Below are 72,089 nucleotides of genomic sequence, written 5' to 3' on the forward strand. Positions count from 1 at the left end.
TGGAATGTCAAAATGATGGTGGATGACTGCGGTTGTAGTGCCATTGAGACGCAACAGAAAAGGTGGGCAAATGACAGGCCACTATGCAAAGGTCTGAACAAAAAAAATTAAGGAGTGACTGAAACTAATGAAGTTATAAGTAAATTACTGTGTATTTATTATTGTTTTCTTCTCAGTTATTCTTAAATTAGATTACCTAAATATGTTCATGTTAAATTGATTTAGAACAATATTGAAAACATGAATGCATGTATAATTTGTTCAATTTTAATTGCATTTAATTTTTATTTAGTACTTAAATGTGACATAATGGAACATTATAACTATATTTGTATTGAGTTGTTAGTACTAGGGTGTTGTACCGTGTTAGCCGTTATGAATGACTCAGAAAAGTCAAGCAAAATGATTTTTATTGAGTTCTTGAAAGCAACTAAAACATTCACAATTAAAGCAAGTTTTATGAATTTAATTTTGCAGACCTGTGCGAAAATATTAGGAAAGTTTACTAATTTAATATTACATTTAACAATAAAGTCTTCTAGGTAGCAAACAACGTTTTTAATTTACAGAAACTCTGCGTTAGATAAAATACCCTGAAGTAGTCAATAATAATAAAAGATATTCGGCTGTCAATGCGCCAAAACAACGAAACAACGCAATACGCCATACCGAACATGGAGCGCTGCGAGTTCACAAGTGCCGGCTAAAAAGAAACTTTTCTCGAGTCGCCGCTCGATCTCTGTGTTAGTAAACTGAAATATCCCATAATCCTTTTCGCTACTTCCGATTCCGGGACAACAGCGTCTTGATATTCCGCACCGCTTCTGCTTAGGTCAGTGCAAGTATTAATTGTTTATACTGTGTGCGGTTCATAGATTTAGCACATTTGATCAGCACATGTCATATGTTAAGTACGTGAAATGGTTAATGGATCTTCCGAATGCTGTTTTTCTTGATTTTAAATTGAAAGGTTGATGTGTTAAAAGCGGACCATAGTTTTATTATTGTTGCTCAATATCATTTTACCTGTTAAAAATAATCCTTTGAACGTGACAGTTTTCATTAAACATTTAGTAAAAAATAGCTATAAAATTGTATATTTACATACATAATTTAAACATGATTGTCCCTTGTTTGTTTAAAAATGTGTTTCTAAGTGGATCTGTTGTTTACGACTATATAGATGAAGCCTCTTCGACTAGTTTTACTATGGATTAAATCACATTTAGGAATGTAAAATTTCCCAAATGACCAAGGAAAATGCTGTAATTCAATTTCTTATGTTTTTAATGAGTTTCCAGCTGTGTGTGATTAGAACAATGACAGGTAACGTTCTTTGTAGTTCTACGCCTGTTTGTTATAAATGGAGGCTTATTATAATAGCAAACTCTGCTGCATACCAGTATATTACATTTATGAAGAATACAACAGAAGAGTGAGGTGCATATCCCGATGCTCATGGAAATTCACAAAAATTTACTGTTTTAGAGGTTGTGTAAAATACTGTGGCACAGTCACGTTTATATATATATATATATATATATATATATATATATATAAAATCAGCGCCCCATGTATTGAGCATATACATATATAAGGACGCTCTGAAAAAGATGTAAGAGCATTGTAATGATAATCATTTTGTCATGACTAATTCTCTGAGCTAACATAAGATGATTGAAGGACCAAATATTAACCTCTAGTTTATTATGTCTATAATATTACCATGCTTAAAAAGAGATCTTTTTGCATTCTTGTAATAATAATCCCCAGGTATTTAAACTGTACTGATACAATTAGTGAAAAGTGATTTAGCTTTAGCTGTTGTACAAGAGAATTCACTGGAAAAAAACATGCTCTTATTCAAATTAGAGCTGCACTATTCCGTTTTTTGCTAATCAACTACTTAGTCAATTATTATTTCCATTAACCGTAGATCTTAAAAATTCTGCATTTGTGCAAGCATTTTGTTCAAAAATGAAAAAGTTTCATTCCTTGAATAATGCTGTCCTTCATAACAGTAGTATTAATATGCTCTGAAATTACTTTTGCTGTAAAAAGAACATAAAAACAATACTTATCTTTAACTTCGGTACTCCATTTAGTAACCTCCATTTTTTATGTTTATACTTTATATTTATATCCATGTTATATGTATAGAAATAGAATTTTTATGGCTGTTACTAAAATGTTTTGCTTTATTTAATAGAAGACTTCATGTTAGGTTATTTGGCATCTCTGATTTGGCTTGGTGGGAGCGAGCGTTCTCTGAGATGGGCTGCAGTCTTGCCAGTTGTTTGTTGCTGGGTTAAACATAGGCTCACTGTAACACAGTATTGGACTAAGTGGGTTGGAAAATAAATGGATGGAAATATTATACTTTGTTTTATACTTTGTTTTTAAATCTGATTCTGGGCAACATGTTGGTGCAGTGGCTAGTGCTGCTGTGTCACAGTCCGGAGTCTTCATTTTAACCTTTTACAAAGTATTCACTTTGGTTTTTGTTTTTCTTTCTGCTATTCTGTTAGAAAATGACCAGCACAGAATGGTATATTTTCATCAGACTTGCAGAACAACCCTCGGCACCCAAGAAAGTTGTGCATTTCTCAGAGGCAGAGCATGGAGGTACAGCTCCTGGAAGTTTTTGTGTATCCAGATTAAAACAAAAAGTTGCAGCCAGCCTACCAGAAACTGTCCCTGAGCCTGATCTTTTTGGTAAGTGTGGTTGACTCCTTCACTTTATTGTGTTTTGCTTCGCCATGGTGATTGAAAAGTAGGTTTAGAATAGATCAAAATAGCTACTCTTATTATTTTGGGCAGTAAGACTGTACACTCACACTTTATGATGAGTTGTATGAGGTTTTGGACACTCTCACTTTCCAAGATTCAATTGAACAATCTGGTTAAAAACGCCACTGCCATCTCTCCTAAACACCTCCATGCTTCCACAGGTATGTCATCTGGACCAACGGCCTTTCCATTTTTCATCCTTTTCATAGCTGTCCTTACTTCCTTCTTGCTAATCCGTTGCACTTCCTGATTCACTATCTCCACATCATCCAACCTCATCTCTCTCTCATTCTCTTCATTCATCAGCCTCTCAAAGTACTCTTTCCATCTGCTCAACACACTCTCTTTGCTTGTGAGTACGTTTCCATCTTTATCATTTATCACCCTAACCTGCTGCACATCTTTCCCAGTTCAGTCCCTCTGTCTAGCCATTCTGTACAAGTCCTTTTCTCCCACCTTAGTGTCCAACCTCTCATACAACTCATCATACACCTTTTCTTTAGCCTTTGCCACCTCTCTCTTCACCTTGTGCCTTATCCCCTTGTACTCTTGTCTACTTTCTACATCTCTCTGACTATCCCACTTCTTTTTTGCCATCCTCTTCCTCTGTATACTCTCCTGTACTTCCCCATTCCACCACCAGGTTTCCTTTTCCTCCTTCCTCTTTACAGATGTCAAGCCAAGCACCCTTCTTGCTGTCACCCTTACTGCATCTGCTGTAGTTTCCCAGCTGTCTGGTAACTCTTCACTGCCACCCAGTGCCTGTCTTACCTCCTCCCTAAACTCAATCTTGCAGTCTTCCTTTTTCAACTTCCACCATTTGATCCTTTGCTCTGCCCTCCCTCTCCTCCTCCTCCTCCTCTTCTTGATCTCCAACATCATCCTACAGACCACCATCCTATGCTACACTTTCCCCTGTCACCACTTTGCAGTCTTCAATCTCCTTCAGATCAACTCTTCTGCATAGGATGTAATCTACCTGTGTGCATCTTCCTCTCCTCTTATACGTCACCCTATGTTCCTCTCTCTTCTTAAAATACATATTCACCACAACCATGTCCAACCTTTTGGCAAAATCCACTGTCCTCTTACCTTCATTCCTCTCCTTGACATCATACCTACCCATTGCCTTCTCATCACCTCTTTTTCCTTCACCAACATGTCCATTGAAATCCACTACAATCACCATTCTCTGTCTCTTGGGTACACTGTTCATCACTTCATCCAACTCACTCCAGAAATCTTCTTTCTCATCCATTAAACACCCAACTTGCAGGGCACATACATTAACAACATTCATCATCACACCTTCAGTTTCCAGCTTCATAATCATTATTCTGCCTGACACTCTTTTCACCTCCAAAACACTCTTGACATACTTCTCCTTTAGAATAATCCCTACCCCATTTCTCCTCCTATCCACACCATGATAGAACAATCCGAATCCACCTCCCATCCACCTGGCCTTACTCCCCTTCCATTTAGTCTCTTGCACGCACAATATATCAACCTTCCTTCTCCCCCTCATATCTGCTAACTCTCTTCCCTTACCAGTCATACTGCCAGCATCGAAAGTTCCTACCCTCAGTTCCACTCTCTTTACCTTCTTTCTGTCCTTCTGCCTCCGGACACGCCTTCCCCCTCCTCTTCTCCTTCGGCCAGCAGTAGCCCAATTTTCACCAGCACCCTGTTGGCTAACAGTACAGGTGGCGTTCGTTGTTAACCTGGGGCTCGACCGATCTGTTATGAAAATTTGTATCATTCTCTGCATATTGATCTGGCAAAATTTTACACCAGATGCCCTTACTGATGTAACCCTCCCTTATTTATCCGGGCTTGGGACTGGCACGAAGAAACACACTGGTTTGTGCATCCCCTGTGGCTGGGTTACCCATCTTAAATCTATACCCTGTTTAATTTTTGAAAAGTTATATTAAAGTAACAGGGAAGTAGAAGTGGTTTTGAACCTTTGATTAGGAGAGACAATGAATATGTGGGCAAAAGAGGGATAAGAATGGAAGTATAGGGGAAGAGAAAGCGAGGGAGGCCAAAGCGGAGGTAGATGGATAAAGTAAAGGGATCTGACTGGGGAGGAGGTCCAGGACCAAACTGTTTAGAGAAGGTTGATCAAGCACATCGACCCAACATAGAATTGGGAAAGGATGAAGAGGAGGAAGAAGAAGAATTGGCATTCCATTTTACACCTTCATAAATGTCAGCACTTCTGCAGAGCATTAAGTTTTCTCAAAAATATGGCCATTTTAGATTCATAAATATATTCACTGCCCATTACACCAATTTATTAAAGCAACAGCAACTAAGTAAAAAGAGCAAAAACATGTTTTTTTTTGTTTTTTTGATACATGTTAACTAATCTTGTAATAGCATTCTTGCAGTGATCACTGGTATATGAACAGGGTAGTGTGTAAACCAGTCATCAGCAAGCTGCTTTCTGTCAATTGCCATGAATGTACTGTGCTTCTCTCAAGATGGAATCAAAATTGGGGAAGACAAAAGTGCAGTTGTTCAATGTGCTAAATGGCAGTAGGCTTGGTGGGAGGACACAGGCTTGGTGGGAGGACACTGCCTTGGCATTTTTCACAAGTTGAAACTGGTGCTTGTTTGTGCACTGTATGTTCTAAGAAGCTAAAGTACAACACAAGTGGAACAAGGGTACTGTTATGGCTTGACGCTAATCAAGTGCGGGCTACTAATTAATGCCCTTCAATATACATATACAACATTGCCAGAAGAGACTGTCACTATAGCTGCCACTGTATCAATACCAGACTGTGTAAGCCACTAAAAACATACAGTAGAAGCTATAGGCGCACTGCGGTGCATGGCCTGTTATTCTCATGACTTTCTTTTTTTAACAAAAGGAGGAGGAGAGCAGGGCACTGAAATGTGATTTCTTCTGACAAGGTGGCAACATCCTTACATCCCTTTGCTCAGGAAAGAGAGAATAGCTTGAAAAAAGTGATTTAGATCAGCTACTGCATATATATATATATATATATATATATATATATATATATATATAATTCACTAAGGGCACGCAAGACAGTGAGCGCAAGCAAGACAGAGCCCCACCCGCCAACTCTAACCCTCCTACCGCATCATGGGATACGCACGACAGAGCCACGCATGCCAACTGTAACCGTCCTCCCGAGTCCAGCATCGCTCTCGAGCAGGCAACAACTCCCCAAACACAGCTTCAGTCGCTTTCGTCTGTGCAAAAGTCAACATGCACCTCTGAGCAACGTTGACTTTACACCGTGCGCAAAACAGAGAGCCCCGCCCACCAACTCTAACTAAGGGCACGCAAAACAGAGAGCCATGCCCACCAACTCACAGAGCCCCACCCATCAACTCTAAGACCATGGGATACGCACGCATTTAGTGTATAAATGGATATAAATAATTGCATGTAAACAAAATCTGTTGTATGTAAACGTTATTGTTTTTTCATCAGAAAACCCGGTTTCCATGTTAACCTGTATTAGTTTAAATGGCACTTTTACCACTCGCAATAGGGCGGACGCACTGACTTATTGTGTCGACTGGGCATCACAGTGAATGCGGTATATATATATGTCTATGTTTTCCGTAGCCTGCTACAGGAAGGTACTGTCTCGACCATTGGCATTGGTTTCGATCCTTGCTATTTTCGTTATACTGCGACAGTGGTTTCCTAAGCCTTTGTTATACCGAATTCCTTTCTCACCGTTTTCCGTTTCTATTCTTACGCCGCCGGCTTCGGCTATTTATATTCCAGTAAGAATGTTGAAATAACGGACTGTGCACTTCACTTTTTTACAGGCATAAATGTTGCTTTATTTTTATATTTATGTTCACTACTTAATGTGATTATTCTTTATCTGACAGCAGTCTGTGTTGCAATTCCATTCTTCATTTATGTTGATACACTTTTTTTGTTTATTTTCAGTGCTGTGCAAAATAAAGGAGTCACTTTAAAATTGTACACTTTATCCAAATTTAAAATAAAAATGGTGCAGTTTTCTTTTTCATTTTAGTCGGTGGACTAGTTCAGTATTCATTTATAAAAGAAGCAACCATTATATTTTTTGATGTACTTATTAAAATATGCTCAGCTTTTGAAATGTTACAAAAGGAAGAATTTAAAATTTGTTAAATGCAGAAATCAAGAATCACTATTAGAATTATTTTAAGTTGTAAGTTGTAAAAAAACAACCAAACCTTTCTATGTTTCAACAAGTAGGTCAGGCACTTAATGAATTTTATTTTGCCTCACTTGCTTAGTTCATGCTATACCATTTTTTTGTATACATGTATTTGAATATGTTAACACCAGTCAAACATTGCTTAAAAGTTTTATATTTGCAGCTAATGTTTATTTTCTTGCTAATTAATTGTTTACATTTAATAATTGCTTCAAACTTATATATTATTAAAACATTGTTTATATGTGTATGGCCATGCCCTTTAAATAAGGCAATAGGGTTAAATGTATTGCAATTCAGGTAAAATGTGCTGTACATGTTTAATTTTTTTTTTATTCTAGCATGAAATTTTCAGTATTTTTCTCAAAAAATAATGTCATGTTCACAACATTTGTGTTCATTTCAGACTTGGTGTACTGTGGTCGAAAGTTAAAGGATGAACAAACTCTGGATTTCTATGGGATTCAGCCTGGATCTGCTGTTTACATATTGAAGAAATCCTGGCCAGAGCCAGATCTTCAACCCGGTTTGTAAAATGCATCTGCTTCTTATTCTTGTTAAAGTTTTTATGGTATTCCCTTACTATTGTGTAACGTGTATATGCCTTTTTTCATTTTGCTGCTTACTGAAATAGTGTTATACTATTATTTGAGTGTATGTGATATTTAAATGCACATGACACATACTGAATATAGCATAGCTGAATTATTTAGGAATTTGAAATCCTTTACACTGACCTGTTAATGTTGTAGAGGGTGGTGTGCTGTGGTCTTCTAGGGACATAAGTTAAGCATTTTCTTCCTGATTTGTTTTTGTGATTAAATTTCCTACCAGTGTATATTTTAATATCCTACAAAAATTAACAGAACATTTGAGAACAAATTTGGAATCTAATCTTTTTACATCATGATTTTTATCTTAAAACAGCATCTTTATGATTAACTGGTTCACAGTACATTAAGTCACACTGCGTGACCTTTTGTAATTCATTGTTATTTAGTATTTATGTAGGAAAAAGGACCAAGTAAGAACTCAAAATCTAAACAAACTAATCACTTGTCGTCACTTCACCATCTCATCAAGGTCTGCCTGTAAATAATGAAAACTCCCAGTATAACTGTAACAAGTTATTTATATAACACTAGGGGGCTTTTCCCCCTGCTTACCTGCCCACCACCTCCCTCTCCCCCCAGGGGTGTGCTATGTGCCAGCCACTTTGCATCTCAACCGCTCGCGTTGTGAAGGGGGGGGGGCTGAACGCACGCTAAGGAGATGCGGTCGGATCAACTGCTGGCTTGCTGCCAAGCTGCGTGATCTGCATGTCGCGGAGTGCTTCAAACATTTAAAAGCCTGTACAGCAGCTGTCCTTTTGTCTCACGGGACATTAAAGTGTCTACGAGAAAATCACGTATCGTTACCTTCTAAGCCTTCCAAGATTTTTTTTTTTATAATAGAGAGACATTTTCATGCAAAAAGTGTAACTCAAAGTGTTTAAGAAGTAAATAATTACCATAACAAATGAAAATAAATGAGATACATAAACACGGACGTCTCCCATGTAAATTAAGAGATAAGTAATATAAATGGGAAAAGTCCCTAAGCATGGCTTAAATTACTAATAACTCATTTTTTAAGTCTGTAATTGTAATTGTGTGGTAATTGACAAAGTCTGTTAGATGGGCAGGGACAACAACTCCAGCCAGTGAGATGCTAAAGAAAATAAAAGTCCAGTGGTTCCAAGGGCAATAGACTGCCCAGCCCCCATTGGGCATCCTATAAAACAGTAATGAATTGCCTTTTAATATTTATGTTATGATTCACAGTTCTAAATGAATAATTGCATTGGGTCTTGTCAAAACTTGGAGTATCCACATCACATTTCAACATGACTGGCAGCTGCAGAATACTTGGATCAGGTGGCAATGGCATAAGACGCCAGCACAGAAAACTGGAAAAGGAAATTGAGAATAGTAGAGGTTATTAAAAGTGCATGATATCTATACTAATAAAAGGCAAAGCCCTCACTGACTGATTCACTCACTCATCACTAATTCTCCAACTTCCCGTGTAGGTAGAAGGCTGAAATTTGGCAGGCTCATTCCTTACAGCTTACTTACAAAAGTTAAGCAGGTTTCATTTCGAAATTCTACACGTAACTGTCATAACAGTCGACAACGTCTGCCATGTTAAACTTTCTTATTTATGGCCCCATCTTCACGAAAGTTGGTAGACGGCTTCCCTGCACTAACTGAAACCGATGTACTTACTTATTTCAGTGGTATGACGCCAATGTTGGCCGCCATATTGAACTTTCCAACGTCACTAATTCTCCAACTTCCCATGTAGGTGATGCTTAAGCCCTTTATCTATGGTTCTGCATGTGAGTTGATGGCTGGCGCTAAATTGTTCGGTTGTCGCTTTCAAGTGTACTGAAATGGCCAAATATTTTACACCTTTGGAGAACCGCCAATGCCTCTTAAACATCTTAGATTCACAGGTGACGATTTGAGTAGTGGACACTTTGATGTTTATGAATGTTTCAACTCTCAAAAGCTGGATGTGAAGTTATCAATGAAACTGATTGTATACTTACAACGCTTGACAGATGCCGAATGTCTCTTCAGCACAACAAGTCCTGCAAATACTGTCGTAATTGAAACAAACCATGAAACTCAAACCGATTATGACAGCAGCAATCCAAGCTGTGAGATTTGAGGCAAGATTGCTTTTCACATGGCCAACTGTACGTTGCATGCTCAAGTGTAAACTCAGCGCACAGCTTGGTCATATTACAACTGGAGGGCCGAACTGACAACGTGGCATACAAAGAGATCCTTAACAAATAATTATTGGTATATTTTCCCTCAGTTTAAAAAGGTTTACTTTTCTTCTTAAAAATTTTAAGGTAGTACTTCGCCGCTGTGAAGTGCTGGTATTTTGCTAGTTGTAGTATATATTATCAGTTTGAACAGGTGGGGGGAAAAAATGACGACATGAAAAAGACAAATAAACAAAGTGAATTTTTAGACTTTTTTAAAAAGTGTTTCGTGGTATAAGCTCAGCTTATCTTTATCAGTAAAATGTTCCACATTTTTGGTGCATATGAGCAAATGGCCATCTCACCAGTCATTTTATACTTGGTCCAGTGTTTGAAGACCTAAATAGTTACTGGGAATGTAAGGGGACAGGCAGGCAGAGAGACAGACAGACATTAGATCAGAGGATGTAGAGCCCCATGGTCTTTTGATGCTACAGATAAGTAACTCTTTGTGTCACCTGCATAGATGTATTAGTTGATGTTATACTTCAAAGCAGTCTGTACTTGCAGGAACATGAAAATTGAGAATAATAGCTAACCATGAATTCTGGTACACAGAATACAATATAATGCAGGGGTCAGCAACTTTTTTTCCTCTGAGAGGTACTTTTACAAAATGAAAATGGCTGAGAGCTACTTCTGTTTTCTAACGTTTATTTTCATAGCTTATTTCAACCCAAACAAACTGAATAAGCTTGTTTTGCCTGAACATTTACAAAATGTAAGTGTCCACAACTCACAATTTGCATTAAAACATCACAAAAAATATTTAGTTCACCTGCAAGTGCATTTTGTATGTCTGTATGCATTTTCTAGTGTATTTCACACTATTGAATTAAAACATGAATGCTGTCAAAACAAAACAATGAAATTCCAAATACACAGATATGACTTATTCATTTGTCATTTTGTTCCATGTCACTGTTTCACTTTATTCACAGGTCCAGTTGCATGTGTGATGTGTTTTTTAGTTAGTGAGATGACTGGCACTGCATGGAGTCAACAAGAGTGGCAGGTGTATGGTGAAGTGGAGCCACTTAGGTTCACTCTTATAGAGTCATTAAATTTTTATCTGTCAGTCTTGATCTGAACTTTGATTTCATGACATTCATGTCAGAAAAGACAGACTCACAGAGGTCTGTAGACCCAAACAAAGCAGACATTTTCAGAGTTGCTTGATGAAGATTCTTATAGTTACCTGGCTCTACTAAGCTCCAGAAATGCTGAGAATGCTGTTGAGACTTTAACTGCACATTATTTTGAAGGTTTACTAATATATAATACAGTGGTTCCTTGGTATACGTCCGCTTTGGAATAAGTCCAACTTGGTATACTTCCTGTTTGGACGCGAAACATTTTGCTTGGCATACAAGCTTTGTTTGGAATACAACTCGCGTGCTAGAAAACCTCACACTACCAATGTTTACCTCTCTCGAGACAAAGCCACAACTGCCCACGAGCGTCAGTACACCAGTTGCTAGCATTCAGTTAACAACCCACGCTATAACTCTCTATGAATTTTCACGTGATTTTGTGTTTTTTCGCGTAAATTTGAATTGATTGTTGAAAACTATGAAGGTGGCATTTGTATCCAGGACTTGGCTGCTGCATACCGTATGCCGAGAACAACGGTATATATGATTGTGAAAAACAAAGACGTTATTAAATAGTAAAGTGAGGTTAAATTTTCATTTATTTCATCTAATTGCTTTGGTATTTATGTACAGTATATTAGTATTAAGCGGTTCGCTTGCCGGGTCCTCCCTGCGTGGAATTTGCATGTTCTCCCTGTATATGCATGGGTTTCCTCCGGGCGCTCCGGTTTCCTCCCACAATCCAAAGACATGCAGGTTAGGTGGATTGGCGATTCTAAATTGGCCCTAGTGTGTGCTTGGTGTGTGGGTGTGTTTGTGTGTGTCCTTCGGTGGGTTGGCACCCTGCTCGGGATTGGTTCCTGCCTTGTGCCCTGTGTTGGCTGGCAGACCCCAGTGACCCTGTATTAGGATTCAGCGGGTTAGAAAATGGATGGATGGATGGATATTAGTATTAAGCAGTGTTTAAATTATTTCATACAACCACATCAATGTATAATATTCCAGTAACAATAGGATTTTTTTTCATGGGAACAGATTAATCATTTTCCCTTTATTTCTTATGGGAAAATTTTGTTTGGTATACATCTTGTTTGGTATAAGTCCAAGGATGTGGAACAGATTAAGGACGTATACCGAGGTACCACTGTATATAAAATCCAAAGTCTTTCTGTCTGTATGTATGTCTGCTTTTCATGAGAGAAGTACTTAACAGATTTAGATTTTTTTTTCTATAATTTGCCTTAACATTCCAGTTGATTTTGCAACTTCTCTCATTTCGCTACATATATCACAGTTCGCTTGCGGTACTGATTTATTTGCGCGAATCCGAGATCCATGCAACAGGCTTGGGGGAGGGGCCTTCCTCACTCACTCGCCAGCTTTGGGACGTGTTCCTTAACTCCGCTTAGCTAGCAAACGAGAGAACAATTGAATTCAACTTTCAATATTTAAAATAAAGTGTTACTTAAAGACGTTTCTGATGTACTAATCGGCGGTATACTAGAAATAGTTAACAGTTGATTAGATACTTGCATTTTTACAAAATATTTCAGGGATACAGTAGTTAATCCATTCATCCATTATCCAACCTGCTATATCCTAACTACAGGGCCACAGGGGTCTGCTGGAGCCAATTCGAGCTAACACAGGGCACAAGGCAGGAAACAAACCCTGGGCATGGTGCCAGCCCACCGCAGTTTGTCTGAACTACTGCAAGTTAAAAACTACTTAGAGGCAATTTTTATGTATACAGAAACAATCATGTACAGCCACTGAACTCTGGGAGCTTTTCAAGGTGATTATTTATTTCTCAGTATTTGCTCTTTCAAGTCTTATTTGCATGTTCAGTAGTCTTCACGTGCACTGTATGACTATACATTCTCAAAACCATTTAATCCAATTTAAGCTTGTGGGTGCATCAGCAGTACTGGGCAAAAGAAACCTTTAGAAAACTAAAAGTCTGCACTATTGGAAACAGGTTGAAACCAATCAACATTCATATAAGATTACTGTAAGCTTTTCATTACTGAGTGGATGAGAGTCTGAAGCTACTTGTGACCTGAAAAATATCCCAGGAATCAGAGGGATTGACTCGTTCTCATATATTAGAATGACCTGGTAATTTCCCAAGTGAATAGCATTTACAAATAATAGTCACCAGCAAAGGGATGAGGATTTAAAGAAGTGCACAGAAGATGTGCAACCAACAGGCTTAGTCACACAAGTGAGCAGCAACTATCAAGTGTTGAGTATTGTAAACACTTTTTCCTCATATTCTGCATATCCTTCTCATATTTCTCAATTAACCAATTTATTCTTGATCCTTTAGAGCCTGTGGACAGAGCTGCTGCTGCCAGGGAATTTCGTGTTTTGCAAGCTGCTCTTCATACAAGTCCTGCCTACAGGGATTCGGTAAGAAAGATGTCACTTTATTTTACTGGCTATGATATGTTGTTAATGGTACTGTATAAAAGAGAGACTGATTAAGACTATATAAATTAGTTGTGTTGTCTCAAGCAGATTTTAGTCAGAAGTGTGGCAAAAAATTAAAAAGTTGAACAACTAGCTGCCCTCTCACTATGGCCTCTTTACTGTCAGTCTGGCACAGTAATTCACCTTAATTTTTTTTTCCCTAAGAAATGTGGGTAATATGATGTCCTCACCATCTTCATCACTCCTAAATTCTCCACCGATTGTCTTTTGTTATATATTATAGTCCACATGGCTGTAAGTATAGAGCCTGATCCTTTAAAAGGATGTCATCAAAGGTGGACATCAAGCTCATCCGTGATCTTTTTGTGTCCAAAAAGAACATTCTCCATGCTTGTTTGCTATAGGTTCTAACAAATATCATTACAGTTCAAAAACACTGAATTCGTTTCAGCTTTATGTACATGCCCCCGTTTAAGCAATAGATACCATGATCTTATGTGAGCACAAGATAAGAGGTGCACACTATCTTTGGATGACCTACTCTGAATTACGAATATCCAACCATTTCAGTGCTTTACAGTGTTGGACATCGACTTCATTACATCTAAGTTGGTAGGCATAGATGAGGAACCCCTAATGGACACCTCTGAGCCAGAACCCATAAAGAGGGAAGTAGTGATAGAAGATGACTCGCTTATTAGGGGATTGACAGATAGGTTTACTACACAAAGTCTTTTCAATTGCTTTGCCTTTCTGGTGACACAAGTGTGAGACCTCCCAATGCTTGTGGATAGGCTTCTGTCTAGAGTTGGAGTGGATTCAGTTCTTATTGTCCATATTGCAACAAATGGCATAGGTAAGGGGAAAGCTGCCAGTTCTTCAAGATACATTAAAAGAGTGAAGTGCTGCTAACCTGAAGATGGATGATTGGCAGCAGTGGTACCCAGTGTGGCAGAATATGGTCTAACTGATTTATTTTTAAAATACAAAAATAAACATGCAAAAATACATTCAGAAAATGTTCATTTGTAAATAAAATGCAGTGTTTTGTTCAATGAACATATTTTTGGATGAAAGTTTCAATTTAATAATGCCATTTCTAAGGACAATGGTGCAATAGCGTTTCTTGTAAACAGAGAACATATTTCATGCTCTTTAATGTACTTTATTTAAAATGAATAAGTAACAAAAATATAAAAACTACCCACTCCAATATCTATAAAATGTGTTTACAGATGTAAAGTTTGCAAATCCACAACATTCTGCTACAGAGGTCTAATTCACATTTGGCGGAGAGCCTCTTGCTGCTGTAGCGGTTTGTTCTTGAGAAGACTGGGTTTGAGAACTGGCCCTGGCACTGTCTGTGCTATAATCTGCAAGCTCTTGATATGTCAGTTTGAGTTTTTCTTAAGACATTTAGGTTGTCCACTGGAGTAAACATTGTCCCATTGCATTGCAAATAAAAAAGAAACAAACGGAACCAAGCAGATTTATAAAAAGGATAAATGGATGTTGAGCTGACACAAAAGCATAAAACTGAATACTGGCTCTCCTGATTGGATGGACCATAAAACTATGCAAGATAAATTAAACTTTTAAGTACAAGTAGTGAGAAGTCAAGCAAAATGACACCTTTTATTAGCTAACTAAAAAGATTACAATATGCAAGCTTTCGAGGCAACTCAGGCCCCTTCTGCTTGCCTGAAGAAGGGGCCTGAGTTGCCTCGAAAGCTTGCAGATTGTAATCTTTTTAGTTAGCTAATAAAAGGTGTCATTTTGCTTGACTTCTCACCACATCCAAAATGGCTAACATGGTACAACACCCTGGTACTACAGACTTTAAATGCAAGAAAAATAATATGTTACATGTTTGAAAATCAACTTTGTACACTGTTTGCTTGTTTGATTATCCATGTGCTTTTGGTAAATAGATGATTGTGATGATCACTGTCAGAGTCAGAAGCAATTTTTAAAAAGTGTACAGAGTATTTGTAATATAATTTGGTATAATTTCCAATTTTAGATGTGCTAATCTGATGACACTATTTTTTCCAGGATATATTTTAGTTTACATTGAAGACTGATTTCTAGTTTTTTTTTTTGCAAATTTCAAAATACTACATATTTATGATACTTTAAACCACATTTACAAGTTCAAAATGGTAAAAAGAGTTTTAACAAAGTCGTCAGTTTTTCAACAGTTTACAGTCGCAACAGATGGGAAATATTCTCAGTGTCTGTGCGTTGTGGATGATAATGGTGAAAAAATATTTGTGATTCAAAAATCAGTAATTTTACTGCTTCTGAAAAGAATGCACTTTCAAGAGCATCAAATTTAGAAAGACGCTGCATTTTCATCCAAAGTGTAAGAAGCTGTACTTGGCAGCGATGAAATGCCTTGAATCTTGCGTGTTGTGTTCTTTCAATCAATATAGTACATATAATTACAATTAGTCTAATTACAAATTGAGGAGTTGGTGGCACCATAAATTGAGGAGTCTGAGTGAAAGGTTTTGCGTACCGATTCCACAGCCCTGGTAATTCTCTTGTTCATTTCCACCTTTAGTTATTATGTTGTTTGGTTTTGGACATCACTTAAAGTTAGAAAAATCCTAGGTATTCCAAAGATCCATCTTTAGTCTGCCATTATGTTTAAGCGTCTCTGCGTGAGCGTCTCTGTTTTCACATGTTCACGAGCTTACCTATCCACCAAATATTTCAGTTAATGCCAGTTATGTGCTATCGCGGTAATAACAGGACAGGATGAATTAAAGCGAATCAGTAGAAGATATCCTGTCATTTTTTAAGGCTTCCGAGTACATGTGTAGTGACAAAAACGTAAACATACCTACCTTTGTCTGCTTGTAAATTACATCTTCTGGATATAATTGCCATGTCTTGAAGTTAGAAAAGTCAATTCATCAGTAAGTTGCAGTTGGAGAGAAAATATAGTGCAAAAGGTCTAAACAGAAGAGTAACTGTTCCATAATGAAGCAGAGAGAAAGTGGACTTTGTGATGTTAAAATGAGAATTTCTGTTCTTTTTGATTACACATTTTAGTGCATTTTTTGTTTTCTTGAAGCCTGTCCATTTAGTTAGGAGGGTTGAAGAAGTTAGAGAAAAATATATTTAGTTGTATTAACAGTATTGCTTTTTTATATTTTGAATTCAGTTCAGTACTTTGTATAATGTGTTCCATTTCTTATCAGGTTTTTAAGATGCTAAATAATAAGGAATCTCTTGATCAAATAATCATTGCCACTCCCGGTCTTAGCAGTGATCCTGTGGCTTTAGGCAAGTATATGCATCCTAATTATTGCTAACAGTTACTTTAATTGTTCACTTTCCTCATAAATGGAATTGTCAGCTATCCTAGATAATTTCAAACCTAGAAGTAGAATGTTGTTCATCTATCATCCATTACCATTATCTTATTGATATTTGTAATCTTTGAGAGCACACTTTTTTTAAACACTCAGTATTTGTATACCCAGCTATGAAAAAGGGGTCCTCCATTTTTGCTACCAGCATTGTCATATGCTGTCACTTTAGAGCAGCTGACCAAAATTGAATAAAAATAATTAAGTAAAATGTAATAAATGAATAAATAGAATATTTAACATACAATGTATACTGTACTGTATATACATAAGTAAACAATTATGTATTTATATCTATTATATATTTATACACACTTTTGTTATGTCACAATATCTGAATTATTATGATTTGACTGTTCAGTAACCTTGCCAGAAAGGTGGTGTGAGAAGATCAGTCCTGTGGGATGGCGGAGGTCTTTATTCTGTTTACCTTTCGAAGGCAGTGAGTGTTGTATGTAGAAGAAAAGGCAGCTCATTGCAGATGATATTTTGTGCTTCCTTCATCACTCTTTCCAGGAATTTTTTTAACACAGCATGAGCCATGGGATTGCTCATTTTTTCCGATATAGACCTGATTTTAGGGCGGCATGGTGGAGCAGTGGGTAGTGCTGCTGCCACGCAGTAAGGAGACCTGGGTTTGCTTCCCGGGTTTCCTCCCACAGTCCAAAGACAAGCCAGATGCAGGTTAGGTGCACTGGCGATCCTAAATTATTGTGTGTGCGCTCCCTGTGGTGGGCTGGTGCCCTGCCCGGGGGTTGTTTCCTGCCTTGCACCCTGTGTTGGCTGGGATTGGCTCCAGCAGACCCCCATGACCCTGTCGTTAGGATATAGCGGGTTGGATAATGGATGGATATATCTGATCTTGAGACAAGATTGATGCATCAGTCTGCATCTCAATTTTTCAAAGAGGGTATACAACAGAATTATACCTCCATCTTTAGGTAACTTCTGCCATTCTTTTTATTTTTTTCATCCTATGCTTATTTTGTTTAGATAAATTGTTATGTATTCTCAGACTGCATGGTCACTGGGGTGGGGAAGCTGACTACAACTGTGTAATTCTCTTTCTATTGTATTTTTGATTATTTGAACCCTGGCCTTTTTCTTTTTGATCATCTAGGAGTGCTACGAGACAAAGACCTTTTTTCGTTGTTCACAGATCCCAACATGCTTGATACGTAAGTTGGAGTTAATCAGTTGAAACTGTTTTAATTTTACTCCTTTTTTTTGAGTGTTTTTATTTTTATTTTTTATTATTATCACTCTTCTTTTAACTTTGCCTGTTTGTTGTCTCGTACAAATCTTGTAATCGATGTTTAATCCACTTCCTATTGTCCAAATGACTTGAAATTTTGCACACGTACTTGCTTCCAATGACAATACATGAATCAATAATCAGTTTCACTAATTGATCAATTAATCCAGGTTAATTAAGAAATGAAATTTTCCGGTGAAGGATAGTTCAAAATTTCACCAATAGATGGCGCTAGTAACAGCTAGAAATATTAAAGGAACTGTTAAAATATTGATTACAAAATTATACTAAAACAAACCAAAAAAGACAAAAAAGTTGAAAATAATATATATATTAAAAATTATTTTTTTAAAACCATGCTTATATTAAGTTAAAAAGTGTACTAAAAAGTAAAAAATAAGTCTCTCATACATCACTCATAAAATAAAAGCGTTGGCGCTTTTCATCAATCAACATTCAAAAAAAACTTCTTCAAATCTTAGCAAAAGCATCCACGCTTTTATTTTACTTTTTAGTACACTTTTTAACTTAATATAAGTGTGGTTTTTAAAAAGTACAGTATTTTTTTATATCTATATTTTATATGTTAGTATAAAACACCCTAATGTTATTTATGCATTTCTTTCTACAAGTATGAGTGTGTCAGATAGACTTTCATTTCTCTGTGATGTGTGTTTTGTGAGATTTTTGTTCCAGCGTTTATATTACTAATGCTGTGAATATTTCACCGTAGTGGTGCATTGATCCAAATTGGAGATTCTGCACCCTTCACTGCTTTGATCAAAGATTTTCTACACCAGGGTGCCTTTTTAACTTTGTTGTAAGATTTCAAGAATGACATATTTGTTTAAGAAATTTGTGGGAGAGGCTCAAGCATCTCTCAGATCTTGTGATCAATGAAAAAGTGTTTTTTAACGGTGTTGTCTTCCTAACAAAAAGTGGAATATCACCCGCATATTTGACTTATTTTACTGTAATTTAAAAGTTCTTAAGTATCATGATATTTAAACTTTAAAGAACTATTACAGATCTGTAAATGACAAACGTGGTGTAACTATTTGGTTGCAGTGTTGTAGTGACTAATCAACTTTGTATATTTTGATTCATGTAATGTGTGTTCTGAGTGTTTTAGAGCCTTTTGCAGAGCTGAGGTGTTGATTTGAGAAATGCTTCCTCTGTTGTGATAATAGGGTTTTTGATGTGAGAAATGTGTCACATTGAAGAGAAAAACTGTAATACAGAACAACAATTTATTTCTTGTATAGCAGAAAAATCACAGAATAAATGCCACAATGGGCTTTAGCAGGACTTATTTTTTAATAAACCCAGCCTTGACTCTCTCTAAGAAGACAAGAAAAAATTCCTCCCAACAAAAGCCTTGTAGTGAAGAAAATTGAAGAAATCTTGGGAAAGGCAAGCCAGAGAGAGACCCCCTTCCAGGTAGTTTGTAAGTGCAATTGGGTGTCAAAATGGGGTAAACACAACACACAAAACAGAGCACAAGTGATCCTCTACACAGAGCGAGACAGCCAATCTATCACGGGCACATGCAGTACAAGCGACAAGCAAGTTCTTGCACCCAGCACTCCTCACCAACTGCAGACACAGAGTGCCTTGACAACTCAAGGCAAAATGCAGGAGCAGATTATTCCACTCACTAAAAACAAAACAAACGCAAGCTGTACAAATAGTATAATAATAATTGTAATATCCATTGTCAGTACATTTTTGGGGGTTGGGAAGATCATGAACGTTGGGTCTGTCTACAATTGTTGTGTACATTTGAGGTAAATTGGTAGCCACATACTGGGGCAGATTAAGGTAGTGTTTGTGTTAATTATGCTTTATTGTTCTTGTATGACATAGTTACTCTCGCCCTAATGTATGTGTATGTTAATCACACCTTCCAAAATATAAAGAACAGGATTATTTGTTCTTTGATCTCATATCTTTAATGAGTGTTCCGGTTTCGGAATTATTTACATGATTTTTTGATTCCTTTTAATATTAAGGTTTTTCTTTTTTGTGAACAATTCCTTATTGTAGGTTTCAAATTTCCAGTGGGATCTGTGTTCCCAGGAACTTGAAACTCCCCCAAAAATATTAGATGACATCTCATTTAGGTTAGACTGGATGTATCTACAGTAAACTTACTTTATATAGCATCCATTTACTTCAGATTTCTGAATGGTTGGATTAATATAGTGTGCCTGATATGAAATATATCCTTTTGTATTTTTATTATACATAAACCATGCATCTTTTCTGAACTACTTAATATTTCTGCTGTTCTCTTCCCAGGTTGATTGTTCGGCATCCTGCCCTTGTCAATGCTATTATTTTAGTTCTCCACTCAGTGGCTGGTAGTCTTCCCCCACCTCAGACTTCCATGGCACCACGTGACACCTCATCTACTTCCTATTCCAGTATGCCTGGTAAAGCCTTTTAATTTCTTTTTATTCTGGTTACCCAGTGTTGCAAAACAAAATGCACCATTTCCACTTTTTATATTACATGTTGACACTACTTAAATAGTTTTGTATTTACATAAATCACAATCTACAATAAAATGAATTTGGCAACAACCATGCTTAATTGGTTGTTTGGGTGGCATTATTTAACCCTGTTGACATCTAAGTAAGAAAAAGGTGCCATCATCCTCAAAACCTGAGTTCACCAGGATATCCTGTGGTAAGATCACATAGTAAATTGATGGTAAATCCTGAAAGTACTACATTATCCATCCATCCATTATCCAACCCGCTATATCCTAACTACCAGGTCACGGGGCTCTGCTGGAGCCAATCCCAGCCAACACAGGGCGCAAGGCAGGAAACAAACCCCGGGCAGGGCGCCAGCCCACCGCAGGGCACACACACCCACACACCATGCATACACTAGAGACAATTTAGGATCGTCAATCCACCTAACCTGCATGTCTTTGGACTGTTGGAGGAAACCCATGCAGACACGGGGAGAACATGCAAACTCCACGCAGGGAGGACATGGGAAGCAAACCCAGGTCTCCTAACTGCGAGACAGCAGCGCTACCACTGCGCTACCATGCCGCCCATACTACATTATATGTATATATATATATATATATACATACACACAGTGGGATGCAAAAGTTTGGGCAACCTTGTTAATAGTCATTATTTTCCTGTATAAATCGTTGGTTGTTACAATAAAAAATGTCAGTTAAATATATCATATAGGAGACACACGGTGATATTTGAGAAGTGAAATTAAGTTTATTGGATTTACAGAAAGTGTGCAATAATTGTTCAAACAAAATCAGGCAGGTGGATAAATTTGGGCACCACAAAAAAGAAATGAAATCAATATTTAGTAGATCCGCCTTTTGCAGAAATTACAGCCTCTAAACGCTTCCTGTAGGTTCCAATGAGAGTCTGGATTGTGGTTGAAGGTATTTTGGACCATTCCTCTTTACAAATCATCTCTAGTTCATTCAGGTTTGATGGCTTCCGAGCATGGACAGCTCTCTTTAACTCACACCACAGATTTTCAATTATATTCAGGTCTGGGGACTGAGATGGCCATTCCAGAACGTTGTACTTGTTCCTCTGCATGAATGCCTTAGTAGATTTTGAGCAGTGTTTCGGGTCGTTGTCTTGTTGAAAGATCCAGCCCCGGCGCAGCTTCAGCTTTGTCACTGATTCCTGGACATTGGTCTCCAGAATCTGCTGATACTGAGTGGAATCCATGCGTACCTCAACTTTGACAAGATTCCCAGTCCCTGCACTGGCCACACAGCCCCACAGCATGATGGAACCACCACCATATTTTACTGTAGATAGCAGGTGTTTTTCTTGGAATGCTGTGTTCTTTTTCCTCCATGCATAACGCCCCTTGTTAATTTTAGTTTCATCAGTCCACAGCACCTTATTCCAAAATGAAGCTGGCTTGTCCAAATGTGCTTGAGCATACCTCAAGCAGCTCTGTTTGTGCTGTGGGCGGAGAAAAGGCTTCCTCTGCATCACTCTCACATACAGCATCTCCTTGTGTAAAGTGCGGCGAATGGTTGAACGATGCACAGTGACTCCATCTGTTGCAAGATGATGTTGTAGGTCTTTGGTGCTGGTCTGTGGGTTGACTCTGACTGTTCTCACCATTTGTCGCTTCTGTCTATCCAAAATCTTTCTTGGTCTGCCACTTCGAACCTTAACTTGAACTGAGCCTGTGGTCTTCCATTTCCTCAATATGTTCCTAACTGTGGAAACAGACAGCTTAAATCTCTGGGACAGCGTTCTGTATCCTTCCCTAAACCATGATGGTGAACAATCTTTGTCTTTAGGTCATTTGAGAGTTGTTTTGTGACTCTTCAGAGAAAATTAAAGGAGGAGGGTAACTTACAATTGACCCCCTTAAATACTCTTTCTCATTATAGGATTCACCTGTGTATGTAGGTCAGGGGTCACTGAGCTTACCAAGCCAATTTGAGTTCCAATAATTAGTTCTAAAAGTTTTGGAATCAATAAAATGACAACGGTGCCCAAATTTATGCACCTGCCTGATTTTGTTTGAACAATTATTGCACACTTTCTGTCAATCCAATAAACTTCATTTCACTTCTCAAATATCACTGTGTGTGTCTCCTATATGATATATTTAACTGACATTTTTTATCGTAACAACCAACGATTTATACAGGAAAATAATGACTATTAACAAGGTTGCCCAAACTTTTGCATCCCACTGTATATAACATATAGGTTGTCGTTTTCACCTCTTTGTGCGGCAACACCACATGTGAATGTGCATTTATTGTAATGCTGTTATGGTGGTTTCTACCAAACTACTGCTAATTTAATTTTCAGTAGATTATTGTGAAATATGGTACATATGTACAGTTTGTTAACATAAATTATGGTATTTGAAATGTTCAGGTTGCTGTAAAGATTCTCAAAAATGTTAAAGTTGTGAAATGTAAGATGAACAAATTACAGTTTTTGATAAAGTGCATTAATGTTTTGAATATTAAGGAGTTACATTTCTGATTACTGTACTCCTTATCTTTTCATATGGGTTCATTTAATGACCACGTTGTAATGAAATATTTAGCTATTGAATAGTTCAAACTATCAAGTCAGCTCTATTTATATTATATCAGTATCAGCTCCTTCATTTCTGCTTCCATCAGTAATAAAACATGATGTTGGTTTGGATCACCATTGCTTTGCTTGATAAGTTATATAATGCATTAGGGAAGCCACACCTGGAGTACTTATTACAAAAAAGACATCGCGGGACTAGAGAAATTCCAGAGAACAGCGACTGAGCTAGGTTAGTTTAGGTTAAGCAGACTTTTATTCCAGAGAAAATTTTTTTTGCAGCAGGACAGTGCAAACCATAACACATTGTTACACAGATAGTAGAACGGAGACCCAACAGCTGCAAACTATTGTTATTGTATATTCACTTAAGATTGCCACAAGGAGGTATATCTGCCCTTAATAATAATTCAGAACACTGCAGCATCCCTACAAGATAAAGAGCTCTTAAATCTGTTGCTCTTTACCCTCGGGAACCAAAATCAGCAACCTCATGGTAATGTTCCAAGGCTTTATTCTCTTTCTTCATGTGCATAGTTAATACTATAAATGATATTGTGGACAATTTCTAAGATATTGGATGTAGTTCAGAAATGAGGCAAATTAAGAGTTTGGTTACGAGGCAAAGCTGAAAGGTTCTCAGGCTTGTTGCACAATCTTGCCATGATTTTTCTTTTCACTGCTTACTGAAAGTCTCATTGAATTTTTTTTTTCTTTCAAAAAATAAAATTCAGATGTGATTTTAAAAAAGATCTTCCTGTTTCAATTCAGGAGGATTTCTTTTTGAAGGTTTATCTGATGAAGAAGACGACTTTCAAATGGTAAGTATGTAGTTGTAGTAAGTAATTGTTTTTTCCAGATTATGCAGACGATAAAATTAAGTCTCATTATATATGTAATGCATGTATCACATAACTTGATTATGGGATGAATGCTGTGCATTATGTAAACTTTGTAGCGAACCCAGACTTCTGGAAGGTTGCTGAGGTTGCCAACAGATTTGTATACCAATGAAGACGCTATGCTTGAAAAATGAGGGATTTTATGGAATCGGAGCAACATCTAACTCCTACAGTATTAACAACACACACCAGAAAAATGTCCAAATAGATTAAATATATTCAGATATATATATATATATATATATATATATATATATATAGATATATATATATATATATATAGATATATATAGATATATATATAGATATATATATATATATATATATAGATATATATATATATATAGATATATATATATAGATATATATAGATAGATATATATATATAGATATATAGATAGATAGATAGTCTCTCTCTCTCTCTCTCTCTCTATCTATCTATCTATTTCCAAACACAGCAAAGAAAGATAATGACAAAAATACAAAATGAAAGCCATGGACAAGCCCACCATTTAAAGTCTATACTGTAAGTGAAGGGTGTGGATCCTGAAGGGCAAACAATGATTAACAGAAGGAAAGATATTGTGGAATATTTCCCTTTTGTAAAGGGGATAATGAACACAGTCCTATGACCAGATTCCAGGAGGTGAATTGTCTTCTGATGCTTGCCTCTTCACAAAGAGCAACTGTAGACAGGATTCTGAGAAAAACCAGCTTGGCATATTTCCTAATCATTAAAAATGAAACAAAATATTTATCATGATCTTATCACAGTGCTTATCAAGAGTGGTTGCATATCTAAAACTGTGTGACAATTAAGTATGTTCTTCCAAAATAACTTGTGACCTAATGAGGCTGGTGTTTGTTGACACTCTTCACAGTGTAACAAAGGCGCTTTATTGCACCCGACCCGACACAGATGGACACTGAGGCATGTATGAAATAACTAAAGGTTTTTATTTTTCTTCACCCGTGGGCGCATGTCTTCCCCGTGACCCACAGGCAATACACAGTCCAAAAGCACAACAAACCCCAATCAAAACACTGTCCCTTTACCGCCACTCCTCCTCAAGCTTCGTCTCCTTCCTCCCAACTCTGGCTCCTCGAGTGGTGGTGGCTGGGCCCTTTTATAGCCCACCCGGAAGTGTTCCAGGTGATTGCCCTCCTGGTCCTAAATGCACTTCCAGGTGGGGCTGAAGACTCGTCCAGCCAGGCTATTGGAAGCAGACAGCCCCCCCTAGCGGCCACCCCGGGCCCCAACCAAGCTGTGGAGGACTCCATCTCCCATGGAGCCCTGCAGGTGGTTGGGGAACCACTGTCGGCCAGGGAGGCTGCCACCAAGCATCCCAGGGGGAGGTATTGGACTGCCCATGGTGGCTCCCCTGGAACATAAGCAGCAGGGGCGTCCCTGCAAGGCATGGGACCCGGCTATCCTTCACAACAGTTAGAATCCGTTTATCTCATACTTTTTAGATAATGTTATTCTTAAAAGGTGTGTGTCGTGTACAACTTCTATGCCCTCATCTTTTATGCCTAAAAGTCTACTCTTAGTATTGTTATGGAATGCAATAGGATTTTTTTTTGATTTTACAAAATAAAAGACATCACCTTCCCATTATGGTATAATCCATCTATCCATTATCCAACCTGCTATATCCTAACTACAGGGTCACGGGGGTTTGCTGGAGCCAATCCCAGCCAACACAGGGTGCAAGGCAGGAAACAAACCCCAGGCAGGGCACCACCTCACCGCAGCATTATGGTATAAAGTGTAGATTAATTCAAATTACACCATTAGAGTTGCAAAACTGAAAATTCTGAGAAGCAAACATTTTCCTCCAAAATAATCTGTGGGGCAGTCTCAACATAGTATGACTTGACGAGGTTGATGTTGTTCATAAATTAGGATTCTTTCACTCATACATTTTTAGATCATTTTATCCTTAAAAGATGAAAGTACAACTTTTAAGATGAATTTGCAGTGCTTTGCACATATTGTATCCCGCTAGTATTGTTGCTTACATCTAGTGACATACAGCCGGACATTTATTGATAGGCATGTTTAAATGCTTTAAGCAAAGCTATTGAAAGAAGATTAGGAAAGCCAGGCAGGTTCCATTTTGATAAAATGTAGAAGTTTTTATTTGATGCATACATATTGTCAGCACAGATTAAATACTGTGTCGGTTAACGAGGACTTGAATATATGACGGAGCAGTAGGGAATATCTTGTAAAATGGTGATGGTTACTGATGACAGGATCACAAAGCAAAATATAAGGGTAAGGTGTTTGGACAATATTTCCTTTCTAGAGCTAACCAGGTCAGTTTTGTCTTCTTACACCCTCCATTGTCTCAAAGGACTTACTCAAAAGTACCCAGCAGATCTTTGCAGAGTCATTTTTAATATGTGTTCTTTTTGCGTTGCAGACAAACAAACTTGCACTTGCAGCTATTTTTTAAAGAATCGTTTTGTGAATAAATATATACAGCAAAGTATACTATAAAAGGGAAATGCAAGTTCGGAAAGTATAATCATTTGAACAACTTTAATTCTCCTAGTTAAAGAAAGCCCCAGAGATTACCACTTTTTGACATCCTGTATGATGGTTTCGTAAATTTAATTTGCAGAAATTAAATTTGGATACTTCTTTAAACTTTCTTCTGACTACAAGTCTTAGATAAGAGATTTTAATTTATTATTTAGTTTAGCAAGAGGGTTGACTGAAAAAGTACAATATTAGTTCATTTAATTTTGAACTCAGAAACTGTAAAGTTCATCCATCACCAAATCAAAGTAAAGTTAGTGTAGAAAGATATTTTTTGTTCAGTTCCTTTGCTTATGATCTCCATTGCCTGTGGCAGTTTCTTTGCATGGATAGCCAGGGGTTCAATGGCTATGTCAAACAGCAAGGGTGATATTCTGCAACCCTATCTTCTTCTGTGCTCTACTAATGAATAGTCTGAATTGCCTCTGCAAACACAGGGTTTTGGTTCAGAATATAATATTTTGATACCAAGCATATATATATTTGGTCCAAACCCAGACTTGCACAGTATAGGAAAAAGATTTCTCATTCCACTCTTATTAATTTTTGTAGCATCCAGTTACACACTTGTACCAATAATATGATGCATGAATCATGCACAGCTGCTAAATACACACGTTTTTAGATGCTAAATTTCCTTTTCCATATCAGTTTTTCATTTCAGTATGTTGTTGAAAGATAATTACAGGAAAGTTACATCACTCACTTGAAAATACAGTACAGGCCAAACATTTGGACACACCTCCTCATTCAATGTGTTTTCTTTATTTTCATGACCATTTACAGCACTCCATCACTCTCCTTCTTGGTCAAATAGCCCTTACACAGCCTGGAGGTGTGTTTGGGGTCATTGTCCTGTTGAAAAATAAATGATCGTCCAACTAACCTGACTTCTGCACAAAAGAACTGCTGGTCCCAACTCCATTGATAAAGCAAGAAATTCCACTAAATAACCCTGATAAGGCACACCTGTGAAGTGAAAACCATTTCAGGTGACTACCTGTTGAAGCTCATCGAGAGAATGCCAAGAGTGTGCAAAGCAGTAATCAGAGCAAAGGGTGGCTATTTTGAAGAAACTAGAACATAAAACATGTTTTCAGTTATGTCACTTTTTTTTGTTAAGTACATAACTCCACGTGTTCATTCATAGTTTTGATGCCTTCAGTGAGAATCTACCAATGTAAATGGTCATGAAAATAAAGAAAACACATTGAATGAGGAGGTGTGTCTGAACTTTTGGCCTGTACTGTATGTCAACAAAGTAAACTGACATTTGTTTTATGCCTCACTCAAGAAGCATAAATTACCAATCAAAATTTGATTATAATTGGTAAAATTAGCTATGTGTAAAAGATTATTATTTTTAAGGCTAAAGCTTCTTTGTATAAAATATGAAGTTATGAAAATGTTGTAAAATGTACCTTGTGGTTGGTTTGTATCAAAGCTATTAGTTACTCTAATTATGAACATTTCTGCTCATATGTTTGTTTTTTAGGGTAACCATGCCTCATCTTCTACTAGCGAGAGTGCTTCTGGCTCCCGGCCAGCCTCCTTGGGGTACTCAGGAGCCACTGGTCCTCGCCCAATCACACAGAGCGAACTAGCAACTGCCCTTGCCCTAGCCAGTACTCCAGAAAGCAGTGCCGTTACTCCTACGACTAGCAACCAGGTACTAATAGTATTGCATTTGGAATGAGATCTGCATAATGTCAAAAATCAAAAATAATGATAACAAAACAATAATCTGCTGTATAATAAAACGCTAATGTCTGTGTGTCCAGTGCCTCAGAGCAATCTGATTGGTCACGACAAGAGAAAGTGAGTCTGTGAGATGCACATGGAGGAGTAAAGGTGCATGTCATGAAAGTATAAAACCGGACAGGAGGTGAGAAAGGCGCCTCGAGTCCAAGAAGCAGGCTTTATGTCAACACACTTGAGAAAGTGAGTGATGATGAAGAGACTTTCAGACACGCGTGAATACAGAAGAAAGGCGCTGAAAGTACTTGTAGGGCATGAGATAGAAAATATTTTTAAATTATTCGATTACCTCTCTTTGATATAATAATATTTCTAGATTTGTCATTCAGAATGAATGTTTTTCTTAATAAAAATTAAGAAAGTGTTATTTCAGTATGTTTTATTATTCTATTGTGAAAATGCTGGAATATGTTTTGCTGCCACTGTTGCACTTACCAGTAGGTAAGGATTGCTTTACAGTAACTGTTAATGATTTTCATTGTTGGATTGATTTGTTTCTCTTTGTCTGGCCTTACATTCAAAAGCTTTTCCATATCCAAATGTACAAACATGATACATATTCAGCTGGAAATACTGTATCCCTACTAACAGTAGATTAAGTAATTAGTTCTGTTTCCTTTTGTAAAGTCAATTGTGAATCAGATGAAAGCAGAAACCCTGACTTTTTACTGTAGTGTGTTAGGCTTGGCAGAAGTCAAAAGCTTACAGTTAACTCTAATCACCTGTGCTGTCACTATTTTTGGAGACCATTTATAATTCTTAGGAATACACAGTGTTTAGTTTGTATTGTGCTTCTATTTCCCAGGCGTACATTTTCATTATAGAATCCCTCTCTTGATGGAAAGTTTTGATTTAGAAATTCTTGCCTGGATTATGTATTTCTTTTAGAGCGGAGCTTCTGTTTTCCTCAGCAGGGCTGATCAGATCTTGTCCTTGTAATAAATTATCTGGAAGATGTTTTGTAGCCAAGCAAGAAGGTTATCTCTGTAGTATTTGGTATATCCAATAAGGAAGGCTGGCCACGCAGTAGTGAGTCGGTGTGCTGCATTTAGGCTTGCAGGGCGTTAGTTTTACTGATAAAGAAGAGAAGAAGATGCAAACTCTGGCTTAGCCATTCAAACTGTGCACAAGTAACCTGCTTCCAAACCCTAGACCTGCATATAACAACAGAGCTGAATAAAAATATTACAGTACTAAAAGAGGAAGAAAAAGGGAAAAAAACACATTCTGTGTTACCTTCCACTCAATGCCAGTCTTTGCTGTATCTTAAGTTTTTTGAGCTTTCAGTTAGCTTTGAGTTGTGTTAACTTATGGTATAAGCAATGCATTCTTGTGGCTTAGACATGTGGTCATTTTACCTTTTGCACCTCCGCTTTCGTCAGTGAGGTTGGACTATGGAGCATCAAAGTCAATCTTCATTATAGCTCAGCCTCAGCTCCCAAAAATCCCTTTCAAGAGGAACTTGTGCAAAAGCATGCAGGCTGGATGTCAAATGTTGTAAAAGAAGGTTTTGAAATTTGCTTACTATTCAGTTTCACTTCCTGAGTATGCGTGTGTGCTGGAACTCCAGAATTGTGGTTAGTGCATAAGTTTGTCTATCAAGGTTTGTGAAGATGACGCAATCTCACTTAGTCACCATTCAGAACCTGGGATGCATTCTCTTGATGAATGTAGTATTTCAAGGGGCCTCTGGTGCAGGTTCTCCACAAAGACGTTGCTCCTTATTTTGTTAAGGAATTTAGTTTGACTGTCCAGGTAGGTAATTAAGGGTAAAGCAGAGATTTCAGCTTCCTGGCCCTGCACCTGCAACGAACATCCAGATTGCTGTGCTGCTTCCTTTTGACTTTGACATCTGAAGGCTTCTTCCATAAATGACCTCTCCCATGAAGATTAGCCTGGATGACATCTCCAAATTAGCCCCATATGAGTTTGTGTGAGAGTGTAAATGAAGGTGCCCTGTCTTAACTTGATGATGTTGCTAAGGTAGATTTTTCATTTATTTTCTTTTATAATTTAAAGGGTGCCTCATCTGGAGCCTCACCAGTTATGAGTTCTTCAGGAATGCCAGCAGGAACTCCAATCACAAATGATATCTTCTCACAAGCTCTGCAGCAGGCACTTCAGGTTTCTACACTGCAGGTAAATACGCATCCAACCACACAAGTACATCAATCATTTGACTTTTTAGAAGTCTTGACAGTCTGCTTATTCTCCTTTAAATTTTACTTAAAATACAACGTATTTCAAAAAAACTTATCTTAAAAAATGTAACATTCAAGGGAAACAAAAAATGCACATGTATGTGTATTCTATTATCAACCAGTAACTGTGCACACTTTACTTGACCATTCCTAGTTTTCGTCCTCTTCCTCTGTACATTTAGCATTCGTTTGCTCAGAGGTCGATGCGCTTACTGCTTCATGAGCAGCTCTTCTCTTCTTTCGTTGGCATCTTTTCACGTTAAAACTGATAAAGTCAGTGTTTGCGTTGCGATTACTTAGTACGCTTTCTTTAATTTTTCACTTAAGTGGCCCATCTGCCTCAAGAATGATTTAAGATATGAAGAGGTAGGGGAAGTGATGGCGAAGGTGGTAGGGATGAGAACGGCGCCCGTGCACATGTGCTGCACAGCCACCCTGCTGGCCACTGCCGAGAGTTGATTCAGCAAGTAAATAAAATAAAAAGAGGAATAACCTTGGAGGTCAATCGTCACCCCGAAAGCAGATAGTAGACATCATGTAGTATATGTCTACAAATTTTAGGTCAAACGGTTTGCGAGCTACAGGTGATTTAAAATCCTCAACAGACAAACGGACAGCCACGGTAGTGTATTATATAAGAAGATCTAGTGCACTTGTCATCACTCGGTTTTACTGTTCTGCTTACATACATTTAATCTTTATTTTTTTTCTTTTACACTTTTTTGATCATTGAAATCATTGTCGGGCAACCGGTACGCTGTGGAATTTTCTAGGGTGCCGCGAAAACTTTTGTAAAATATTTAAAATTGCTAGTGTTTTTGAACTTTTGGTTGATTAAAAAGATAATGTTTAAAAAAAAAATATTTTGGAAAAACAGATAACGGAACACTTACGGAAATGAAATCTAAGAAACGTGAGAGACTTCAAATGATTGACAAGGAAATGCGCGTCTGTCTTTCGAAAATTGATCCTCGCATCAATCTCATATGTGCTGATAAACAATCTCGACGTTCACATTAATTAAATTTAAGATTTATCCTTTGATTCCTTTATTAATAAAATGTCTTTCAAACTTGTAAAATTAACTGTTTTTATTGGCAGTTGTCCATAGATTGTGTCGTCACGACTTTATTTATGGGCAGGCCCTCAGGTGCGCCGCGAAAGAAGATTTTTGGACTTGGTGCGCCGCAACTCGAAAAAGGTTGCCTTTCACTGATTTAAATTGTGAATCAGAGTAATTTCTGGCGTTGCTTATTAACAGTGGCAACAGTTTTGTGAAACCAGAAAAAAGTTTCTCTGTGCTGTTTTCATAGGGGAGCCATCATCACTCAAACCTCTTTAGCTGTTTCCACTCGCATAGTAATGTCGTTATACTGCTTTACGTCTAATGCAGAGAATGATCAGAAATCTGAACTGAGCTTTCTGACTTGTCCCAGGGTTTTTGTTTTATTGTGAGAATGGACTGTGAAAATTTTTGCACCCATAAGGGCTGTTTTCCTGCTCTGAGATGCTCACGGGCACCAGAATATATTACCAGCAAATGCAAAGAAAAGATTGTCATTTGGGTTTTAGTCCATCAACATTCCAATATTAAGAATAAGATGCAGAATAATCTGTATTATTAATTTTAGCTCAGCTTTGGATAAAATGATTCATCATATCACCCAAAATGTCTCTTGCAAGAAAAGCATCGCCCACTGGTGCTAAACTATCGGGATTCAGAAGCACTGATTCAGGTGTATTCATTGAACTCAGGTACTCATTTTGTGTTAACAGGCCCAGTGGCAATCACAACTCCAGCAACTTCAGGATATGGGCATCCAGGACGAGGAGCTCATTCTAAGGGCTCTCCAAGCGACTGGGGGGGATATCCAGGCTGCCTTGGAGCTCATATTTGCAGGAGGAGCCCCATGAAACCCCCACAACCTTTCACTTTCATATGAAGAGAGACGCCAAACTGTTAAGTAAATGGCTAAGGAAGACTAATAAGACTATTTAGAGTACAACAGCAAGTATTGTTTTAAGGATGTCCCTTTCTGTGGGCACAGAGGTAGATGGATTATATTTTTTTTGTTTTGGTTGGGAGGGTGATGGTTGGTTGCTGTTTCCTAAGGTGAAAACACAGGGACCCAGCAATGTGTTACATTCTTATGAGACATGAAGGTAAGGTAAGGTCTTGAAAGTGTACCATTTATGATGCTGTTTATACTATCCAGATTGTTATTTAAAAAGACAAACACGGTAATGTAAATAAACTTAAGAATATGCTTGTCTGTTTAATATTATGTAGACATTATGCCATCTTCTGTTGTTCTTCTGAAATGATATAGTAGATCTTTTTACATATAGGCCAGCCTGACAGCTTACTTTCTGGCCGAAAATACTGGTACCTGACAAAAGTAATTGGTTTTATGTTAATTTATGACCAAGTGTGTTATTTTAAATAATTAAACAAATGATAATGGCATTGACAAGAATATTGGTACCCTTAATCCGATACACTCCATTGATTATCTCGTTACAATGGCACCTGTTGAGGCAGCAAGTGAGCAGTCGGTGTTTGAAGGTAACGTGTTGAGAGTGAGAGGTTAGGAGCACACGCTGATACAGCGCATTGCTGCACCCACCACATGACAAACCACCTCAGGATCCCCAGATTAGGACCCGAGTGCAGCCATGCGGTGGGTGACACCTCAGCACCGCACATGTTTAGATGGAATGAAGTGGAACAGTGTGAGGTTTTTTTTTTATGATGGCTGGAGTGCCAATTCTGCCCCCAACCCCCAGGTTTTTCCCAGCAAGTTGGTGGACCTTCTTGCAGGGCTGGATGCAGATTAACGTCATACCCAGGATGGAGCAATTGCAGGTTAAGGGCCTTGCTCTGGGGCCCAGCAGAGTCGAGTCACTTCGGGTGACTATGGGATTTGAACCGGCAACCTTCCGATTACCAGTGCAGATCCCTACCTCAGAGCCACCACTCTGCCCATGACGTGTTGAAGACAGGAAAAAAGAGCAAACGTAAGGATCTGAGCGACTTAGAAACTGGGCAAATTGTGATGGCTAGACGACTTGGTCAGGCCATCTCCAACATGGTGGGTCTTGTGGAATGTTCCCAGTACTCAGTGGTTTGTACCTACCAAAAGTGATGTAAGGAAGGACAACTGGTGAATCAGCAACAGGATCATAGGTGCGGAGGGATCAAAGGCCAGCTCGTCTGGTTCAATCCCACAGAAGAGCTACTGTAGCACAAATTGTTGTAAAACGTAATGCTGGCTGTGAGAGAAAGGTGTCAGAGGACACAGTGCATCACAGCTGGATAGTCACGGCTCTGTGTAGCTGCTGGCCAGTCAGAGTGCCAATTCTGACCCATGTTCGCCACCAATTGTGCTTACAATGGGCACGTAATCATCAAAAGTGGACCATGGAGCAATGGAGGAAGGTGACCTGGTCTGATAGATCACGTGGACATCCAGGTCCATGTGCGTCATTGACCTCGGAATTAGATGGCAGCAGGATGCACTATGGGAAGCAGGCAAACTGACTAAAGCAGTGTGATGTTTTGGGCAATGTTCTTCTGGGAAAATCTGGGCCCTGGTATTCATGTGGATGTTAGTTTGACACGTTACACCTACCTGAAGATTGTTGCAGACTACGTACAGTACACCCCTTCAGGGAAGTGGTATTTCATTGGCTCAGACACAGGAAGCAAAGGGTTATGGTGTGAGGAATCCAATCAGAATTGGCTGATGTTAACAGTGATGTCCAGCGGGGGTCCACGCTAGGGCCGCTGCCATTTTTAATATCCGGTATATAAATGATCGGGATTGAAATATAAGTAACAAGTTGGTTAGGTGTGCAGATGACACCAAGATAGGTGGATTGGCAGATAATCGAGAATCTGTTGAATCATCACAGAGAGACTTGGACTGCATACAGGCTTGGGCAGATTTGTGGCAGATGAAATTTAATGTCAGTAAATGTAAAGTATTACACATAGCAAGTAAAAATGTGAGGTTTGAATACTCAATAGGATGTCTGAAATTGAAAGTACACCTTATGAGAAGGATTAGCAGTCGTACTGGACTCTTAAGATATCGACTTTCTGACAGTGTTCAGAGGTCATTAGAAGGCTAACAGAATGTTAAGTTATATAGCGCCCTGAAGTGTGGAGTACAAGTCCAAGGAGGTTCTGCTCAGGCTTTATAAGATAGATAGATACTTTATTAATCCCAAGGGGAAATTCATATACTTCAGCAGCAGCATACTGATAAAGAACAATATTAAATTAAAGAGCAATAAAAAAGCAGTGCAAGTTAAAAAATGCAAGGTGGAGAGTTCGAGGCCGGTATAACAGACAATAACTTTGTATAATGTTAACGTTTACCCCACTGGGTGGAATTGAAGTGTCGCATAGTGTGGGTGAGGAATGATCTTCTCAGTCTGTCAGTGGAGCAGAGCGGTGACAGCAGTCTGTTGTTGAAGCTGCTGCTCTGTCTGGAGATAATCCTGTTCAGTGGATGCAGTGGATTCTCCATGATTGGCAGGAGCCTGCTTGGTGCCCGTCGCTCTGCCACGGATGTCAAACTGTCCAGCTCTGTGCCTACAATAGAGCCTCACCAGTTTGTCCAGGCATGAGGCTTCCCTCCCCAGCACACCACCGCGTAGAAGAGGGCACTCGCCACAACTGTCTGATAGAACATCTGCAGCATCTTATTGCAGATGTCGAAGGACGCCAACCTTCTAAGGAAGTATAGTTGGCTCTGTCCTCTCTTACACAGAGCATCAGTATTGGCAGTCCAGTCCCATTTGTCATCCAGCTGCACTCCCAGATATTTCTAGGTCTGTTCCCTCTGCACAACACACTGGTGAGGCCTCATCTGGAGTCCTGTGTGCAGATTTGGTCTGCAGGCTACAAAAAGGACACAGCAGCACTAGAAAAGGTCCACAGAGGAGTGACTAGGCTGATTAAAGGGCTACGGTCATTACAGTTGAAATTTATACAGTTTATACAGTTTGAAATTACAGATGAAATTTAATGTCAGTAAATGTAAAGTATTACACATAGGAAGTAATAATATTAGGTTTCAATACACAATGGGCGGTCGGAAAATCGAGAGTACACCTTATGAGAAGGTGTTAGGAGTCATAGTGGACTCCAAGCTATCAACTTCCCGACAGTGTTCAGAAGCCATTAAGAAGGCTAACAGAATGTTAAGTTATATAACACAATGTGTGGAGTACAAGTCCAAGGAGGTTCTGCTCAACCTTTATAATGCACTGGTGAGGCCTCATCTTGAGTACTGTGTGCAGTTTTGGTCTCCAGGCTACAAAAAGGACATAGCAGCACTAGAAAAGGTCCAGAGAAGAGCGACTAGGCTGATTCCAGGTCTACAGGGGTTGAATTATGAGGAAAGATTAAAGGGGGAGAGCCTTTACAGTTTAAGCAAAAGAAGATTAAGAGGTGACATGATTGAAGTGTTTAAAATTATGAAGGGAATTAGTACAGTGGATCGAGACTTGTATTTTAAAATGAGCTCATCAAGAACACGGGGACACAGTTGGAAACTTGTTAAGGGTAAATTTCGCACAAACATTAGGAAGTTTTTCTTTACACAAAGAACGATAGACACTTGGAATAAGCTACCAAGTAGTGTGGTAGACAGTAAGACGTTAGGGACTTTCAAAACTCGACTTGATGTTTTCTTGGAGGAAACAAGTGGATAGGACTGGCGAGCTTTGTTGGGCTGAATGGCCTGTTCTCGTCTAGAGTGTTCTAATGTTCAGTTTAAATAAAATACGAAAAGGTGGCATAACTGAAGTGTTTAAAATTATGAAGGGAATTAGTCTAGTGGATCAAGACTGTGACTTTAAAATGAGTTCATTAAGAACACGGGGACACAATTGAAAACTTAGAGTAAATTTCACACAAACATTAGGAGGTTTTTCTTCACATAGAGAACCTTAGACACTTGGAATAAGCTGCCAAGTAGTGTGGTGGTCAGTAGGACTTTAGACACCTGCAAAACCTGACGATGTTATTTTGGAGGAATCGAGTGGCGAGATTTAATAGGGGGCGGCACAGAAAACGCCGATTGGTGACAAAGTTTGCCTGTCAGTCCACAGCGGAAGATTCCCGTTAAGTGGTGTGCTGAGTGAGGGAAAGTTAATATAGCGTTTTGTTTTTTCTATTAAATTGTTGGCGATCACATTTTCCGACGTATGTACATGATGGTGTACATTAATAGGCGGACTTCCATTTCCTTTATTCCCATACAAGAGTTATATAAAAAAAAGGCTGATCCCAAAGTAAACTGGAGGCGCTCCCCGTTCTTTTTTTGCCTGCAGTAAGGTGCTTGATAGTTTGTTACGATTCTGTATGCCATTTCATTGTAATAACAATCACTAAAATAATTATTTATAATCTAACGTGTGCGCCGTGGTGATTTTATGTTTGATCGGGTACCGTATCATTGTATTTCAGCAATAGAGACAAAAATCAACCGTCACGTTCATGTTTTATCTGTGCTCCGAGGTTAAATATGTTTGACAGTTCTGGATATTGCACACAGTATTATTACGTGTTCGACACAACAAGGCATACCTTTAAGTAGTGCAATGAGAAAACGAAAAATGTAACGTTTAACAGTAAGCCCTAATTAGTAAATAAAATCTAATGATCTAATGTTTATGAGGCACTCATCTTTACAATTGTCGCTTTCAGTCCTGTAGTTAAATATATAGTAAATTATTACTTTCAAATAAATGTAAATAAAATGTCAATTAAAAAAGAGACCCCAAAGTAAACTGGGGTACATCCCGTTTTTTTAAACGTTACATTTTTCGTTTTCTCATTGCACTACTTAAAGGTATGCCTTGTTGTGTCGAACACGTAATAATACTGTGTGCAATATCCAGAACTGTCAAACATATTTAACCTCGGAGCACAGATAAATCATGAACGTGACGGTTGATTTTTGTCTCTCTTGTTGAAATACCTCCCCAATGATTCCTTTAGTGATTATTACAATAAAATGGTATGTAGAATCTTAACAAACTGGAACAAACTATCGGGCACCTTACTGCAGACAAAAAAGGACTGGGAGCACCTTCAGTTTACTTTGGGATCGTCTTGCATGAAAAAAAAGAAAGGATGTCCGCCTGCTGATGTACATACATCGGGAACTGTGATCGCCAACAATGTAACTGAAAACACAAAGCTATATTAACTTTACGTCACTCAGCACACCATTTAACCGGAAACGTCCCCTGTGGACTGACAGGCAAACCTTTTCACCACTCGGTGTTTTTCTTTTGTTTTGCCAAGGTACCTATCCTTCTGTACACTTTTACTTGTCATCACCGCTCTAATTGTGCGCATCACCTCGTTTGAATGCACGCGGCACCTTAAGTGTGCGCATATTGTTGTTTAATTCTGTGCGTCACACTTTTACATTTTTTGATTCACTTGCCCTTCGGGGCCACTGTACCCAGCAGCCCCCACGTAATTTAAAAGCACAGTCCAATGGAAACACAACTCCTAGTGCAGATGCCCAGAAGGGATGCTACCACCCATTGTATGTGGGAACAATGTGCCCATAGGAGGCAGCCTGGCCGACTAAGGGAGTGAAGTTCACCCCAACTGGGATGCCAATCCGTGCATTATAAGCTCAGGATGTTCTTTGGAAAATATCCAATAAATGTCCCAATCCACTGGAATATTGAAACGGTGAAAGTTTGAGGACTGTGAGGATTAGTTGGAAAGCTGCAGTGTTTTCACACTCTTCTGAGAGGGAAAGGGAGAGTTGGTGACCTTGGGTCAGAATGAAGAGGTAGAATGAGCAGTAAATCAAAGCTCTGTCCAAAGGCCTGGCTACTCTATTTATTTGGCAGGTCCATCCCTAAGGGGGTCTTCTGTGCCTTAATGAACCTTTTAGTTATGGTCCCAGAAGTCTATTTTCACCAGTAGGGTCATCTAAGGCGTTTTTTTTTTATTTTTTATTATTATAAGGAGGGCAAGATAAAGAACAGTTCAAAAATGAAAGCTCCCTGGTGGCCGTCACATGGATTCATTATCCACAAAGCAGAGTGCAGTGCCACTCATTTGAATGTACAGACTGAAAAAGTTAGCAAGAATTTTTAAAGGATTAATAAAGTATCTATCTATCTATCTATCTAAAGCAGAAGGACCAGGAGATAAGATGGGGTCAAAAAACAAAGCCAAGCTCAAGCCTGAGAGGCGAGAGAACGATTGTCGAAGCCACTGACACTAAACCAAATTTAAAGCAGGCGTTCTAGTAGCAGCGATCACTAACAGGGTCACTCATAATCTCTGTTGTCCAAATCACAGAAGTTGTGTGTATTCCTGGTGTCTCATAGCTTAGGCTGGTACTGGAAAAAAGTGTTGGTGAGGCCACCAGGAAGTGCTGACGCTGTGGCCTACAGTGGAGTCTACACAGAAAAATGGCAACCCAAGAGAAATCCTATCAGAACTTATTCCACCTTTATTGCAGTCGATACAAAGAAGATGAAAACAAACCAGAAACTATTAAGTGAAAAAAGGAAAACTATGAGTGTGCACACCCTTTAATAATCAAAGATGTTAACAAGAAACCTAACAACTAGTATCTGTGAGCCAGAAATTCACCAGACGAGAGTCTTCCAGTGCTTCTTAGACACATTGCGATGGATACGTTTTTGTGGAATGCCAGATAGAATAGCATTACAGTAATCTATACGTGAGGTGACTCGGGCATTAATCAATACTTCGGTATAGAGTCTAGAAATGTTTCGAAAATGGAAGAAGGCAGTCCGAGAAATGTTACTTATATGGGAGGAATTATTTAATAATAATGATGATTTTTATTATTATTTTATAATTGCCACTATTAAGTCTATAAATGGATATAAATAATTGCATGTAAATGATTCGCCAAAGTCTGTTGTATGTAAACGATAGTTTTAAACGTTATTGTTTTTTCATCAGAAAACCCGGTTTCCATGTCTACCTGTATTAGTTTAAATGGCACTTTTGGCACTTGCAGTAGGGCGGACGCCAGAGGTGTGACCAGAACATCATGTGTGGGTGAGCATTTGGCTTGTCTGGGGGGGCAAAAAATATCCATCCATCCCCATTTTTGTAGGAGGGTCAAATAATAATAACAGTTTTATATAACATATAAAAGCAAAAATTGTGGCATAAATCATAACCTATTGTTCAATAAAATTAACAGAGGCAATGGAACTTGTTATTATTTTTTATGAACAAATATAGAACTATATCTACAAGGTAAATATCAATAAAGTCAAATGTATACAACATACAGTATGAGAGCAAGAACAGAAACGTGGCTCATTGTAGTCATTAGGGAGGCTATAGGATATCAGTTTCCAGTGTTTAACCTGGATATTATCTACAGGACCAGTCTGCAGTTACTCTTGGCAAATTCTGAAATAAATTCATTCATGTCTAGATTTTCTGTGATGTTTTTCTCATGTGCCAGAATGACTAAATTTCTCTTCCTTGAATGCAGTATTGTTTGGAGTGGAGTGAGAATGCGGTTCAAAGTAGAGAAAGAGCTTTCGCATGCAGCTGAAGACACACCAATGATGAGTGCTGTGACATATAGCAAATGCAACATGGGGAAGGCCTCTTTGTACTGCTGAATGCATTTGCACGCTTCAGAGAGATTAGCATCAGCTGGCAGTTTATTGATCAACATTGCTTTTGCCACAGCAATTTCATTTTGCAAGCTCATGCTGTTTTGCTCTGTGCCTGCAAGTGCCTGAAGTGGTTTCAGGAGAGAATGATCAAGAAATAATTCTGATTTTGGCAGGAGAAGCGATGTGGCCCTCAATAATTCAACATTTCTCTGAGAGAATCTTGTCTCCATTTCCACAATAGCTCTATCAAGAATGCTGAACCCTTGTAAAAGTCTGATTAGGAGCAATTTGTTCATCAGAGTCACCATGCCCAAGTGTAGACATGACAATACTATCATCAAGCTGTGAATTAACTTTCCGTTTCCTTTTGAGTGAATTGGTAGGCCTACTTTCACACTGAGAGAATGCTTCTCCCAGAATGAGTCGCATCTCATCTCCTTCAGTGTGGCCAGTGAAGCTGTCACCACCTCCCCAGCAGTGCACAAATCCACTGCATGTGCCTGTAGAATTGCATTGGCTGGTTTCAGCACACCAAGCACATGAAGGAGGAATTTTCCTGTATTGAAGAAATTCTGCTTTTTTAATTGGGTCAAAAGACCACATGCCTCTATGCAAATGTCAAAGGGGCAGTGTCAGCCTCTGCTACCTCTGAGAGAAGCCCCCTTATAGCTTCCTCATTGTTGACAATGGACTTTGTGACATCATAATGACTGGTCCATCATATTTCTAGAAGTCTTTTCAGTGTGGGTGTATTGTATGTGTGTGAAACATAATGTCTGTGACAAAATGTGTTCAATGAATTTGACCAGTCAAAGAACTTCTTAGCCAGAGGTTCTGATTCCATTGCATGTATCACTGGTAAATGGAGCTGGTGGTTGTAGCAGTGTACATAAGGAATGTACTTACCAACTTTGTTTTGTAACAAAGCCTGGACACCACCCTTGCCCCTGACATGACAGACACACCATCAAAACACTGACACACTAAATTGTCTGGGCTGTAACCTAACTCAGAGAGATGTGACAGAATTTGGTTACAAATATATTCAGCATCAAGCTGATTCAGTTCAATTAAGCCAATCAGGTGTTCTTCAGGGATGGAGTTCTGGACAAATCTAATCACTACAGACAAATTCTCAATGTTACAGCGATCCCTGGTACCATCACTTTTAATGCAAAGTCCAGGAGAGTCAGCTTTTTCATATTTGGTCCTGATATCTTTTACCACCATTTTGGCAAGAGTCTCAATTATTTCATTTTGAATTACATTGGATGTGTATTTTGCGTTGTATGAGATGTATTTTACAATTTCTGCAAGTTTGGCATCTTTTTTGATTGTGTAATCAAAGAACTTAAGGAAAAGTCCCTCCTCCCCACCTTCGTGATTGTGACCACGCAAAGCCAGTTCATTGACTGCAAGTAACTGAACGGCCTCCCCAATGCTTTTCACATAATATCTATTCTTTTGTTATCTGGGTTGGACCCAGTAGTTGAACTGTGCTTTCACCCGTCTCTGCCCAGCACCGATACTCTTGCCATGCAGACATGGCTCTGATGTGCGGGATGGTAGACGCGTGTTTGTGGAAGCCGCCAACGTCTTTTTCTAGAGCTTTTTTCCAATTAGTGTAGCCATGTTTGGTGAATATATCCTCGCGGTCCGAATTGGAAACACTAAATTTGCGGCAGGCAAAGCAAAAGCTGGCCTCACGGACAACAGAATATTCAAGCCATGGTCGAAACTGATACCAGCTTACACTAAAACATCTGAGTGTCTTTCCGAATGCGCGCTTGGGATAATTAATTAAAATGGGCTGGGATGGGCTATCCATATTTAAGTCAGGCAGACCGGACTGTATATTTTGTTGAAGGCGGAGGTTTGGAGTTCCCGACACGGGCGCAGAGCTGGAGGATTGTGTAGGCTTATCTACATCTTTTGGAGTTTCAGTTCCCGACGTGGGTGCGCTGTGCTCTGTGTTGGTAGCAGCGATGCTGGGCTCAACCATGGAGCCAGCAGCTTGCGGAGGGACAGAAGTTGAAGATGTCTGCTTTTTAATAAGCCACCTGTGCATAGCCTTTGGTGTTACCAACCAGAAAATAAAAGAAGAATGGAACGTATACGCTGTTTTAATTAAAGAATGCGGTCAACAGGTTCAAAACGTGCTGCAAAATGTGCGGAGTTTTCATTGGACAGAAAGAGCATTCCCCCCTACCCACCCCCACCCCCGCCGTGGTCACGCCTACGGCGGACGCGCTGAAGTATCGCGTCAACTGGGCAACACAGTGAATGCGGCGTCTATCTATATATGTCTATCCTCCACAGGGCGACGGCGAAGTCCTGGTTAGTCTTCTTTCTGGTCGTCACCTTTAACATTTGCATGGTGGTGCAGAGGGCTTGCAGAATTCATGCAGGCACCAAAGAGGACGGCTAAGTTGGAGGACCCGGCTGGGTAGGACTCCCAAGTGCACAGAGTTGCCATCGTGTTGTCAGGGAAACGAAAAAAGTCATGCTGCATTTTTAGCAGGGATAAAACAAAATCTGACAGTTAGAAATGACGGTGACTATCACAGAAGGGGGTGAGGGGTGGGGGGAATGGGGTGTTAAACCGCAGGAGACCAAAGAGGATTAGAAAAACCCAGGTGAACTTCACCCAGCGGACCGCTGCTGTTTTGTGGCGACCAGAAGAAGACTAAAGATGAACGCCCTCAGAGGAAAGAATCTCGGACTTCATACCAGGTTCGGTCATTCTTGGGCTGAGCCGTCTGTTTGTCGTTTCATGTTGATAATGCTGAGAAGAACCCTCCTCTCTGCCTCTAAAATAATAAAACGGGACTTTCTTCCTTCGTTATCTGCAAACTGCACTCAATAGATGTTTCTTTTTCTTGTTTGTCTCTACATATTAATGTGTTTATCTGCATATACCATTAGATGGTTCAGGTGGGTAAGTGTCCGTGGGGTAAAGGGGTCACCGATGGTACATGGCCAAACCACTTCTCTCAATCCAGAGGATTGACAAACTGCAGAACTTCCTGTCCCGTCACCGAGTTTCAGCCCAGCCACCACATGAAGGACTCTCCCTTCTGCCACTTGCGCTTGGGACTTCATTCTTTCAGTCACTACCTGCAGCTCATGACCGTCGGTGAGGATGGAGGTGCAGGTCGACCGATAAACCGAGAGTTTCGTTTTTAGACTCGGCTCCCCTACAGAACAGCTGCTGACTCGTGAACAAGACCCCCGAGATACTCAAACCTCTCTGTTAAAGGCAGTTGACCCATGGAGAGAGCAATCCACACCTTCCCGAGAGAGAGAGAGAGAGAGACCCTTGACCTTGGAGGCGCTTATCCTCATCCTTTGTGCTTCACAGAGAATCAGTCAAGTGTGTCGAGGGTCAGTCAGATGAGGCTATTAGGACATCATCATCTGCAAGTGAACGAATTCAACTTAACGGCAAACATTCGGACATTAATATAGGGACTGAACAGTAAGCACCCAGCGGTGGTTCTGTTACCCTGCCGCACGTTTCACATGGCGAGGATAAGTAGGCGACCGCCTAGGCCCCCGGCCCGGCCCTCGCATGTTTAAATCACGTGGGACAGCGGGGGCGTGTCCGCGTGGGTGGCTGTCTATAAAAGCGGAGCGGTTTGAGTCAAGATCTCTATGGGTCGAACGTTCACATCAGTGAATCAGCCCTTATCATCATTCGTCGAAGAAGAAAGAAGAAGTCAAGATCTCATAAATCCTTCCACCTCGTCAGTGGCAGCAGGTGGCACGGGAGCGGGAAGACAGAACCGCAATCTGAGTTGCGAGAACGAACGAAACCCCTGTCAGTCAGTATGTCCTCGAAGTGTAAATACGAATCTGGAGCAGCTAAGCGAAAGAAAAAAGCCGATACTGATGCTTTCATTGTGTCTCAGAGCTTCCCTCCTTTCGCCTAGGGCCCCATAATACCCAAGACCGGGCCTGGTCATATGCTTTCCCACATCTACAAAACACATCAAGACTGGGTTATCATAATCTCATGTAGCCTCCAGCATCCGTACCAGGGAGCAGAGCTGGTCTATTGTTCCATGTCTAAGACAGAATGAAAAAAATAAAAATAAAAAAGCAGACAATAACTATGTTAGCATTTACTCCCCCGGGTGGAATTGAAGAGTTGCATAGTGTGGGGGAGGAACGATCTCCTCAGTCAGTCGCTGAAGCTACTCCTCTGCCTGGAGATGATCCTGTTAAGTGGATGCAGTGGATTATTCATGATTGACAGGAGTTTGCTTAGTGCCCGTCGCTCTGCCACAGATGTTAAACTGTCCAACTTTAATCCTACAATGGAGCCTGCCTTCTTAACAAGTTTGTCCAGGCGTGAGGCGTCTTTCATCTTTATGTTGCCACCCCAGCACACCACCGCGTAGAACAGGGCACTCGCCACAACCATCTGGTAGAACATCTGCAGCACCTTATTGCAGATGTTGAAGGATGCCAACCTTCTCAGAAAGTATAGTCTGCTCTGACCTTTCTTACATAGAGCATCTTATAAATAAAGAGATCTTCATTTAGATCTTGATCTTTGTTTGTCCACAAATTCCACGCATGCGTAGACCACCTCCCAGTTTAGTACGTTGTTGTTACTCACGGATGTCAACAATGTGCTGGAATAATGAAAGGGGTGTTGGACAGTGTTACGCTGGTTAGCTCCTGAAGCCTGGTTAGAGAATGAGATTGCCGAAGATAAAAGGTACGTGCCTACGTAACATATGGATGAAAGAAAGACAGTGGGTGAAATAAATGACAACGTAATAGCACGTTGCAGAAATTATTATTGTTATGTTGTAACCGTCTCACAGTTGTACCGTGACTTGCTCACATGTCAGTGAAGTGGTCCCTATTTATGCTTTAAACAGCCTGGATACCTATGTGTCCCCCTTTTATAACCATTGCTCCGTGTATATTGCCTTACTCTTTGGATTGCCACAAAGCAACCTGCGAGATTGGAGAAAGGTTGAGAAGACATCGTGAGAGGAAACAATAGCGTCGTGAAAACGAGATGGACTGTGAACGGACAGAACCATAAATGCTCCTACACCACCACATAATTACGATTCGGACAGTGATTCCGAGTAGGCCGTTCCTATCGAATCAATATCCAAGGGTTTTCTTTTTTAATTTTGTTTCCCTTATAAAAAATCATAATGCTGTGTGACGAGGGCCCAGTTCACGACTAGCAGCCGCGTTTAAACAGGGAGCCCTTCACAGACAACTTTAAAACGTGCAACATGGCTAATATAAATAAATGTTGTTTATGAATTTTTTTTTTTTTACTCTGTATGTAAAGTGACCTTGGGTTTGTGAGAGGTGCTCTATAAATGCAACTTCTTACTATTTCTTCATTATCATGGAGTGGAACTGATCAAGTTCATTTTGGCTTGGCCTACACACACACAATCCACTTAAGCACTGCTCCTTATGAGTGATGCTTACACAGCCTGCCACTCCTTGGAATTACACAGAACGACCCACTAGCTTTGGCATGAATGACAAATGGGTGTCCCCAGATATAACCCTGAACTAAAGGCAACTTTTGGTCCATGAGAATAACCAGACACAAGAAGGCTGATACATCTTGGTTACCACCGCTTACCAACCACTAGTGTGTTACTTCTACCATGCAGTCCTCTTGGGACACTTCCCTCAGCTTGCTAGCCCTGTAAGAAAGAAGTGGCCGCCCTGGGTGCCCCGTGTATATTTCATTACTTCAGTTAATTGAGATATGCAAACAAAGTAACAGCTAAGTAGAATTAATAAAGAATAGAGTTACAGTAACAGAAGAAAATAGACAAATAAGTTTGAATTCGGGCAATCCACCCTAATTCAAGGTGTTCATGAGACACAAGGTAGAAGTACATAATAAGCAAAAATAGTTGTGTCATATTTGAAATTATTAATATTTATGTTTCAATTGAAATTTTTAAAGTCCAATCGTTCTCACCATCTGATAGAGGTCCATGGAGGGATCAAAAATCCAGTTGATCCTCGCATCTAATCCCATCATTGATTGCAGTCTCGAGGATAAAAATCAACTCACCTCTGCTATGCCCCCATACTCCGAGACTCTTACACGGCACACAAACCAGATGTTGCTGACTTTATTTCAAGCAGGCGCATCCCTGAAGATCTCCAACACCACCTGCCAGCCATGAATAACAGAGTTGGAGGTGATGTTGAGACCTTGTTAGCCTGTGTGTCTTCCAATAGCAGGGACCAAATTTGTTGTTGTTGTTGGTTTTTTTTTTATAATTTTAATTGAGATGTTAGTGCAAAATGAATTGTAGGGTATCATCTTCATCTTGTGGCTGCTCTAATTAGGGGTTGCCACAGCAGATCATCTTCTTCCATATCTTCTTGTCCTCTGTATCTTGTTCTGTCACACCCATCACCTGCAGGTCTTCTCTCACCACATCCATAAACCTTCACTTAGGCCTTCCTTTTTTCCTCTTCCCTGGCAGCTCTATCCTTAACATCCTTGTCCCAATATACTCATCTCCTCTGCACATGTCCAAACCAACGCAATCTTGCCTCTCTGACTTTGTCTCCCAACCCTCCAACGTCCTCATTTCTAATCCTATCCATCCTCGTCACACCCAATGCAAATCTTAGCATCTTTAACTCTGCCACCTCCAGCTCTGTCTCCTGCTTTCTGGTCAGTGCCATTGTCACCAACCCATATAACAGAACTGGTCTCACTACCGTCCTGTAGACCTTCCCTTTCACTCTTACTGATACCCGTCTGTCACAAATTACTCCTGACACTCTTCTCCACCCATTCCACCCTGCCTGCACTCTCTTCCACAATCCCCATTACTCTTTACTGTTGCTCTCAAGTATTTAAAGTCACCCACCTTCGCCAACTCTACTGCCTGCATCCTCACCATTCCACTGACCTCCCTCTCATTTACACACAGGTATTCTGTCTTGTTCCTACTGACCTTCATTCTTCTCCTCTCTAGAGCATATCTCCACCTCTCCAGGGTCTCCTCAACCTGCTCCATACTATCACTACAGATCATAATGTCATCAGCAATCATCCTATTCCATGCGGACTCCTATCTAATCTCGTCTGTCAACCTGTTCATCACCATTGCAAATAAGAAAGGGCTCAGAGCCGATCCCCGATGTAATCCCACCGGCACCTTGAATGCATCCGTCACTCCTACTGCAGCCCTCACTACTGTCACACTTCCCTCATACATATCATGTACAACTCTTACATACTTCTCTGCCACTCCCAACTTCCTCTTTGCTATAAAAATTCTATACAGAAAAATGCACTTAAAGCAATGTCTAATAAAAGATTACAGTTTAGGCTGGTGGTGCTGGGAGCCTAACTCCCGGTTTCTCTTAGGTTCAACGTGTCAACATTCGCATCTTTGGCTTTTGTGCCGTTTTCTAGCAATGTTACCACCTGCGAAAGTTGAGGATTGACTATACCATCACATTTACTGTATAACCACTGATATTCTCATGTTTGAAATGTGTCATTTTTGAACCTTCTGCTAGTGGCTCTTGGAGGGCTAGGACCATCATTGAAGAATCACAAACCAAAAATATTACCGTATTCATTATCAGCAACCTTCAAGTAGCATAAAATGACACTTATATTACCAATCCTTATTTTTTTTTTTTTTAGAAATATTGTAAAAAGGAGTAACTTTGACCCCTTGTATTCCATTGGGGTGAACCCCTGGGGTTGGTTGGTGTGGTGTGCACAACTTTAAGTCCTTCTGCTCATTTCTGCTGAAAACATACTGTATATCGCCAATACTGATGCTCTATGTAAGAAAGGTTAGAGCCAACTATACTTTCTGAGAAGGTTGGCATCCTTCAACATCTGCAGTAAGATGCTACAGATGTTCTACCAGACGGTTGTGGCGAGTGCCCTCTTCTACGCGGTGGTGTGCTAGAGAGGCAGCATAAAGATGAAAGATGCCTCACGCCTGGACAAACTTGTTAAGAAGGCACGCTCTATTGTAGGCACGGAGCTGGACAGTTTAACATCTGTGGCAGAGCGACAGGCATTAAGCAAACTCCTGTCAATCATGAAGAATCCACTGCATCCACTGAACAGGATCATCTCCAGACAGACTGAGGAGATCGTTCCTCCCCCACACTATGCGACTCTTCAATTCCACCCGGGGGAGTAAATGCTAACATTAATTTTATTTTAAATTTTTTCATTTTTATTACTCTTTAATTTAATATTGTTTCTTTGTATCAGTATACTGCTGCTGGATTATGTGAATTTCCCCTTGGGATTAATAAAGTATCTATCTATTGGTTTACTCTTTATCATAAGGGTATAATTTCCATAAAAGTTAGGATTTTCTTGTCCAGATGGCCAAAAATAGGTGGGAACCCATATAAGCTCTACGTCTTGCATAACTCAATATCAAGAAGAGTCAAACAGTTTATCATATGTGGGAGTTTTCTCATAACGGTGTGTCAGGTGGGCACCAGACAAAGAAAACTAAGCAACAATATTAATGGATAGTAAAGTCTGGATGTATAGTCTTAAATAAAAAAGCACCCTTGTTTTAAACATCAGAAAGCTTACCAAAAGATGAGCAGTAAAGGAAACAGGATCAGCATCAAAAGAGGGTGTCACCCCAGTTAGCTTGTTTAAATTCAGCAGTCGGGCTGATGCATATATGGCGTCTTCAATGTCTCGGTGGATGAGGCCCCTCTGATGGAGATGGAGAGTCTCTCTGGCCTAGTCATTATTACCAAAAGCAATAAGGGGATCCAGACCTCGTGATGCTAACACACAAAGATGACTGATCAGCTGTTCTGGTGATGGACAGCTCTGCCTAAAGTTTTGCTCCTGAGGGCTTGATCTGTGCATTCTCTTGCGGTTACCTGTTCCCTTTTCTGTTAGATTGTAAATGGTCTGGTGATTCTAAACTGAGATTATACTCTTAAAATAAAACATAACAGAGTCCCTAGGAGCACATACAGGTCATCAAAGTCTACCTGAAAGAAAAAGAAAAGACAGTTGCTGCATTATAAATAGTGCGTAGTGTGAAAACACCTACTTGCACTACGGTAAAGCTTCACACAGAAACTCACCTAGCATATCACAACATTTCGGCCATTCATGCTGTATGCATCAGTTTCACGATCTGTGTCATCATCTGATGACCAATTCGCATTGCCATCTCTACTGGTTGATTTAACTAATGGTTCAGTATCAGTTTGTTCTACAACTGGCTTTACAATTTCTTGTTTATATGCCATTGTGTATTATGGTTGAAAGCTCCACCCCATTCATTAATATAGATGACTTGCCAGAGTGAACAACTCATAGAAATAATCCTGAGTTTTTTGCAGCATGATGTTATTTTATCCAATAGATGGCATTAAAACAGCGCCCTGTGAATTATTCAGGCTTAACACTTTACAATAGATCATAACCACCTAACACAAGAGACACTTGGGATTAATTGTTTTTGCATAGAATTCCAAGCCAGAGAGAGGTACAGGGTAATGCTATGGAGATTAAAGTGTTCTTTAATGCAACATTTAATTTAGGTGAAGCCAAGAAGAAACACATAATGGAAAAAATCTTCTTGAGGGCTTCAGTGACAGCAGCTGGCAACATGAGGGAAAAAGCAAACTCTTAGAATCAGACATGTTTATATTCAAAGGCTTCTTGGATCTTGGTTGTAAAAGAGGGAATGACGTGTCAACAAAAGGAGATGATAGTTTGTACAGTTTTCCTCTGTAACACAGCAGTAGGCTGCTCAAAGTGATCAAGTTCACACTCACACCATAAGTATTTTGCTTTAGCATCTACTGCAGAACTGGTTTACCTGCACTGTCTGGGACAAATCATACAGCACATTCATTTCACTGCAAGGAAAACATTTTTGAATATATTTTGTTCTAAATGCTCTGTACATACATTTTGAAATGCAAATTTAAACAGAGGAAAAAAAAAAAAAAAGGTGACATGAGAACATGACACTGGAACCAAAAAACCTCATTATTCATGCCCACCATGACATGAGTTTAGAGTTAAAGTTTGGAATACTCACAGTTAACCACAAACAAATACAATTCATTTTAAGCATATTGCTGTTATTCCTAAAGTGCAATTGCTTAAGGAAGCTTTTAAAATAAAAAATTGCTCCTAATAAACTGGCTAACAAAATTAATTGTACTGCATATTGCTTAAAATTCACTGAGCAACAAACATTTTCAAAAGATTTCCTTCCGAAAAAACTTTTGCTGATTATGACAGACAATATCAAGTTGAACGCAAGAATAACTTCTGATTGATTGGATTATGTAAGATTTTTCAAAAGCATGAAATTAACTTTTCTTGAATTTAGTGTGTTTAATCCCTTAATGTTGCATCAGTTCAATTGAGCTCAATTGCTGCTGATTTTTGTTTGTACTTAGCATCTGAAGCTTGTCATTCGTGTCTGACAACAATCAGCCGAGACTGATCCATTCATCTTGCTCTGAATACGCCTTTCTACAAGCTCAATGTCCTGGTGAAACTATTCACCATGTTTACCACTTACTGCACCAGGATTAGCAGGGAAGAAGTCCAAGTGTGAATGCAGAAAATGAATGTTTAGCATCATGTTTGCTTGAAGCAAGTTGTCAACCATCTGGAGGTAGCTTAGTGCTTTGTAGCTGCCACAAAAATCTCAACAGCAGCCCTGTATACCTTTCCATGGGATGTCCTCCAGCCCTACTAGCAGATCTTTGAACCACTCATCATTCATGACCAACTATAACATCTTCCTTTATCTTCTGTCTCAAATATTGAAATTATTCACCTTCATTGCGGATCACTTTTATGAACATTTTCATCAGTCCAAGGTTTACATATAAAAAACAAAGGGAGCAAAATATCTATTTTGGATCAACAAGTGGTTTAGGTGCCACACTTTTCTCCCCTTACAGAGCAGCTAGTTCTTTTATGTAATGAGACTCTTAACATGGCTGCCCTGTTCACAGTACTTGGTATATCTGAGCTGCAATCCTAGTTGCAGTGCCACCACTCTCAGATCACCATAGACTTTCCTGTTGGAGTTGTTGTACTGTATGTCTATATTTAGGATATAAGAGGAAATCACAAATATAAGCCATTTCAATAAAACAGTACATAATATGAAAATTTAAAGATGATTCTTGTGTTCAGCAGGCCACAAAGTATTCATGAAGCAAAACCTTTGTTCTCCAGTGATTTTAGATGCATGGAAAACAACAAGAAAATGACTGGAATACAATTTATCATGTTTTGCAACAATGTGAGGAAATAAATAATGTTTTAGATGTTTTTAAACAATAAGGTTAATGTCCAAGTGAGTTTTATGGTACAGTGTGGAGGCAAGTACAAAAAGAAGAGAGAATAGAACTCTGTGTGCCATTACTTATATGGCCGGTTAAACTTCACTATTACTAAGGCCTTCATTAGAATATATATATATATATATATATATATATATATATATATATATATATATATATATATATATATATAAATAAATAAATAAATATATATATATATATATAAATATAAATATAAATATATATATAAATATATATAAAATTCTTTTCGCATTTGAAACGGAAATTACGTATGACCACGTGATATGGAAATTACATATTATGTAGTGCGCCCCACGTCGCCCTCCGCTCTGGACTCCAGTGCTGAGAGACAGATAAAACTGCTACATTGGTAACTTTTTTTTTTTTTAAATTCCCAGTACTTGATAGTAGAAGAGATGAAGAAAACAGCTTTGCGCCTTTCCACTTTTTAACTGAGCCGAGCTGTAAACCGCCTTCAACGGCGACAAGTCTCAACAACAAAGTGGATGCTGGGAGGCGCGGTTTACTAATAGCGTCCTCTCTGGACTCCAGCACTTAAAGACAGACAAAACTGCCACATTGTAACTTTTTTTAATTGCCGGTACAGTGGAACCTCGGTTCACGAATATCTCGGAACATGTACAAATCGGTTCACGACCAAAACGGTTGCCAAACTTTTGCATCTGTTCACGACTACACACTCTGTATACGAACAAGCCAGTTTCCCTTTCGGTTTGTGCGCACCGATGATTTCCGTACGTGTTCAGTCTCTTCCTGTGCAGCGAGCAAGCAAGAGAGAGAGACACACACACAGGCACATGTGTGTTGCAATGTTACTTTTCTTGGTTGTTTATTAAATCACAGATTTTCCAAATGTTCATTTTTTTTCCCTGTGCTTCAAACTCATTCAAAAAAAAAAAAAAGTGTTTTTAGCGAGCGGTTCATAGTGCTATAGCGCAAACTCTTGCTGTGTTAGTTTTCTCTGTTGTTCAAGGTTTTCTCAGTGTTATTCAATCAATGTTTTTACATTTAGTTTACTATTACGCTGTGCATTCTATGGTGTAATTAACTATATTTGTGCTTAAAATATATATTTACATACAGTTTGTATGGTCTGGAATGGATTAATTGTATTTACATAGAATCCTATGGGGGAAATTACTTCGGTTCACAACCAAATCGGGTTTCGACCAGAGTTTTGGAATGAATTATGGTCGTGAACTGAGGTTCCACTGTACTTGATAGTAGAAGACATGAAGGAAACAGCTTTGCTTCTTTCCACTTTTTAACTGTGCCGAGCTGTAAACCGCCTTCAGCGGCAACGGGTTGTAAGTGCACACTGGAAGGAGCGGTTTAAATTTGAATCACGTGGGATGTGTTGTTCAGACGGCAATGTGAAATTAACACCTTTAAGCCATCCACCTGTACTGTTGTTGTCTCTTATTTCTGGCACAAATCCACATTCAACTCATTTTCTACAGAACATTACGAAATACAATTCGTGTTTTCAGATGACATTGTTTGGCAGCACGGCTCCTTTCAAACAGTCTACGTTTATGCCGACATTTAAAATACCGGGGGCAAATCCCAAAAAAAAATACTTATTGGGGAACTTCAGGAACCGTCAACATCGACAAAAAGAGTCAGGTTACACAGAGAAAGTGAGACAGAAGCAGACTATGAGAGAAGGCTCGCTGATCAACGTATGCGACAATCACAATTTAGGGCCTCACAAACACCCGAACAATGTGCTGAACAGAATCTGATTCGACAGATGCAGTCTTCACAGCCTACCACGTCACACAGGATTCAGTTGCCTGATGCGAGACACAAATTCCTCCAGCTTCTGCATTTTATTTTTTTCCCTTCTGCGAGCAAAGCCACTGGGTAGTCTGCTAGTTCTAAATAATTTAAAAACACAAATAAAGAATACTGTCTGCTACAAATGTCCATTTTATTTATAATTAAATATACTGAAATAAAAAGGGACATGACAATCCACAAAAAGACATGCTGGGACAGTTTTATTAAAAATTCGTTTAAACCATTTCTAACAGAAATTGAACCATGTTTTCTTTTAAATGATCAGTGCAACAGCATTAAATTGTGTAAAATTCAAGTTGAAAAACTGTAAGAGGAAAATCGTTAAGGGATTAACTATATTAAGAAAACAGTTTTATGTCAAAATCCAATTCAGGTAGATTCTCAAGGATTAGACACACGCATCACCCAATAGACATTTTTACGCCATTTCCATTATAGCAATCTTACTTTCTGCCCAAGACAGCAGTTCATATAACATTGTAAAAGAAAAGCTTACTGCTAAGCTTACTGTTTTAAATATAAAAACTAGAATATTTGAATGGTTTTTCTTGGTAAGACATTTTCTTTAATATTCCTGTCATAATTCTGAAAGAAAATTATTCTCATTAAATTGGCTTTTTTTACTTAAAAACACCCAGACACACACACACACACACAAAAAAAAAAAAATCACAAAAGAAAAAAATAAACAAAAAACTGTATCACTATAATAAACTCCCTTTGGTAAAAACTGCATTAATGGTTTCTTATTTCTGTTAAGAGCTAATTAAGCCACGTCTCCCTAAAGGTATACAGTAAAGTTGTAAATACACTAGCACATCAAAGCAGAGCTCGGTAATAAAAAAAGGGCTGATACTATGTACAATTTATTTACAGTTTAGTATGGGCAGTCTTCTTGCTTTGTGGGTACAAAAAATGATGTTTTATTTAGAACGTCCACCAGATATAAAGGTTCTTCACTAGAGAAGGAAGAGCAGAGCACAAGTAACGTGTGCCTTGGTATGCTTATATCAAGAGTCAAGTAAATTCAGAAATTCGCCATTTTTCACACAATACACCTTGCATATTGTGTTTAGGACTATTTTCACTGAAATTTAATTTCTTAAAAAAAAAAAAAGTTTAGTTAACAGAGTAACATGTTGTTCACTGTTTCTGTTCCATTTTAAGAAAGCAAACTTGGGTTTTGGTAAAGGTAAGCTGGGTCAAAATCTACTCATTTATATCCCTAAATACAACTAAAAAAGTTAAATCACTGAGACAGTTGTACAGTAAAATAATAAAAATTATGCCGAGTTGCATTTATCATACCCCTCATTATGAGAGATACTAGTTTCATTCTGACTCTTACTTCCCCTCCTCCTCTATTAATAAGAAATGTACTAAAATTGTGATTTCGCATTTCAGTCTGGTTTTCAAAACACATGCATTCTAAGGCTCATTACAAAACACCAGCTCTTTTCTGCTACAGATTAGACACCTGTTTACCAAATAAATTCATAGAATATAGCTTCTATAGATCACAGAAACACAGCTTTGTACAAAAGAAAAAAATAAAAAATATCAGCAGCGTGCTAGTTAAATTCTGTCACAGCATGTCACTGCCTGTGTATGGTTTTGTAATTATTTTCAAATCCTGTACCAGTTTTAAATTCTATACTAACAGTTTTCAACATATTTTCTAATAAAAGGTGCTTAAATATGTCATATCAGCTATAATGAGCCTTGAATCATTCAGAAAGATGAAAATGTGGTTTAGGTTTTAGACTTCACAATTTCACATCGTTAGCAAGAGCGAAGAGTTGGGACTTGGACAATCAAATGTTGATCTTATTTTGGCACCAAGATTGTACTAACTGCTACCGTAAAAAACAAAAACTATCCAATACCAAAATCAACCTCCCTTCATATATGTCTTGCCCGGTATGTATATAACAATAATGAATACCTGTTACTAAGCATGTACATAAACATAATTGAAAAATGAACAAAGAACAAATTACAAAAAGGAGTTACGATGTCTTGTAAGTTGTGCCATACTTCACTCTGTACTTATTAATGTTCATGAAGTGTAAAATTTCCATGTTGCAACTGGTGGTGCATGGTAACAGCTCGTCAAGACCTTCTCCCATTAGCCATTTGTTTGTATTTGTCACCATATCTTCAGTGACATGTTCTTTTATCCACTTGTCTACCCAACTCTGGAACCGATGGTGTAGACGCTTGCTTACTTTTTCATGTGACTGGAAAGAAAACAAAGTAAGATCAGTCACACAAAGCCTCACATTTTCTAAAAGTCAAGCACAACTCCCAAAACATACTAAAGCAAATATACATTCAATGAAAATGTAGCAAGCCCAAAACTATGGTTAAGATCATAGAGAGTAAAAATTTAATTTGGCTTAAAAAAAAAAAACACACTTGGGTGAAATTGATGTTGTAACATTGTACTTATATTGATATGTACTGTATATTAAAATTGTTTCAAGAACTTGAGGCAAAAATACCTCTACACTTGAACACACTACCTGATGAGCTCTCATTAGGGCGGTCCGTCTGTACATGTAGTCTTCTGACTTGAACACATACACCATCTTGTACGAATTTAGCTTAAAATTACATTTCATTTTGTCCAAGTTTTCCACATTCTCAAGGGTCTTCTTACCACCTGTCTCTTTACATTCCTTTTCGTGCTGCTCTCTTCCCCTCTGGCACTTCCGTATACGACGCAGATTCCTGTACAAGCAAAAAGTCTTTTTTTTTTTTTAGCATTTTCATGCAAGTGCAAATTTGCACTTCTACACACAAATATATAGATCCAGCCATCTATACTTCCAAATTCAAATGAATGGGACGCCTACATGTCTGAAAAAATACGAGTCTAAAACTTATAGCAAAAGATCACAGGGTGAAAGTGTTGAGAACCCTACTCATTAGTCTAAAATCAAACATTCAGAACATGCTGCGTTTCTTTTTAAACATGTATTACCCAATTCATTTTCATAAGGAATGTTGCAATAACTATTGTTGTAGCTCGTTGCAATAGAATCCTGGTATGATTCCAGTCCACTGTGCCTTCTGTCTGGAGCTTGCATGTTGTCTCTTTACGTGGGTAGGTTTCCAAAGTAAATGCCAGCTTAAACTAGCCTGGCATGAGCAGCTATAGTCGAATGTAAGAGTGTACTGTGAGATATTTTATCTACGCCCTATTTTAGCTATGTACCTGCTGCTGTTGGCATATATTTTGGCTTCTTGCAATTGCAGTGAAAGGATAAGGTTAAGAAAATGAATGGATATACAGTACAGTAAAAGAGGAATTCATGCAGTTGAGTAGAAACATAATTCTTACCTCGGCAGAAACACAGGCTTTTGTGCCAGGTGTTCTCTCAACTCTGGAGAAGCAGAATCGGAGTTTACGTAACGTTCTACGTAATCTGACCACCGCTGGACAAAAGAAAAAGCACACATGCACAACATAAATTCATATTCTTTCAAGTGAAAAACTACTATAACATGTTTTACTTTCTAACAGATGCACCTACACATATGACCCAATTACTATATGGGCTCCACTGGGGGGATGGGGGGGGTTTGCATTGTTTTTTTGGATAGTTTTTTTCCCCAACTGAAGAAAATAAAATTCCATACACTCAAGCTAAACTTGTACAACGAATGACTTCATAGTGAAACTGTAAAAATAAAAAAGATGAAAAGAAAAATAAGAAAGGAGGACTGAAAACAGACAAAACACTAGCAAAATAGAATTCAACCCCCATCCGAGAGAGAGAGAGGAAAGCAAATAGCGTTGGGAGAAAAAAAAAGAGAGAGAATGTTGTTTTCTCTAATATAAGTGCTTATTATAAAATGTTATTAATTAGACCTTGCCACATTTTTAAAAAGTTTTGAACGCATCCTCTAAGCAAAGATTAGCATTACAAGTGTTATGCAGGATTAGAAGAAACCCTGTCTGCTCAACATAGTCATCAATTTATAATACAGTAATCCCTCGCTACTTCGCAGTTCACTTTTCGCAGATTCACTACTTCGCGGGTTTTTAAATATAGTAGTAGTATTTCCTAGTCTAAGAACAACAAAACAAGTTCGGTGACTAAGTGCGTTGTAACACAGGCTGTGATTGGTACATGGGAGGGAGATGACAAATCACAGCTTCCTGCTTTCTAATCAGGCCCGTGATTGGTGCTTTGATTGATGCCCAGCTCCCACAGACTGGCTAAGGATCTGCAAGAGCGGTCACAGGAATGGGACGATGATATGATTCGATCGGTCCAATTTTGCAACAAGGTCAACAACGTCATGACTGCCTACAAGCTGCTCTTCGATCGGAAAAAGAAGCAGCGGCAGCAACTGACGATCACAATGTTTCTGCAGCCTCGTAAAAAAGAGGCAGTTCCTACTACTACTACGGATACACCTTCGGAAACCGTGGAAGAGGTGCCCCAGGAAATGGCACCGCGGTCTGAAGAGACATAAAATACAGTCATCGGCTGCGTAGTAAAAGCCGTCATCATCACCTTCATCGTCATCATTTTTACTGTACAGCATATTCATCACGTCATATATAGCTACGTGTACTTTGCTATACAGTAACTCTAAACTTATCTACCGATTTCATATTGCTTAACAGTTGTCCCTGTTATTAATAGAGTAAAGGGTGGGTTGTAAACAGTACAGGGAGGGTTTAAAAATGTCCAAATACACGTTAAATAATTAAATAAATATGGTGTCCTACTTCGCGGAAATTCAGTTACTGCAGCCGGCCTTGGAACCTATCTCCCGCGATAAATGAGGGATTACTGTATTCCCATACTAAAACTAATAATTTAACAATGATTGGTGTATTGTATCAAAACAATATAATTTTTAAACTTAGAAAAAGTGTGAGAACACACAACCACTGGACCCCAAACATGCTGGAGCACCAAAACTCTGATCTGCTCATCCCTGGGACTTTAGAATTGCTGCCCTCTGTAACTGTCCACACTTCAAAACTCTGCAAACTTCTAAAACATCTGGGGAAGATAACAGGAGCTCCAAGGGCACCTTAGCTCACTGCTGCATTCATCTCTGATGACTTTTTATCTTGTGTCTCCCGAAAGAGCCCGACTATTGATTTGAAGGCTGAAAGGTTCTTATGATAAACAAGGTATAAACATAATATATTTTGCAATCAATTTGTGTTATTGATGTAGGTATTTTGTTGTTGTTGTTTTGAAGCAGTACTTTCAGCAGGACAGCTTTCCCACAGTGCAGTTATCAGCACTGAACCTGGTCTATATGCTGGACACAAGATCACTGATGTGTAACAGTAGCAAATTACATGGTTTTCCAGATTAATGAGCATAACATATAGAAACCTTTTATTAGATTACTGAAAAAACTTAAGATATCAGAATTCAGTACAGATTACTGTATTGGTAGTTGGCAATAAAGGAAGACAATGCATTTCTTCACTGACTTACAAGCATCAAGGTAAGTTATGAAAATACATACTGGAACAGACATGGATTTTGTGACTAGATATTAACACAAACCCCATATATACAAAACTGGAATCCCTTTCTTGACTTTTGTATAGTCATTCTTTTATTGACTTTACCTATTCAGCCTTTGATTAAGTTCTGTTTGTTAATTCATTTAGATATTATCAAGTGCTTATTCACATTTTTCTCCTTTTAGTTTTGGTGACTATACTTGCTCAATTTCACAATCTGATATCACATATTTACTTAATGTGCTATGCTTTTTTCTTGTATTTTTTCCTCTCTTCTTTCCTTAATTGTAGCTGTCACAGATTTTCCTTTGTTGGCTATAGCAAGTTCTTAATTACTTTTACGGATGTTCTTTCCACTACAGAGTCACCCATACATGCTAAATAGTGGTGAGAACTGGTGATCTGAATAGCTATAACACACAGTATGATTTACATCATTCGTTACTGAACCTCCTGCTAAGCATGCCCAAACAAGCAGCCATCTTTACTTTGAGCCACAGTTACACACGATGAGCAACTGTTCCCCAACCGTACTTATGCAATCTACTTAATTTTCTCAGGGATTACGGTTGATTAAAACCATCTCCTTTAAGTATAATTTTACCCCTTGTTTATCTCAGTGTTTCCTTTGTTTTGTTGCTTATCTGTATCTCAACAAACAAGCAAGACCAGGATTATGAATTAGATGAAAAGAAACTGCATTAAAACAGAATACTTACCTCAGCTTCCACTGGCTCATCAGAGTTATCCTCATCTGTATCCAGAAGTTCAATAGTCAGTTGAACTTGACCTCGACTTTGCACAAACATTAACTACAAACACATAAGCAATGTTGCTTTAGAATTTCTTTAAAGGAATTTAATTTTAAAAATGCATTTTTAAGGGTATAATGTATAAACAATTGGTACTGCTATCACTGATCATTGATCTATTCTACATAGCTATTTAGTAAATACAATTGTAGGTAGAGGAGAAAAGCAATGGAATAGAAGATACTGTATGCTTTTTGAAAGGTAAAAGTACAAGACCAAAAAGGCTTCAGAAATTAGAGGGATGAATGCACAGATATCTAGTTAATTAACATTATAATCAAATTTAAAAAATGAATCCCACCTATGACCCAAAACCAGGCTAAATGACTTTGAAAATAAGATGAGCCCACATTTCCAGCAGGTACTTGACCATCAGTGTTTTAGAAATTACAAAACTAAGAGTAATCAAATTATTCATTTTAACCATTTTAGCTTACCATCCACTCAATATCTGGGGCCTCAAGTATAAAACTTGTTTTATATTCGAAAACTTGTGTAAGAAATAGCTTACACACAAGTTGCAATTTATAAAATATGAATATGGATTGCAAATTAGCTTAAAGCTATGGAATGTTTATGTTTCAAGCCTCCAAAGTCCTATGTGGACTTTGTTTGTTGTTGGCATTTTAGAAATTGCAGAAAGCAGAACAATGAAGTGAAGTTTCGTTTTATTTCGAAAACATGTCAGTCACATTCTGATGTCTGTTCATCCATTAATTAAAGTCAGTCATTATCAAGCAAAAGGACAAAATTACCATTAACAATATTTAAATGACAAAAAGTATGTTTTTATGTTTGCTTATCTCTGTATTTTAATTATGGAAAAATAAGCACTTTCTAATTTTAAGAAGTTAGGAAAATATACGCATACTGTAATACTGAGTGCGACTTAGTTAATGAATTTAAAAGTTGGAGCATTTCTGTTATTTACTTTCTTCATTAAATAGATCATAGATCACATTTTTTTTTTTTTTATATTAAACACATATGACGTGGAGATTTGCTCAGAATGCCACATTGCTGTTTGTACAGGCAGACATAAGCCACAGTCACATGCAGCACTGTTTCAATTGCTTTAGTGGTGACTACTGAGGATCTGTTTTCTGACAGGACTGTCTTTCTAGGGTGTATACTGTATACAACATATTCAACTTCAAATAACCTCTTTCAAGCTAAACCTGAAACAGTGAACTAACCTGTAATTGAAATTGTACAGATACTTTGCTATCTGTGTTAAGGACTAGTGATAAGCAAGTGACAGTTGTTTTGGGCAGGACAGATCATAATTATATTCAGTTTAATCAGGGCAGTGAGCAGGTGAAGCCTATCCCAGCAAGCAACAGGCACAGATAAGAACAATCCGTGGACAGGACTCTAGCCCATCACAGTGTGAACACACACACAAAAATATAAATTCATTGGAGGCCAATTTTACATTGCTGATTCACCTAACACAACTGTCTTTAAATTGTAAGAGGAAATCCACTGAGATCCATGTGCAAACTCCATGCATGGAGCAACCAAGACAGAACTCCTGTCTCCCCTGCAATACAGTGTACCTAATTCATTTAACATATTTATATTAACCGTGGCCTTAATAATTGAGGAAACATATCTTTATTTTGAGACTTATCTTAGTAACATAATGCATTCATTTTAGTTGGAGCAGGCCATCCTGGCCAGTCTTAAATCCTGTCACCATATGTCAGTAATACCTCAAAAGTTCACATTCACTGAAGTTTCTTTTTCTGTGTTTTCTAATGGTTTCAAAATTAAAGATGTCAGAAACACGCCCAAATTTATATGGTTATTAGGTCAAGAATATTCAAAAAAGGCACTTTTTTAAGCCATACATGGTTACTAGTTGAAGGTGACAAGGAGTGGATAAAAGAGCATATACAAGCATACAGTTTTAAGTTGGTTTGAGATTTATAAAAGAACTTGGTGTGGGATCTGGCATGCGTACGTACAGTCAAAATCCACCAATGTTTGTGAAAACTTGAACCAGTGCACTGTTTTATAGTGAATATTGAACTGTTTAAAAGTCACAATACTCTAACAGGTGTCTACTGGAAACATGCACACACAATAAGAGCACATTTTGAGACATTTAACTTAAATATTATTTAAAATATTTACATGAAGAAAAATATTTTAGTATCTACTCTATTTACTAAGACAAGAAAATATTTACAATATTGAACTGTTGATTTTATCCAAATTAGCTACTGTCTCCCAAGTGCTAACCTAAAGAAAAAATAATCATTACGTTCAATATAGTAAATACCATAAATACCTTGAAACAATTCTCATCAGACATTAGCTGCTCTGCCTTGCGCTGATAAGCTGCCTCAGAAGTCATTCTGGATGCTTGAGTGGATAATAAGCCACCTGTGGCTCCAGTTAAACCTTCAGACAGGTATAAGTCTGTCACCTGCACACAGATTTCATCACTTACAATGTGCTGTAGCTAGATAAAGAAAAAAAATTAAGTTCAAAATTACTTTAGCAAATTAAGAATCCTCCAATGAATACAGACACATATAAAACCAAGTTAATCAAAATATGGTGTGCCTGGCAGTCATCTGCAATTATTATACTCTCATTATAAGTCAAAAAAGCTCATTCTTTTGTCACAAATTTCAGACATTAATCAGCAATACTCATTATGCATAGACAGGCTGCCTTTTCCTTCAAGATGAACTCTCAGTATGACTTTGTTGCTAACATTCTGCAATGAATTTACAGTATTTTTCAACCGAATGCAGAACAGATTACATTTAATACACAAAATATAGGAAGCCTCCACTCCTTCCAATTATGATTACATCTAGAACAGAAGTACTTGTTTTCCTTAAAAAAAATCATGAAATTATCTCACTTTTTTGAAAGACATAATTTTCCAAAACATTTTACAAGTACACAGAATCTTAACACTAGAATCCCTGAAGCCTATGAAAAAACTTGTAATCCCAGCCCACCTTAAATTCATTCACACCTCTCCATCAGCATCTTTTGTAAATGTGTTGATCAGCACAAGCAGCCTGTTGTCCCACTTTCTCCCCACCCCTTGACACAGCTCAACTTGGGCAAAACGTTCTCTCAGATCAAGCCAAGGCTCTTTGTGTGTGAGCTGCCTGGAGTTGTATTGGGCAAATAATATAGTATATTGTCATTTGGAACACATGCATTTCATGTGTGTTCCATGTCTACAAAGATCTGCTAAGTGTAGGATGAAAAGAAATAATTGCAAGGAAAGAAATGCTGAAGACATACCTAAAGCAGAAACTTTTTCCATGTTATACTAATAATGTCTTGAAGTGTATAATGTATGAAGACTTTAGTCCAAATATCAAATAAACATGTGCTTTTATTCAAGAATATAACAAAAGGGAAAAAAAAACATTCAATTTACATGTTGCTGTCAATGAGTTACAAACCCAAGCTCAAATGTCAATCGACGGAAAGCTCATACGTATTCCTGGATGGTGCAGAGGTAAGAGCTGTTGCCTTATAACCAAGAGGTTGCAGGTTTGAGTCCCAGCGCTCCATGTTTTGAGTAGAGAGCTGCTATTATTATTATTACTATAATATAATAAAAACATTCATTTGATTGGAGTTTGTAACACCCGTTGTACATTTTTGCTACTAGTAAAAGTTAGCACATTTTTTTTTTATTATTCAGTTTTATACTATCAATGACATTTATGTGGGACAATGAACTTGCCTCTCCATCTCTGAGTTGATGCTGTTTATCTCCATCCTTTTCACAAAAGCGGCAACCTGATCAGAACTATTTGTTGTACCATTAATCAAAGATATGATGTCCCGTGACCACTATCAGACTGGACAAAGATAGAACCGTAACAACTGACAGCTTCTTCCTGCGTTTTCTCTGGCTAATAGGCTGCTGCATCGCAACGCAACTCTGCTTGGCACCATAAGTAAAATGGGACTTCCACCTGCAGCTAAAGTCAATTTAGTACACAAGCAATTCACTACGGTAATGTTTAGATCTGGCCGTGTCATGTTGTTATGCGCTCAAAAAGAAGAAACTATTGAAACCAGCTTTGCACCTGCACCTTCAACAGCAAAGATTACCACAAAATGGTTTACAAAGCAAAAAAGATTTATACTATAATGTACAAAAATGAAGTAATGATGCTGCTCTTCGACACTTCACAATGTTGCCAATGTATAAAAAATAAAGTGACGAATAACACTAAAGTCTATAGGCCATGTCACATTATGCACATTTTCCAACAACTTTCAGTCAAAGTTTTAATTTACATAATCTTAGCAAGCAAGGCCCACTCCCATAAAACATACTGAATGATGTGACATGCCCAGTGACTCAGTCCAACTAGTCCACAACTTGCTCCATAGGAGTGCATGTGACCTGACAACCAATGAATGCGCATATAATGCAGCTACAAGAAATGAACACGGGTGTTGAGGATCTCACAAAAGGAAGAGAAGTTCACCTGTCTGATACCTTGTGTTTTACATACAATGACAGACTGGGGTGGAGGGTAAGATTGTGTTTTAACTCGCTGTACCTGTTAACCCTTGATGCAGCATTGGCTTCGTCAGACAACACATTATTGACCGTCACCGCATTGCTGGAAGATCAACACTCAGTCACTAAATAGGGGGAGGAGGACGTACAATACAGATATAATATACACAGAACCTTCTTGAATTAGCATCAAAGGATGCTAGAACTTTTCAAATGGATTGTAATGTATTCATAATAAGCTTAATAATAAAAGTAGTAAATGCCCATAACAATGCAGAGTTTATTTTCATGCAAGAAAATCTTTTAATTCTTTTCAAAACTTTAGCTTTTTCATTGATTTTAGTTCTTTCAGATAAATGTATTCCATGCTGTGTGAGAATACATTTAAAATAAAAGAGTTCCATTTTTATAAGATGTTTCAATTTTTGATCAATTACAGTCACCCTGAAAAACCATCTAGCAGCTGAGAGCATTACATCAATAGTTTTAAGTCATTTTAAAGACTATAAATTAAACTTTTACAATATTTCTACTGTAAAATAACACAATTGATTAATTATCAGTTTCTTACCTGTCTTACAATACTCTGGATAAGTTTGTCCATTGTGAATGCAATATAAGCATGAATGGTAAACATTTCCCTTAAGGAATCCTCATACTGAGAGGCATCCATGTTCCCATCAAGCAAATTCCTCACCATCTCCAAAAAAGCTGAATAGTAATCTTCAACATCTACTTCCACTGTAGTAAGGTGGAGAAAAATTATAATGAGTAAAATAAATTGGCAGCACAATATACAGTAAGTACAAATAAATGTGTCAAGAAGTATGTTTGCAGCATTGACTGGCATATTGACCTATGTTGTCTCTTGAAGGATTTCTGAATATTCTATGAAAAAAGAAAAACTGTTCTTTCAGCATATATCCAAGTTTTATACATTTATATAAACAGCGTGTTGCTTACAAACCAACTGCTTGTTAGATGTGCCATATTAAAAGCCGATTTTGTTACACACACGCACATATATATATATATATATACACACACACACACACACACACATTATATAATATATATATATATATATATATTATATATATATATATATACACACACATACACACATTATATAATATATATATATATATAGACATATATATATATAGACACACACACACTGCTCACAAAAATTAAAGGAACACTTTTTTTATTGGGCCTGGCATGAAATCAATTAAACCTGTCTGATAATTTTCTGGTTGGTTAAGCAGCTGAGGTCATTGTTAATCACTTTCAGCTGTATTGGTGTTCATGGACTTAACGACAGGTGCACTAAAGTGGCAACAATTAGAAAACCCTCAAAACAGGACTGGTTTTACATGTGGAGGTCATTTCAAGTTTCTCGCTCTTGATCTTTTTTGGCTGGTTTTCCACTCGTGCTAGTTTTGGCTTGAGTAATTATCTCTACTGGCAGTATGAGGCGATTCCTTAACCCTACAGAAGTTGCACTGGTTGTCCAACTTCTCCAGGATGGCACATCCACGTGCTGCAGCAAGAAGGTTTAATGTGTCTCCCAGCACAATCTCCAGAACATGGAGGAGATTTCAGGAGACTGGCTGTTATTCTCGGAGAGCTGGACAAGGCCGTAGAAAGTCCTCAACCCATCAGCAGGACCGATACCTGCTCCTTTGTGCAAGGCGGAACAGGCTGAACACTGCTCGTGCCCTACAGAATGACCTCCAGAGGGCCACTGGTGTGAATGTCTCTACCCAAACAATCAGGAACAGACTTCATGAAGATGGCCTGAGGGCCCGACGTCCTGTAGTGGGCCCTGTGCTCACTGCCCAGCACCGTGGAGCTCGACTGGCATTTGCTCAAGAACACCAGAATTGGCAAGTCCGCCACTGGCCCTGTACTTTTACAGGCGAGAGCAGGTTCACCCTGAGCAGCTGTGATAGGCGAGAAAGAGTCTGGAGAAGACAAGGAGAACGATATGCTGCCTGCAACGTCGTTCAACATGACAGGTTTGGTGGTGGGTCAGTGATGGTCTGGGGAGGCATATCCATGGAGGGACGCACAGACATCTACTGCGTAGGAAATGGTGCTCTGACTGCCATAAGGTATCGAGATGAAATCCTTGAACCCATTGTCAGACCCTACGCTGGTGCAGTAGGTCCTGGTTTCCTCCTAATGCGCGACAATGCCCGGCCTCATGTGGCAAGAGTATGCAGGCAGTACCTGGAGGATGAAGGAATTGAAACAATTGAATGGCCTTCACGATCCCCTGACTTAAACCCAATAGAACATCTGTGGGACATTATGTTTCGGTCCATTAGGCGCCGCCAGGTTGCTCCTCAGACTGTACAAAAGCTCAGGGATGCCCTCCTGCAGATCTGGGAGGAAATGCCACAAGACACCATCCGTCGTCTCATTAGGAGCATGCCCCGACGTTGTCAAGCATGCATACAAGCTTGTGGGGGCCACACAAGATACTGAAAAGCATTCTGAGTAGCAGAAATTAAGTTTTTGAAAAAATGGACTAGCCTGCCACATCTTCATTTCACTCTGATTTTAGGGTGTCTACACAATTGAGCCCTCTGTAGGCAGAAAACTTTTATTTCCATTAAAAGACTTGGCATCCTTTTGTTCCTAAGACATTGCCCTGTCGTTATTTGTATAGATATCCAACTTCATATTGAGATCTGATGTATCTAATGTGTTTCTTTAAAGTGTTCCTTTAATTTTTGTGAGCAGTATATATATATACTTTCCTGATTTCTTATTCTTTTGCATGTTTGTCACACAAAATGTTTCTAATCATCAAACACATTTAAGCATTAGTCAAATATAACACAAGTAAACACAAAATTCAGTTTTTAAATGATGGTTTTTATTATTTAGGGAGAAAAAATCCAAACCTACATGGCCCCGTGTGAAAAAGTAATTGCCCCCGAACCTAATAACTGGTTGGGCCACCCTTAGCAGCAATAACTGCAATCAAGCGTGTGCGATAACTTGCAATGAGTCTTTTACAGCGCTCTGGAGGAATTTTGGCCCACTCATCTTTGCAGAATTGTTGTAATTCAGCTTTATTTGAGGGTTTTCTAGCATGAACCGCCTTTTTAAGGTCATGCCATAGCATCTCAATTGAATTCAGGTCAGGACTTTGACTAGGCCACTCCAAAGTCTTCATTTTGATTTTCTTCAGCCATTCAGAGGTGGATTTGCTGGTGTGTTTTGGGTCATTGTCCTGTTGCAGCACCCAAGATCGCTTCAGCTTGAGTTGACGAACAGATGGCGGACATTCTCCTTCAGGATTTTTGGTAGACAGTAGAATTCATGGTTCCATCTATCACAGCAAGCCTTCCAGTTCGTGAAGCAGCAAAACAACCCCAGACCATCACACTACCACCACCATATTTTACTGTTGGTATGATGTTCTTTTTCTGAAATGCTGTGTTCCTTTTACGCCAGATGTAACGGGACATTTGCCTTCCAAAAAGTTTAACTTTTGTCTCATCAGTCCACAAGGTATTTTCCCAAAAGTCTTGGCAATCATTGAGATGTTTCTTAGCAAAATTGAGACGATCCCTAATGTTCTTTTTGCTTAACAGTGGTTTGCGTCTTGGAAATTTGCCATGCAGGCCGTTTTTGCCCAGTCTCTTTCTTATGGTGGAGTCGTGAACACTGACCTTAATTGAGGCAAGTGAGGCCTGCAGTTCTTTAGATGTTGTCCTGGGGTCTTTTGTGACCTCAGATGAGTCGTCTCTGCGCTCTTGGGGTAATTTTGGTCAGCCGGCCACTCCTGGAAAGATTCACCACTGTTCCATGTTTTTGCCATTTGTGGATAATGGCTCTCACTGTGGTTCGCTGGAGTCCCAAAGCTTTAGAAATGGCTTTATAACTTTTACCAGACTGATAGATCTCAATTACTTCTGTTCTCATTTGTTCCTGAATTTCTTTGGATCTTGGCATGATGTCTAGCTTTTGAGGTGGTTTTGGTCTACTTCTCTGTGTCAGGCAGCTCCTATTTAATTTATTTCTTGATTGAAACAGGTGTGGCAGTAATCAGGCCTGGAGGTGGCTACGGAAATTGAACTCAGGTGTGATACACCACAGTTAGGTTATTTTTTAACAAGGGGGCAACTTTTTCACACAGGGCCATGTAGGTTTGGATTTTTTTCCCTAAATAATAAAAACCATCATTTAAAAACTGCATTTTGTGTTTACTTGTGTTATATTTGACTAATGGTTAAATGTGTTTGATGATCAGAAACATTTTGTGTGACAAACATGCAAAAGAATAAGAAATCAGGAAGGGGCAAATAGTTTTTCACACCACTGTGTATGTGTGTGTGTGTATATATATATATATATATATATATATATTATATTTGTGTGTGTGTGTGTGTATGTGTATATATATATATATATATATATATATATATATATACACATATATATACATATATATATATATACATATATATATATATATATATATATATATATATATATATATATATATATATATATATATATATATATATATATATATATATATATATATATATATATATATATATATATATATATATATATATATATATATATATATATATATATATATATATATATATATATATATATATATATATATATATATATATATATATATATATATATACTCATTACTTGCATTTCAGATGTTACAGGAACACAAATATGTTATTGAAGTACAATGCAACAAGTTTCCTTTCCTAAAATATAAAATTTGCAATACAAATCTCCAAGCAATCAAAACAAATTGGAACCTTGAATTTCCTTGACAATCATAGGAAAACAAATTTAGAGACATCTGTAATTTCCATGGTTTAACAGTTTTGTATGACACAGGTGCAAAGACTGCTAGAGTATATAAAAGACTTGTCAATTTGCTAAGTATATGGCAAATATGCAACATTGTCAGAGTATTCAATGTATATGTGGAAGGATAAAATAATAAGTATAGGCAGTGGTATTACATGCAAAACCAGTCATTTGTGCTAAATTTAGTTTAACCTGTGTATGAGAAAACACAATGTTATTTTAACAGGTAAGGCAGAGTGTGACCTGGTGGCACAGTAGATTGCTACTTTACTGTTGTAGAAAACTGGTTAGAGCCATTGCCCATACACTATTGATGTAGAGTTTGCATATTCTCCCCTTTCTCACTGTGCAGTTATTCTCTTAGTACTCTGAATTCCTGTGACATCCCAAAAATGTGCTTATTACATTGACTGATGACTTTTGTTTATGCAAGCATGAGTATTACAATTCATTAATAATGCCACTTGGGACTATTAGTCCAGTTTTCTAATAAAAATACCATATTTCAATGCACAATATATCTACTCCTCGCTTTCCACATCCAAAGACATTTACTTTCTTTCATTCTTTACATCTACCATTGATCTTCATTGTTTGTAGGAATTTTCTACATTGCACTTCCAGATGAGTGCTCCTTGGCTGTTAACTCTTAACAAACATAAAAGCACACAACAGTGACTTGTGGCTATGATAAAATAAAGGCATCACAGTACAACAACTGGCAGCACTGGCATCTGTTATTCAGTGTGACTGTTAACAACTTGGTGTGAGTTTTATTTAAGATAATTTAAATGAATATATGAGGAACAGCATATCACATTTAAACTAATAGTTTATTATTATCATCTGTAGACCTCCTGCAAACAGTCAAAATTAATTTCTGAAAATACTTAAAGATAATATTAATTACATTACTTACTTGGTTCCTTTAGCCTGAGCTGAATGGCTGGGTTCTCACTCTTGTCTCTTTTTAAGCTCAAATATTCTCTTTCACGACAGTCATCTTCAATCTGCTTCTCTGCTTGACCATAAATTCTCAAAAGCCTGTGGCACAGGATTTGATGGAGTCTTAAGAAAATATACCAGTTATTGTTAACAAAGAAGAGGTTATATACTTCATCTGTGCCTCTCAGTTTTTGGGCAGCCGTATTAGTAAACAGTAACTTAGACTTGGAGGGGCTGTTACTTGCAGTCCCTACTCCACCTGCCACTCCATTGTGCTTTTTAGTGCTGCCTTCATCTAAATCCATTTCCTCCTCATCTTCTTCCTCCACGTCAGAAAGGTCCACTCTTTGAGCAAATAGCAAATCTGGTATGAAGTGGTAGATGATCTGTTTGATCTTATATTTGTCTTCTTTTTGAATACCAGCCTGCCTTTTAACATGGTGGATAATAAGAGATGCAGCATCCTCCAGGATCTGCTTGTCCTCATATGACAGGGTTAAATGTGGTCCTACTGGAATCGCATTTTCCTCCGATGCTTGCTCTTGTCTCTGCCAGAAAAAGTAAAAAAACAGTCAAATTATGAAATAATATTCCAATGAGTTTCTACTAAAGATGTTTAATTTTAATTCAATTCAATTTACAAAGCACTCTTAATTGAATACAGACTCAGAGCACCGTAACAACTTTCAAGATAAAATATACAGTGATCCCCCGCTACATCGTGGTTCAGCTATGCCCCTGCTACATTGCGGATTTATTAATATTATTATTATTACTAGGGGGCTCCGACCCCTGCTCGCTTTGCTCACCCACTCCCGGGTTTGGTTTACCGGATATACAATTTAAAGAGATGAACCTAGCTGAATTTCAGATGCAGCTGGGTCTGACTGCTTACCAGCTCCTCACAGAGATGCCAGCACACTGGGGATCAAGTCAGAAAATGACAGAGAGGATTCTAGAGCAGGAGAGAGCACTTTCAAAAGTCCTGTTCTCCAACAAAAAATCCAGGCATCTTATCCCTACCTGGCAAGATTTAGAAGTGCTTAAAGTGGTCCAGAAATCTCTGAAACCTCTTCAGGAATTCACAGAGACTTTGTCTGGGGAGGACTATGTCACCCTTTCATATGTCCAACCAGTGCTTCAACATTTCAACTGTACCATCCTGGAACACGATGGAGACGACAGTGAGCTTGGCAAATACGTCAAATCTGCCACTGTAAACCCACAGGTAAACTACTGTGGGTTACCTTAATGAAAAGTATGCTGACCCATCATCTAGTGACCTTTTGGACATGGCATCATTTGTTGATCCCTGATTTAAATCCACTTGCACTGTAGCTGACAGGATCGAGGCACTGAAGCTCAGAGCTGTATTGGAATTGGAGTCACTAGCCTCTGAGTGGAGCTGCAGCAGCAGCACAAGTGACTCAACTATGATCAACACTGTCTATAGACCAACGAACATGGGCACCACTTAAAAAGTAAAAATAGAAGCTTTTTCAAGCAGACAACGACCCCAACCTGCCCTATAGCATCAAAGAGCCGAACAATTGAGAATGAACTGTCCAACTAAATAGTGACAGGGCCAGCAGAGCACAAAGCAGATTCCCTTGGATGGTGGAAGGGCATGCAGTCATGCTCCCCACTTGAAGCTGCCTGGCACAAAAATACATTAGTGTTCCAGCCACCAGTTCACCAGCAAAGAGGGTGTTTAGTTGCAGTGGCAATGTTGTCAGTTGTAATAGGGAATCCTTAAAGCCTGAGACAGTTGACAGACTGGTACTTCTTAGACTAAAGATTTTGACCTAGAAGAACTGCTTAGATGAAGCTACCTCAGAAAAAACTACTTTGCAAGACAGATGGCTTTACAAGTTAATGTTGTTTGCAAAGTTATGTTCAATATTTTTTTAAGGAGAACCTGAATGCACTTGTTGGCTACAGTTTGTTAACTTGTATATTAAAACAGTGGAGAGCAAGCAAAAGACAGGTCATATGGTTATTTATATTGTAATAATATTTATTTTATTTTTATTAATTTTATTTTAACTGGGCTATAGGATGTATTTTCATACAATTTCAGAACACTTAGGTCTGAAATTTGTTGCTTACATTTAAACATTTTATTTAC

At 38.5% G+C, this 72,089-nt stretch overlaps 2 protein-coding genes across 4 annotated transcripts in view; one reads left to right on the plus strand and one right to left on the minus strand.

The window, feature by feature from the left end:
• The first annotated feature begins 735 nt into the window (after positions 1–735).
• Positions 736–32,750, plus strand: ubl7a (ubiquitin-like 7a (bone marrow stromal cell-derived)). The gene is made up of 11 exons (XM_039773553.1): positions 736–832; positions 2,529–2,715; positions 7,402–7,521; positions 13,237–13,319; positions 16,550–16,634; positions 17,841–17,898; positions 20,277–20,410; positions 23,822–23,871; positions 27,996–28,169; positions 30,278–30,397; positions 32,236–32,750. The coding sequence occupies exons 2-11, from the start codon at positions 2,532–2,534 to the stop codon at positions 32,371–32,373; spliced, it is 1,146 nt and encodes a 381-aa protein (XP_039629487.1). The 5' UTR covers positions 736–832; positions 2,529–2,531; the 3' UTR covers positions 32,374–32,750.
• Positions 32,751–53,421: 20,671 nt separating this feature from the next.
• sin3aa (SIN3 transcription regulator family member Aa) overlaps positions 53,422–72,089 on the minus strand; it is a 100,692-nt gene continuing 82,024 nt past the window's right edge. For all 3 annotated transcript variants that reach the window (XM_039773556.1, XM_039773557.1, XM_039773554.1), the window contains 7 exons: positions 69,936–70,509; positions 64,722–64,891; positions 61,928–62,101; positions 59,539–59,631; positions 56,657–56,751; positions 55,836–56,043; positions 53,422–55,550 (listed from right to left, as the gene is read on the minus strand). In XM_039773556.1, coding sequence (XP_039629490.1) covers positions 55,320–55,550; positions 55,836–56,043; positions 56,657–56,751; positions 59,539–59,631; positions 61,928–62,101; positions 64,722–64,891; positions 69,936–70,509 — 1,545 coding nt within the window. In that variant the 3' untranslated portion in view covers positions 53,422–55,319. The remainder of the gene's footprint in view (positions 55,551–55,835; positions 56,044–56,656; positions 56,752–59,538; positions 59,632–61,927; positions 62,102–64,721; positions 64,892–69,935; positions 70,510–72,089) is intronic.

This window comes from Polypterus senegalus, chromosome 12 (genome assembly GCF_016835505.1).
Source record: "Polypterus senegalus isolate Bchr_013 chromosome 12, ASM1683550v1, whole genome shotgun sequence".
NCBI lineage: Eukaryota > Metazoa > Chordata > Cladistia > Polypteriformes > Polypteridae > Polypterus > Polypterus senegalus.

Coding starts and splice junctions, on each gene's coding strand:
- ubl7a (XM_039773553.1), top strand. CDS start 2,532: ATGACCAGCACAGAATGGTATATTTTCATCAGACTTGCAGAACAACCC. Junction 7,522..13,236: donor AGAGCCAGATCTTCAACCCG/GTTTGTAAAATG, acceptor TTGATCCTTTAG/AGCCTGTGGACAGAGCTGCT. Junction 23,872..27,995: donor AAGAAGACGACTTTCAAATG/GTAAGTATGTAG, acceptor TTTGTTTTTTAG/GGTAACCATGCCTCATCTTC.